Source organism: Eretmochelys imbricata, chromosome 6 (assembly GCF_965152235.1).
Source record: "Eretmochelys imbricata isolate rEreImb1 chromosome 6, rEreImb1.hap1, whole genome shotgun sequence".
Lineage (NCBI taxonomy): Eukaryota > Metazoa > Chordata > Testudines > Cheloniidae > Eretmochelys > Eretmochelys imbricata.
In genome coordinates this window covers 48,706,957-48,779,045 of record NC_135577.1, presented here as the reverse complement: position 1 = coordinate 48,779,045, position 72,089 = coordinate 48,706,957, and the positions used below count along the sequence as shown (strand labels likewise).

Genomic DNA, 72,089 nt, shown 5'->3' with positions numbered 1-72,089 from the left:
CTCGTCAGAGTGCTTCTACAGTATCAAGGCTAGCGTCGACTTCTGGAGCATTGTACTGTGAGTAGCTATCCCACAGTTCCCACAGTCTCAACTGCCCATTGGAATTCTGGGTTGAGATCCCAATGCCGAATGGGGCAAAAACATTGTAGCGGGTGGTTCTGGGTACATGTTGTCAGGCCCTCCCTCTGTGAAAGCAACGGCAGACAATCGTTTCACGCCTTTTTTTCTGGCCATACCACGGCAAGCATGGAGCCCACTCAGCTCACTGTCACTGTATGTCTCCTGGGTGCTGGCAGACGCGGTACTGCATTGCTACACAGCAGCAGTTCGTTGTCTTGTGGCAGCAGATGGTGCAATAGGCCTGATAACCATTGTCATCATGTCCTAGGTGCTCTTGGCCGCCTCGGTAAGGTCGGTCAGGAGCAGCTGGGCAGACATGGGCACAGGGACTGAAACAGAAGTGACTAACCAGGTCATTCTCTTTAGTCTTGCTGGCAGTCGTATTGTACCATCTTCTGGCGAGCAGCCAGGAGATGAGGATGGCTAGCAGTCCTACTGCACCATCTGCTGCCAGCCAAAGATGTAAAAGATAGATGGAGTGGATCAAAACAAGAAATAGATCAGATTTGTTTTGTATTCATTTGCTCTCCCCTCCCTCCCTCCGTGAAATCAACGGCCAACAATCATTTTGGTGAGGTCTGTCGGGTACCTTGAAAAGTTTAATGGAGATTCAGTCCTGCCTGGAATAGTGGGGGGAGGGATAGCTCAGTGGATTGAGCATTGGCCTGCTAAATCCAGGGTTTTGTCCTCAATCCTTGAGGGGGACCATTCTGTATGACAGTTGTTTTTGTTTCTCCTTGATGTAAAGCCACCCCCTTTGTTGATTTTAATTCCCTGTAAGCCAGCCCTGTAAGCCATGTCGTTAGTCACCCCTCCCTCCATTAGAGCAATGGCAGACAATCGTTCCATGCCTTTTTTTCTTGCAGACGCCATACCACGGCAAGCATGGAGCCTGCTGAGATCACTTTGGCAATTAGGAGCACATTAAACACTACGTGCATTATCCAGCAGTATATGCAGCACCAGAACCTGACAAAGCGAAACTAGGCGAGTAGGTGACGTCAGCGTGGTGACAAGAATGATGAGGACATGGACACAGACTTCTCTCAAAGCACGGGCCCTGGCAATGTGGGCATCATGGTGCTAATGGGGCATGTTTATGCCGTGGAATGCCAATTCTGGGCCCGGGAAACAAGCACAGACTGGTGGGACCGCATAGTGTTACAGGTCTGGGACGATTCCCAGTGGCTGCAAAACTTTCACATGCGTAAGGGCACTTTCATGGAACTTTGTGACTTGCTTTGCCCTACCCTGAAGCACCAGAATACCAAGATGAGAGCAGCCCTCACAGTTGAGAAGCGAGTGGCAATAGCCCTGTAGAAGCTTGCAATGCCAGACAGCTACCTGTCAGTCAGGAATCAATTTGGAGTGGGCAAATCTGCTGTGGGGGCTGTGTGATGCAAGTAGCCAATGCAATCAAAGATCTGCTGATATCAAGGGTAGTGAGTCTGGGAAATGTGCAGGTCATAGTGGATGGCTTTGCTGCAATGGGATTCCCTAACTGTGGTGGGGCCATAGACGGAACTCATACCCCTATCTTGGCACCGGAGCACCAAGCCGACGAGTACATAAACCGCAAGGGGTACTTTTCAATAGTGCTGCAAGCACTGATGGATCACAAGGGACGTTTCACCAACATCAATGTGGGATGGCCGGGAAAGGTACATGACGCTCGCATCTTCAGGAACTCTGGTCTGTTTCAAAAGCTGCAGGAAGGGACTTTATTCCCAGACCAGAAAATAACCGTTGGGGATGTTGAAATGCCTATAGTTATCCTTGGGGATCCAGCCTACCCCTTAATGCCATGGCTCATGAAGCCATACACAGGCAGCCTGGACAGTAGTCAGGAGCTGTTCAACTACAGACTGAGCAAGTGCAGAATGGTGGTAAAATGTGCATTTGGACATTTAAAAGCACGCTGGCGCAGTTTACTGACTAGCTTAGACCTCAGCGAAACCAATATTCCCATTGTTATTACGGCTTGCTGTGCGCTCCACGATATCTGTGAGAGTAAGGGGGAGACATTTATGGCGGGGTGGAAGGTTGAGGCAAATCGTCTGGCCTCTGGTTACGCACAACCAGACACCAGGGCGTTTAGAAGAGCACCAGAGGGCGTGGTGCACATCAGAGAAGCTTTGAAAACCAGTTTCATGACTGGCCAGGCTACGGTGTGAAAGTTCTGTTTGTTTCTCCTTGATGAACCCCCTGCCCCTTGGTTCACTCTACTTCCCTGTAAGTTAACCACCCTCCCCTCCCCCTCTTCAATCACCGCTTGCAGAGGCAATAAAGTCATTGTTGCCTCACATTCATGCATTCTTTCTTAATGCATCACACAAATAGGGGGATAACTGCCAAGGTAGCCAGGGAGGGGTGGTGGTGGAGGAGGGAAGGACAAGGCCACACTGCATTTCAAAACTTATTGAATGCCAGCCTTCTGTTGCTTGGGCAATCCTCTGGGTGGAGTGGCTGGGTGGCCAGAGGCCCCCCCACCGCGTTCTTGGGCGTCTGGGTGAGGAGGCTATGGAACTTGGGGAAGAGGGCGGTTGGTTACACAGGGGCTGTAGTAGCAGTCTGTGCTCCAGCTGCCTTTCCTGCAGCTCAACCATATGCTGGAGCATATTAGTTTGATCCTCCAGCAGCCTCAGCATTGAATCCTGCCTCCTCTCATCACGCTGCCACCACCTATCATCTTCAGTCCACCACTTACTCTCTTCAGCCCGCCACTTCTCCTTGCATTCATTTTGTGCTTTCCTGCACTCTGACATTGTCTGCCTCCACGCATTCGTCTGTGCTCTGTCAGTGTGGGAGGACAGCATGAGGTCAGAGAACATTTCATTGCGAGTGCGTTTTGTTTGCCTTCTAATCTTCGCTCGCCTCTGGGAAGGAGAAGATCCTGTGATCCTTGAAACACATGCAGCTGGTGGAGAAAAAAAAAGGGACAGTGGTATTTAAAAAGACACATTTTATAGAACAATGGGTACACTCTTTCACAGTAAACCTTGCTGTTAACATTACACACATAGCACATGTGCTTTCGTTACAAGTCGCATTTTGCCAGCGTGTGGATAACCCCTCCCCCCACCACGTGGCTAACAGCATTTCTGTTCAGCCACAGGCAAACAGTGTAGCAGGAACAGGCACCTCTGAATGTCCCCTTAAGAAAAGCACCCTAGTTCAACCAGCTGACCATGAATGATATCACTCTCCTGAGGATAACACAGAGAGATAAAGAACGGATGTTGTTTGAACGCCAGCAAACATACACTGCAATGCTTTGTTCTGCAATGATTCCCGACTACATGGTACTGGCCCGGCGTGGTAAAGTGTCCTACCATGGTGGACGGAATAAGGCTGCCCTCCCCAGAAACCTTTTGCAAAGGCTTTGGGAGTACATCCAAGAGAGCTTTATGAAGATGTCCCTGGAGGATTTCCGCTCCATCCCCAGACACATTAACAGACTTTTCCAGTAGTTGTACTGGCCGTGAATGCCAGGGCAAATTAATCATTAAACACACTTGCTTTTAAACCATGTATACTATTTAAAAAGGTACACTCACCAGAGGTCCCTTCTCCACCTGGTGGGTCTGGGAGGCAGCCTTGGGTGGGTTTGGGGGGTACTGGCTGTAGGTCCAGGGTGAGAAACAGTTTCTGGATGTCGGGAAAACCGGTTTCTCCGCTTGCTTGCTGTGAGCTATCTACAACCTCATCATCATCATCTTCCTTGACCCCAAAACCTGCTTCCGTGTTGCCTCCCTCTCCATTGACGGAGTCAGAGCACACGGTTAGGGTAGTGGTGGGTTAACCCCCTAAAATGGCATGCAGCTCATCATAGAAGCACCCCCTTGGCAGTGCCTGGGCCCTTGATCGCTCTTGCAGCTTCCCCCTCTAACCAGAGACCAGCCCCTCACAGATAACCAGCTCCACCCCCATCATGCCCCCACAAGCCATGGGTGGCAGCACCTGCTGCTGTTCTCCCTGCAGCTCCTGGCTTTGCAGCTAGCCATGCAGGGAGAAGTAAGGGGGCTAAAACACAGCCCTCCTAGCACCTTTGTATAAGTGAGAAGTGGGGAAGCCCCTAGAAGTCATGAAGGGGCAAAAGCTCCTCCATAATTTGAGCACCAGGGACAATCAGAGGAAGGGAAGGTATTGTCAGCAAAACCATTTAAGCTCCAATTTGCTGAGTCCTTTCTGAATACTTGTTAATCAAGCTCTGTTGGATCAAGTTTTGCCTGTCTTAGGGTTTTCTATAGCATCTCTCACCACAGCGTCTAAACACTTGTCATCTGCCTCTCTCGTCTTTTGATCCACGTTCTGTCACCATTAGTCTCGCTGAGTAATACTTAACTCTGCAGACAGTCCCATTGCCCCAGCAGCAATACTTACACTGGCAGTTACTCACATGAGTAATTCCACTGCAGTGAATAGGATCATTTATGTAAGGGTTTCACAACCTGTCCCACATTAAGGTGGTACTTATTATAGAACTGTTAGATTCTGGTTCTTCCTTCCCTCCCCATCAGTTTTCCTGATGGATTTTATTTACCTTCCACTTTATGGTCAGTGCTTAATTTGTAATGAAAGAGCTGCTGGAGCTCAAACAATTTTTTTTTACTTTCATATCTGACACAGCAAGCCAAGAGGTGCTGGGGCTATGAACTGCCAAGTTTAGAGGTGCCGGGCTTAGCCCTGGCAAGCTCTGGCACAAATTAAGCACTGCTTATGGTACATAGATAAGAGCTTGCACACTTACTTAGTTACCTGTACACATGGATCTGTATAGCTACATTTGGCTAACCTAACTAATTCCAGTCAGGTTGATATTTCTCAAGAGCATATGACTCTTAGAGAAATATGAAAGAGATGTCTTAAAATACATAGTCAAAAGGGATGCTGTAAGCAAACGTTATTTGACTAACATATCGGTGTTTAAAGCTGAAACTTTTAAAAATTTAATGATTTTTTGGCATTTCTCTCAGACTGAGCAATGTCACTGTTGGTGGGTAGCAGTCACTGCAGGGGAATGTGTGTGACGTTGTATTCCAGTGGACACAAACAAATATAGGTTTTGGTGGAAGCCTCTGTAAAAAAAAAGTTGGCCCCAAGATTGTTTTTTGTTAATGGCGAGCAGGCGGTGTTCCCTTTTCACCTGGAGAAATATACCCCTGTAGTATTCCAAAGAGAAATCAGGAACTGGATCAGTATATGCATAAAATGGTTTTGATTTATGTTGAGATGAAAATCAAACTATAGTGACAATGCTTCTGATAATTACCTGGAGTGAAAAGAATCTTATGTTTACCAAATATTAAGTGACTAGCACAACAATTTAATATACTGACTTCTATGGGACTATTCACTATGCGTAAAGACAAGCGTCTGTGCAGAACCGGGGCATAGCTGGCTAACATTGTTTCAGACTGTCTTATCCCAGGAGGTCAACTATTTTTTCCTAATAATATTAATAGAACGATTGCATGTACTTTTTGCAGTTCACCAATATCCATTTTATAAGTAGGGGAGGGGAAGGGAGGTCTTCTCATGGACCCTAGATTAAGAGATTAGAGGAAGAAAAGTACCCATCTGCCAACAGCAGGTTTCTAAAGCAGGAGAAACAGCTTTAATTCAAAATTCTCACACTGAGTATTACCTTACTCTGTAAGTAGGTCACTTGATTTCAAAGGGGCTATTTGTAGTATCAGATACTATTCAGCATGAGAAAGGGTATCACATTGTAGCTCTTAGAGAATAATTATAATTCAATACGATTTCTTTAGATCAGACTTTGCTGACTTGAACTCAAGATTGGGGCATTCTGTACATAGTTTACGTTTTAAATGTTATAAAAATGTACAATTATATCATAAAATCTGTATCTCAAAGCAGCATAGAGACTAGTGTGAAGCATTGTGTTTGGAATATAATGTGACTGATTATTTTAAGGCATTCTATTTATCCAATACAGTCCATGGATTTGATTCAATTCTATTGGTAAAGTGTAGTCCAAATTACAGGATGGCATTTCACACTCTTGTCACTTGGTGGCAGCCAAAAACATTTTCTGCTGTAAGTTAGCATGCACAGTTGTGATCATGTGCTGCTACCATCTAACCCATAGACAGGGTTGCCAGAAAAAATACATTATCAGAGTGAGTTATAGGTGGCCTGTACAAGAAAATAAAATTGGGTTGATGCTTTTTATTTTTCTACAGGGAAGGCCTGAACGGTGTTTGTCAAAAAAACAAAAAACGCTGCTTGTTTTTCACATGACAAATGCAGGTCTTCCCTATCCTATGGCAACTGGAGAATCAATTAAATTATGAAGGGATATTTAGCTTGAGTGTTTTTTCTCTCTCATTTTTTTGTTTTTAAAAAGCATGAGAGAGTTTACAATACTTATCATCTGAGATTTAAGGTTTAAAAAAATCTAAGGTCTTACTTTTACACTATAAAGCCCAAATAAAAAAGCCCAAGCTTAGTCTAAAATAAATGTACAGTATTGGTCACCCCATCTCTAAAAAGGTGTTGCAGAACTAGAGGGGGGTTCAAAGATGGATGAAAAGAATGATCAAAGTCATATGAAGAGAGACTGAAAAGACTGGGAGTGCTTAGCTCAGAAAGGAGACACATAAGAAGGGACATGATAATGTGGTTGAGAGAAAGTAGATGAGGAACTTCCACTCTCCCTGTTTCATAACACAAGAACCGGAAAGCATGCAATGAAATTAAAAGGTGAGAACTGAAAACTGATCAAAGGAAATACATTTCCACATAGCATGTGATTAAACTGTGGAACTCACTGCACAAGAAGTTTTTGAGGCCAATTTAACAAGATTCAAAAAGGGAGCAGACATTTATATGGATATCTAGAACACCCAAAGTAATAATTAATTATAACAAAAATGTTGGAAAAGATACTATAACTTGTGCTTTACAGTTTAAAAAACAATCTCTAACTATCAGGATGAGACCTATGGTTCGGGGTAGGTTGTCCCACATGTGCTAATGCAGGATTCTTATGCCTTCTTCTGAAGCACCTGTACTGGCCACTTGGAAACAAGACACTGGACTAGATGGACTTCTGTCAGACCTAGTGTGTCAATTCCTATTTTTAAAAAATAATTCTTTGCAAGACACCTTTTGGGCATGAGTCAAGCAGCAGTAATGGCCAATATTACCTGCTTTTGTTAGAAAATTGAATTATTCTTTTAGTCTCTTTCCCAGAAGCCAGGGCCCTTCTTTCTGAATATTGCACATGTATGTATGACTGGAAATATGAAAGATTTTTATGTTAATGTCTGAACAGCATTTTAAAGTTGAGTCTTTATATAAGGGCTCCGTGCACTTGTGGATTGATACCAGGTACTTCAGTCCTACTCCCAATATTAAATGCCATATGGTTGCTCAGGCCACTAGAGAGAGAATTTTTTGTTTGTTTTGTTGTGTTTTCTTCTTAGGTACAGTGGAACAAGTTGTGTGCTTCTGGGACAAATGTAAAGCCATTGCCCTCTGTGTTTCTCCCTGTACCTCAACCCTCCTCTTTTGCAGCATCACTCACTGAGTGTAAATGCAATGAGGTGTCTGTCTACATTAGAGAAATTGGCACTGGTGTAATTACACAGATGTAGTTCAAAATCTTGATATACATAAGCTTCATTGATGTAAAGTAGAGCTTACAACAGTGCAACTTTATCCAGTATCCAGTATTTCTCTAATGTGGACAGGGCCTTTGATTTTGTTTCCCTCTGTTTAAAAAAAAGATGTTTGACCTCATCGATTTCTTTACTTTTTTATTCAATGCTTCTTATGTGTATTGAAACCCTGTGAATGATAATAAGGAATTTGAAAATACTGAGGAAAATCTACATTATTTGTTCTCTCATTTATTAACCCAGTGACCTTTTAAAGCTTTTTTTCCCCCAAAGCAACTAATGCTGTCTGTTAAGAAACAGTACCAGTTCTCTGTTTTGGAGTATTTATTGTGTCATTCAGCAATATGGAATGCTCAAAAACTCCCATTTTTACAGAGATTTTACTGAGCACAGAATTTGGCCCATAGTTTTTAGTATAATCTCACAAGATCCTGAAACGTGGAGTTTTGAAGACTGCAAAGATAGGAAAATTTCTGCTGAATGTAAGTCCTGAAGGGCTGGCAACCATTTTATAGGTGGTGTTCATATGTCTGAGCTTTATACTAGTTTTGGTTCATAAATGTGACTTTTTTTTCTTTTGTAGGTTCTGTCAGACTTGCATACTGGGAGGTATGACCTAACCAGACCAGGATGAGCAAGTCTTCTTCACAGCACACAGATTCTTGGGGGAAAATACAGTACTGATCTCACAAAATGGAAACTAACTCAAATGTAAAAATGAAATAATGGTGGATAGCAGGTTTTTGTGGTGGGGGTTGCATGTGATTGTTAGTGGTATTGGACCCCCAGTTCAGCAGAGCAGGCAAACACATGCTTAAGTTGACTCTTATTCATCAAAACACTTGTGAGGTCAAAGCCCATTCAAGCCAATTGAAAGACTACCATTTACTTCAATGTGCTTTGGATGAGGCCCTTAACCAGATGCTTTAAACATGTGCTGAAGTCCCCACTGATTCCAATGGAACATCAACCCATGCTTAAAACTAAAGCACCTACTGACATGGTTTGCTGACCAAGGATGGACTTGTGAATCTGGACCTGAGAGAGAAGATAATGCACTGGGTTAGGGAAACATATTTATCTGTTCAAAATCTGCAACAGATTAATTACATGTTATGCAATGAGTTGAATCATTTATAAGAAAAATGCAGGTGCAATAAGGAAAATGCAACGTGTGGTGAAATGCTGGCCCCATTGAAGTCAATGGGAGCTTTGCCATTGATTTAGCAGGGTCAGCATTTCACCCATAGCAAATAACATGACCTTATTAGGTAGAATGTTGTCAGAATGACACAAAGCATCTTGAAATGTGACTGTCCTTTTTCAACAAAGCAATGAGAAGTAACTGTCTTGGTTTCTGGAAAATACGTTCTTACACTAATTCCAAGTAATATTTGGCTGTGTAGTGGTTTATTTCCTTTTCAAAAGCTGCAGGTCATGGACAAATAAGCCTTTTCCACTTCGAGTCATGTATAAACAAGGCTTTTCCTCTTCAAGGTAATAGATGATTTTAGTTCTGAGGAAGATGTTCTGATATTGCAATGCAACTTATATCTGTTATGTTTAGAATCCTACTGTCTAGTTACCTACTACATTAATTACTAGATTTTTTTTTTATTGGAATGGCACATCCTTTCTTTAGTGATTTGCTGAAGTGTACCTGGACCATCGCTTGATTTTTCTCATGAAATATTTTTCCATTCATGTTTTTGACTGAGTGTGCATTAGAATTTTTTAAATGTTTCAATGTGAAAGTAGCCAATTCACATAAAAATAAAACAGGAATAGGAAATAACCCCAAATAAAAATGGCAAAAATGTGTTTACAATGTAATAACTCTTGCACAGCTCTAGTTGTAAGGTTTGTATTATCTCAGTCATCAGGCAAGTATCCTGACTCCTGAGGGTAAAGGGTTAATTCCCTCCAGACAAGTGATGTCATAAATAATTGTCAAAACAGTAGGCTGCAGCACAAATTTGTCAGTCATTGCTATCAAATGAAGAAGAGCAATAACATCAAAACCAATAAGGAGAATCCAGCCAAAAAGAAAAAAAACAACTTATGGTAGCTGAGGAAAATCAAACTTAAAAGTATGTCACAGTTGCTTTGTTGTTTGCTTCTCAAAAAAATTGACAAGTCCCACTACCTTGTGTGTCACTAGTGATCAAAGCACTAATGGCAGCTGAAATGGCCATGGGGATCAAATGATCAAAGCAGCTGAAATGGCCATGGCGAATAGGTCTAGTATCAACTTTGCCAGCATGTTACAGTAAATGTGTTTAACCCAGTGTATAAAATAGCAGTATACAGTAAATCAAAGCCAAAATAAATGTATTAATTAAAACAAGTGTCTGGAGCTTAACAATAGAACAGCTAGAAACTGGCATTCTTTTTATAAAAGGTGCAAAAATTCAAGCTTGGGTTAATTAATGCCAGTAAAGGTACAAAGAGACAAGATGGGTGAGGTAATATCTTTTATTGGACTAACTTCTGTTGGTGACAGAGACAAAAAGATAGTACCTCACCCACTTTGTCTCTCTAATATCCTGGGACTGATACAGCTACAACAACACTGCATATAGTAAAGGTACAAACAAATTAATGGCTATGGCCAATATACACTTCATAGATGGAATACCTGTTGAAATCACTGAGAGTTTAATATGCTGAGGGATTGCAGGATCATGCTCCAATTTGTAGAATACAAAGGTAGCAGATCATCAGCATTCTGTACTTTCAGGTCCAAATTCTGCCTTCCACACCACAGTAGGGTTACATGTATGGATATGAGGACAGGATGTGGCTTTTGCTGTTTACTGCAGTGATTTAGTTTATAGCTGACATGTTCTACTGGAGTTTGAGTTGCTTGATCTCAGCACTAATGTTGCCATTAATGCTAACTGCCTTGGAAACATGGCTCTTTCCCCCCAGTGAGTTCACTTGCATTGCAGCAAAAAAATGTCCACAGGCTTAGGAACACTTTCCTCGCCACAAATATGTCAGTTCTTCTGAGATATGTGGTGTTATTATTTAAAACTTCATTTTTTAATTCTATATTCACTGAGTGTTTCTTTACTCATTCCTATATCTTATCCTTTTGTTAAAAAACACATTTCCAAGTTTTACAGCCTGGGTCGCTCAGCTACAGTGAAGTAGCTCCCTAGTTTCTTTGCCATTCTTTAATAGTTCTTTGGTAGACAACATCATCATTCTGCACTGAGAGAACAGGAGTACTTGTGGCACCTTAGAGACTAACCAATTTATTTGAGCATGAGCTTTCGTGAGCTACAGCTCACTTCATCGGATGCATACCGTGGAAACTGCAGAAGACATTATATACACACAGAGACCATGAAACAATACCTCCTCCCACCCCACTGTTTCATTCAGGAGATTCTGGCCAACTCCCCTGGACAAGCCAGCTGGCAATATGCCTACCTTTCCACAGCACATTAGCTGAGCTATTTAATAACTGTGCCCTGCCCTGCTTGTCTAGAGTCCATGAATACACACCTGTTTTTGTACTATGAGTTGTTTCAGCAGCAAGCTCCATCTACTAACCACCTGACAAGATCATGAGAAATAATTTGTTTTTCATGCTGTCCTAATATAAGGAAAAGGAAACTGGGGAGAGCAAACATTCTGAGACCACTTTTGCATAGTATTTCAGGAATCAGTAGACTTACCTTGGATGAATGAACGTCTTTAAATTACACATTTTTCTCAGTGCTTGTTTCTTTGTTGTAGTCTTCTTTAAGACAGTTGGAAAATCTGGCTGTAGAACATATATACAGGCAATCTGTACTGGGTAGTTCTCTTAAGTAGCTGGTAGTACAGTGGTTATAATAGGAGACAGAGTTAGGATTCTTGGTTTATATTATTTGAATTTTTCCCACTGACTCACTTATGATCTGGAGATAGTCATCTAATGTATCTGTACCTCAGTTTCCTCCAGCTGCACATTACCTATCACAAAGATGTTGTAAGCAGAGATGGGCAAAGAATGTAAAGAAAGTATTTAAACATTCTTTAGTCTAGAACCCATGCGTCACTCTGAGAATGGATGTACAACCCCTTTCATTTGCTTTCATGAACATTCATGCAATCCAAATTTTATTTTCACGGGAAAAAAGATCATCAATTCTTAAACTAATATGTTTTGACATTGGTAATGTTCCATCAGCTAACTTGAAAGCTCCTTGCGAAACTCAGAGTTGCAAAGATGTTTTGGGCAAAGGAGCTGGAAGGACAAAAGTTTATCCAAATAAAATGAGCTCTAGCAGTACATTTTGAGCTCCTCAGGGAAAGACACATTATAAGTGTAAAGTATTATACATATCATGCCCCATAAAGCAGACATTAAAGCCATTAAAGGAAAATGGAAAGCACATTATACAGTGTGTCACTATAGTTAAATACTTTTTATTACTTTTTAAATTATAATTTTCAAGTGATTTAATGTTTTTTTCTACACTTTCTACTTCTCATTTACTCAGTGAAGTGTATGCAAAATGCTACCTCAAAGCTGCCTAAGACCTGAATATGTGCCTTACCTTTTTCTAATCAAAATGAATAGTCACAGACATTGGCACTTATACAAAAATTAGGGAGAGGTTGATTTTAGTTTTTAAATGCTATTCTCTTCGGGCTATTTCTCTTGAGGATTTCACTGTGGTTGTGGGCTTCTCATTCTAGGGAGAGTTGAATTCACTCTTGCAAACACTTAAACACTTTGAGTAAATGTACTCACACATGTCATCAGTGGTGAGCTGGAGCCGGTTCGCACCGGTTCACTAGAATCGGTTGTTAAATTTAGAAGCCCTTTTAGAACTGGTTGTCCAGCAAGGGAGAACTGGTTTTAAAAGGGCTTCTAAATTTAACAACTGGCCAAAAGTGGCGCCTTAGGTGCCGACTCCTTGGGTGCTCCAGGGTTGGAGCACCCACAGGGAAAATTTGATGGGTGCAGAGCACCCACTGGCAGCTCCCCGCCCCGCCCCACGCCCAGCCCCAGCTCACCTCTGCTGCGCCTCCGTCCCTGAACGTGCCGCTTCGTGCTCAGGCCCAGGGAGGCAGAGGCAGAGGTGAGCTGGGGTGGGGGGGGGGCATGAGGAGGGCCGCCCGTGCCGCTGCAAGTAACCCGGGGGGGGGCAGCAGGGGAACCACTCCCCGCCCCAGCTCACCTCCACCTCCCTGGGCCTGAGCGCGAAGCCGCTGCCTGCTTCTCAGCCCCCTGGCTTCCCGCATGAACAACTGATTCGCAGGAAGCCAGGGCCGGAGAAGCAGAGAAGGGTGGCGCATTCAGGGGAGGAGGCATCACAGAGGTGAGGTGAGCTGGGGTTGGGCACGGGGCGGGGAGCTGCCGGTGCATGCTCTGCACCCACCAAATTTTCCCCATGGGTGCTCCAGCCTTGGAGCACCCACGGAGTCGGTGCCTAAGGCGCCACTTTTGATGTGATTGGTGAGGGGAGCAGCCGCTCCCCCTGCTCCCCCTGTAGCTACGCTCCCCCACCCCTAGGAGCCAGAGGGACCTGCCAGATGCTTCCTGGGAGCTGCCCCAGGTAAGTACTGCCGAGACTCCCCAACTCTCCCCCCAGCAGGTCCCTCTGGCTCTTAGGGGTGGGGTGGGCACCCACTACGGTGGCCCACGAGACTCTCTTGCCCAGTTCTGGGGATAGTCAGGTGACAGGGGAGGGGGGTGGATGGGGCAGGGGTTGGGAGGGCATCAAGGAACACAGGAGGTTGGATGGGCAGGAGTCCCTGGGTGGTGGGGGTGGGCCACGACCCTCTTGTGGGGTGAGGAGGGTACCGGTAGTTAAGATTTTGGCAGCTCATCAATGCATGTCGTCCTATTGAAATCATAGCTTAAGTAGTTGCAGGACCAGATCAGTAGCAAACAGTTTCTGAACTGCATTTCCTCACCCAGGTCAATGAGTTCCTTTTGTGAAACTGTCTCTTGGACATGAGATGACTTAGCAAGAGCTTGTTTCACAACAGATGGTTGCAGGGTGTGCATAATGCAAAATACTTCAAAAGTGTTTTGAATTCACACTAAAACATGATCCTTTCATCCAGCTGCATATTGGGATTTAGGCAGGATTAAGAAAAGCATAAGAATAAATGCAAAAATATATATGGCTATGGGAGACAGGGAGATTATGCTTTTTTTAGGGGTGGGTATCCATTAAAAAGGTATGGTGACATGCAGCAGGAATTACTATACTACTTTACAACCTACAGTAGAAATAGGTTGCTAGTGATCCAAATGAGCTGTGGACAAACTGTATTAAATAACATAATGTGATTACAAGATAGCAGGGGTTTGTATTTGTAGTATCTAGTATAAAATGTAAGGTTTCAGAGTAACAGCCGTGTTAGTCTGTATTCGCAAAAAGAATAGGAGTACTTGTGGCACTTTAGAGACTAACCAATTTATTTGAGCATAAGCTTATGCTCAAATAAATTGGTTAGTCTCTAAGGTGCCACAAGTACTCCTTTTCTTTTTATAAAATGTAAGATACTCCTGAAACTGTATAATGGTATAACTGGGCATTTATGATTAAATCTAAGGTACTTTGCTATCAGAGGATGAAAGAAAGGGGATGGCAAGAGATGGAGTATCTCTGTGCACATTAAGAGGTTAAGATTGTGTTTCCATGCTAAAATATTATTATTCAGTGATTTAATTCAGTGAATTTAAACTTCAGTGATAACAATTTTCTCTGAGATTAACACTGACAATAACTTCATGACAAGAGAAAATTATATTTTAAATTATGCACATGCAAACTTTATAAATCAGCAGATCCAGACAACTTGCATCCAAGAGTTTTAAAAGAGTTGTTTGAGGAGCTTGCTGTACCGTTAATGCTGATTTTCAATGTCCTGGAACTTTGCGAAAGTTCCAGAAGACAGGAAGAAAGCTAAAATTGTGACAGTTTTTAAAAAAGAGTCAATTGGATGACCTGCGTAATTACAGGCCTGTCAGCCTGACATTGATCACAGGTAAGATAATGGAGCGGCTGATATTGTACTCAATTAATAAAGAATTAAAGGAGGACACTGTAATTAAAATAGATCTGTAATAACTTGATATCTTTTTTTGATGACATTGCAAGTTTGGTTGATAATGGTAATAGTGTTGATGTAACCTACTTAAACTTCTGTAAGGAATTTGAGTTGGTATTGCACAACATTTTGGTTAAAAAACTAGAATGATACAAAATTTACACGGGACACATTAAATGGATTAATAAGTGACTAACTGATAGGTCTCAAAATGTAATTGTAAATAGAGAATCAGCACTAAGTGGATGTGTTTCCAGTGGGGTCGTGAAGGGATTAGTTCTTTGTCCTACCCTAGTTAACATTTTTATCAATGACCTGGAAGAAAATATAACGTCATCACTGATAAAATTTGCAGATGACACAAAAATTGGGGGCATGGTAAATAATGAAGGTCATTGATTCAGAGTGAGCTGGATTGCTTGGTAAACTGGGTGCAAGCAAACAGGACTGGGGCTCTATCCTGGGAAGCAGTGACTTTGAAAAAGGTTTGGAGGTCGGTGGATAATCAGCTGAACAGGAGCTCCCAATATGACACTATAGCCAAAAGAATTCATGCAATCCTGGGATGAATAAACAGGGGAATCTCAAGTAGGAGAAGAGAGGTTATTTTACTTCTATATTTAGCACTGGTGCAACTACTCCTGCAATACTGTGTCCAGTTCTGGAACCCATAATTCAAAAAGGACGTTCACAAATTGGAAAGGGTTCAAAGAATGATTAACAAATAATAAAACAAGTCGTATAGTGCTAGCCTCAAACTAATTAGCTTAACAAAGAGAAGGTTAAGGGGTGACTTGGTTACAGTCTATCAGCATCTACATGTGTAACATACATTTGATAATGGGCTCTTCAATCTAGCAGAGAAAGGTATAACATGAACCAAAAGACTGGAAATAAGATGTAAATTTTTGACAGTGAGGATACTTAATCATTGGAACAATTTACAAAGATCATGGTGGACGCCTCATCACTGACAAAAATGGATATTTTTCTCTAAAAGACATACTCTAGGATTTATTTTGGAGAAGTTCTGTGGCAGTGGTACCCAAACTTTTCCTGTCACGCTCCCCCTTACCAGTAATGGAATCTGTCCACACTCCCCATTCATTACAGCACAGGTGGCTCAGCAGAGGAGCTTGGGCTGAAGGTGAGTTGGTGGCAGAAGCGGGGATGTGGGAGGAGCTGGGGCTAGAGGTGGAGCTGACCTGGGGGCAGAAAGGGAATGACAGCAAAGCTGGTCTGGGGGCGGAGTGGAGCTGCGCCTGGGGCTGGAGCTGGGCTAGAGGCAGAGCAGGGCTGGGTGGTGCTCCCTCCCTTCCCCCCAGTGTGGGCTAGCCCACTGCACACACCCCAAACCAGGCACACCCTACAGTTTGGGGACCACTGCTCTAGGGTCTGTGTTATATAGGAGGTCAGACTAGATCAGTGGTCCTCAAACTTCTTTTTCGTGGACCACTTGAAAATTGCTGAGGGTCTTGGCGGACCACTTAATGATCTTTCCAAATGCTGTTTGTACCATTAGCTAACTATTGTAAAGCGCTTTGGATGAAAGTGCTATATAAAAAAACCCTTAATAATAATTAACATTTTTTTGTTCTACAAATAAAAGCACACAACTCATATTTTAATATCCGTAATCTTACCTTTCTAATGTGATGGATGTGCCCTCTCTCCTCTACAGCAGAGCCCCTGAGCTGGGGTTTGGAAGGAGGGGGTCTTTCCCCCACCACAGTAGTCACAGAGCTGAGGCTGGGAAGGAGGGCTGTCTCTCCCCGGCAGCCGCAGCCCTAGAGCTGGGGAAAGTCACCTCTTTCTCTGGCTGCTGCAGTTCTGCACATCCCAAATTCCCCCCAATCCCCTCTTCTCACCCCACTGCCGCCTCCCATCTACCACCTATTCCCCCCAAGGCCACACCTGCGCAGCTCCACTAATTAGGTGGGTGGCCCTTCGTTCTCTCGTGTGCGGCTGCCCAGGTGCACACCTTAGAGGGAACTATCCATGGACTACCTGAATGGAGCTCGCAAGCCACTGGTGGTCCATGGACCACAGTCTGAGAACCTCAGGACTAGATGATCACAAGGTTCCCCTCTGGACTTGGAATCTATGAATTTATGAAAATGAAAGTTTATTGCCTTCATGAACCAAGACATTTGTTACACAAATTAAAGACAAGGCCACAAAAAGTCTTGCCAAATCAGTCATCTTCAATGTGAAGGAAAACAAAAATAACATAAATAAATTCAGGGACAAGAAATGTTTTACTTTCTTGTATTCAGTTCTAAATGTGCAATAAAAAGATTACAATGCTGCACAATTCAGCCTTGGCTATTGTCCTAAGGGTTTTATTAAAGTCCATTCTGAGGTTACTTGGCTCACTGACACTGTTAGGTAATGCTTGTTGATCAAACAATCCTAGGGAAATCAGTATGCGCTGTGCTGGCTAAAAATCACCAATGTAAAACTTAGGTTTAAGAGGTAATGTCCAAATGCAGCAGCTGCCTGAACACAAAATTTGCTAATTTCTTCCTCAGAGAACTCTGCATTAACCTAAACAGGATCAGAATTTGGCCTTAAATGAAAAGCTAGCCTGTAGAAATTGGGAAAAGCCATTTTTGTCCTGATAATATCTTTGAGGCTTCTCAGAGATGCTAAAAACTATGAGATACAGATTGGTAAGTAGGATGTAAACATTTTGTTGATTTTAAATGTAAAAATAGCCAACATTGCTATAATAATCCATTGCTGATTCTATCTGTTTTGCAAGGTGATCCTGAGATCAAGGATTTGTGCATAGATTTAGATAAAATAACACAGAGAACCCCCCCACTTCCATTTAACTTTCACCCCAACATCCACTGGAACCCAAATCAAACCTTATTTTGAGATTATAAAAATCTAATTTATTTTCTCTTTCACCTTAATTTCTGTACACCTGCATTTGTGGGTGTCCTCTGACACTGAAATACCAGAATACTGTGGAAAAAAAAGGTTGTTTTTGTGGTATTTCTGACATGACCAGGAGCAGGAATTATCACACAAAAGCCTGTTCTTAAGAGCTTCCAATATGATTTTTGTACCCAAGAGTCAGATACTCCAGAGGTGTTCATCCAAACCAAACTTCTGAACCTTTTATTGAGCAGAGTTGCTCCTCATATCTCACAAATATATTATATAGAAGTTATGCAAAAGAAAAGATACGCTATGTGTATTAACTTGTCAACTAGAGTTTGTATTTGCTTTCATTCTGTAGCATCTTGATCACTGGCCAAACAGTTATTTACCTCTTGTAGGCTTACGCTAGCTACACTGACTTCTCTCCATAGAACAGTGGCAAAACAAGTAGCAGCATCCTAGGAATATAATAAGTACCTTACCTTGAGTCATTTACAGTGATCTGCCATCAATGTTGTTTGAACCAGGTTCAAAAACACTTTGTTCTAGACTAATTCCAAATGACTTGTGAAGGAAATAATCTCTATTAGTGTCCAGCAGTAAACAAACTACTGCTTGGTAGTAACCATGGAGTGCAGCAGGAGAACATTAAAGGCCTTGTCAGCTTTTAAAAACATCACTGCTTCCACACACTGTCACTTCCTTTGGCCCTATCATCTGCAAAGAGAAAGGTGGAAGGACCAGATTTTTTAATGCTGATTTAATGTTTTAACCAAGGTGTGGTACTACTTTGGTACCTAGGATTATTATTAACTGAACTTGTTCTCAGTCAGCCACCCCCTGCCATTTAATGTTCTCTGAGACCAATAAATGTAGCAGAGAAGTCAGTCTGAATTTGCTCCCTGACACTGACTTCAATGAGAGCAGGATAGGGCCCTGTGTAATATTAATATATACAACAGATATTACATTAGGTAGATAAGACTACTGCCTAAGAAAAGAAAAATGAACTTCCAATCACAACTGGGGGCAGATTAAAATTGGTGACCTAGAGCGCACTCAAACTAAGTGGGATCTGAGGCAGGGGTTTATTTAAAGTGGGAAATTTCCTACCCTGCTTCTAAACACATTCCCTGGTTCTAAACATTACAATAATATCCCAACTCAGGAGTGGATTTATTCTCACTTTTACTAATTTTCTGTGGTTTGCAATGTTGTTTGCTAGATGCATTACAATATGCCATTTAGCTTCATCTGAAAGTCAGATTCAAAAATTTTATCTGGCTTTTCACCTCTAAGAATTTCTCAAATAAATCAGATTAATTCCCCTTACTAACATAATTAGCATATAGAAGAACATTCTAGCAGCAGTGACTGGTGAGTGTGGACCCACAGTAGTGACTTTTACATTTGTGTCTTATGAATAACTTATGACCAACAGGCTGATTGTCATGACACTGACCAGTAAAATATTAGCTATCCATAATACAAATGTAGTTTTTCAAAATCACAAAGACATACTTTAAGAAAAAGAGACTCTGTTAGCCATTCACAGACAGAAATGTCACACTGCATAGCATAAACTGTTGTACAGCCAGACACACATACATCTAAGACATTTCATAGTGGTGATATTCTGATAAGTGTTCAACTTAGACTTTGACATCTTTTTTCATTTCTCTGTTAAAATATTATCAATAGCTTGCGTTGTCATTTTGACCCTACATTTGCCAATATACTATGTGTTTTGTTGAACCCTGTCACTTATATTTCTGATGCTAGTTGGTCTGGTGTTTTCTTCAGTAGAAGGAAAGCCAGGACTCCTGCGTTCTGATCCTAGCGCTGTCACTAACTCACTATGTGATTCTGGGAAAGCGATTGAATTCCCTGTGCCTGTTTCCTCATTTGAAAAATGAGAATAATAAATAGGAAAACTGTGAAGCACAATTAATTATTTATAATGCCATTTCAGATCTTTGGATAAAAGATTATATCAAAGTACAATATGTTAATAATAATGATAAAATTCAGTAAATGCAATTAATTTAAAACATAATGCACATTCACTGAGCCTCCCTTTTCAGGGATTGTCCTGATTTTACACAGGCAATCCTATGAGCTGCAAACATAATCCCAGAATAATTCTGGAGTCATCAAATGACACCACCTTTCAACTTTGAGCTGCTGTGTTGTGATGTACAGATGTGACATGATCATATTTTGATGCATCTTCATCATGCAACAGCCCTCGTATGCGTGATAGCATATGTAATTCCATTGTACTGTCATAGTGTAAAGGAATACTGACCTCACACAATAAATTGATGTGGCTTCATCATGGTGTCTTCCTCTGCAGCATGATGCCATTGCCATGCAACTTGAGAACACTGTAGCGTGTTGTGGCATGATGATGTTTCAAAGTAACATAACTTTGTGACAGTTTGTTAAATTTTTTTATATGGATTAGGGCCATAACAACCTTTCGATGGAACTGTTCAACATTCCAATACAATGTGAAGCCTGGATGAAACTTTTCACTGTGCTCTGCGTCGTCGTGATGGTGTACCAATACTATGCGTGGGAAATATTTATGTGATGGGGTGATGTTGTAGAGGAGACATGATCCTTTAATGGGGTGTGCTGACATTGTGAGGCAAGTCATATGTGGCACAACAGACATTCTGCTACGTGGGTGACATCGGAGAAGCACATGACAGGGATGACGTGGGGGATCCACACCTCGGAGAATATACATGGTTGTCCTGGGAACGTGACATGTGGGCACCCCAAGGGTGAGGGGCGACATGAGGATGCCAGGTGTGGGGCTGGGGTTATGTCTGGGTGGGCCCTGAGCTTGCTGTGGGTTTTGACTTGTGGGTGCCACGCATGAGGGGGGTCTGACATCTGGCTTCCACGTACATAGCGGGGCAACCCGGGCCCCATGACCGACCGCACCGCCCGTGCCTGGGGAGACTGACCCCGCTTCAGGCCCCGCCCACACAGGGGCAGCTCCCAGCCCCGCCCACCCCAGGGAAACTCCTCCCGTGATTGGCTGCGCCGCGGGACCGGCCGGTAACCAGGAAGCGGGAGCAGGAAGCTGGAGGCGGCCGGGGGCACGGACAGTCCTGGCCCGTGTCCTGAGCAGCCGGCATGGAGGGTGGCGGCGGCGGGGCCGGCCCTGCGGTGAGGGACGGGGTCTCCACACTGGCTCGGCTACGGAGAGGAGCCGCTGTGGCGCGAAGGGGTGGCCGGGGATGGAGGAGAGGCCTTGGAGCGGCCTGGGGTCCGCGGGATGGGCGCGCGGTGCCGCTGGGGAGTGGAGGCCCTTCCCCTCCCCATTTCCACCCCACCGGGGGCGGGGGAGGTGCTGGCTTGGTCCCCCCCCCCCCCCGCCCCGAGGCTTTGGTTCCCGTTGGTATGGACAGCGCTGGGGGGCTCATGTCAGCCGTGGGTGAGGGGGCAGGCCGATCTGCTGTCCCTTTCCCAGCCGGAATGAGGGTTCACGAGAGACAGGCACCTGTCTGCCTGTCCCACGTGGGACAGCACATGCACCGGTACTGCTTTGTACCCACCTCCTGAATACAGTCACGGCACATCGGCCCTAGCACTATTGTGGATGTGCTGGTGGTCAGTTGGAGAGGAGGTAGCGATGGTGTGTTCCGTGTTGCTCCCCGCCCCTTGCCTTTCTGGAAGCTTTTTTTTGTTTTCCGTCCCAGCCTCTTCCCCTCCCTCCCCCCCCCCCATTTCACTCAGTAGTTCAGGTAAGAGGCTGAGAGAACCAACAAGTGGCCTCAGTCCTTGCAGGGAAGTTCACAGAAGTTTGGAATGTGTGTGTTATCTTGGAGCAGCGTGAAGATGGATGAGAGTAGGGATGCACCTGGAAACAAAATATTGTACAGCTAATGAAAAATATCATCCTAGCCAATCCCAAAGATGGACAGTTGTAATGAAAAGTATTGTGGGTTAGCAACCCCTTACTCACTGAGGACTGACCAACAGATCATGCTGTGAATAATAACTTTTTCCTTCTTGAAGCAGATTTAACCATATTTTCAAACAACTAAATGTTTACACACCAAAATTAAAGTGATCCAATTTTCAGGGTGCTACAGGTGCTCAGCAGCTGTGGAAATCAGGTCACTGTTATTTAGGTGCCTAAATATGTATTTAACTGCCTAAGTGGAGGCACCTAAGTTTCAAAATCTTAGTCTGTTTGTGCAGGAATATTCTCCAATTATGGAAATACAGTCTTCTTTGGAAGAAAAAACAGCAACTGATTTTCACAAAAGGTTTTAGGAAGGGAAGTGAATAAATAAATACACTTGTCACTTTCATTAGGAAATGAGTACAATATATTATAATATTTTTATAACTGTGTTTTTGCATGTTTGTTGATTGGTTCTTGTGCATGACAACACAAAGTTATACCCTGTTTGTGTAAACTTTGAAACCATTGTTATAGAGTAGCTTTATTGTAAACAAATCTCTTTTTTTGCTTAGACATAATCTTGCAAGGTGCTGAGTGCCCTGTAGATTTGAACCCAGAGTACTTGAAACTGTATTCTTTGTGTGGTGCTACTCACTCCAAAATGTTATTGGCTCCATTGAGAGCTTTGGAAACCCAAGAAATGCAGAATTAATGTCTTAATTGATGACCATTAGTGATGTCTTTAAATTTATTTATGTGTTTATATTGACATAGTGTTCCCCTCACCCCCTGGTGTGTTTGGTGCTTTCTACTTAGATAAGAGACAGACCCTTCCCCAAAGAGTGTGGAATTGAAATAATATTTATTGATAAATATTTTCGTTGTTAACCCACAGTGTAAACATCACAGCCATGGCCCCCATCAACCTCAAGCACAGAATTGGCATAGCATCCATAAAGATCAATCAAAAATACAATCAGCATTTCCACTTGTGGAGGACTACAGTAGCTGTGATATTGTCAAAGCGACACAGTAAGTCAGTTGTGTATTCTATGCTATATTAAATAAGGGAATTTGTGAACATTGTTTAAATTTAAAGCCATTTGTAATATTTATTTCTTAACAGATCAGAATATATGATTCCCCCAACCCCGTTAAATAATATCAGAAAACGAACTGTAAAACCATGCTCTACAATGTTTTTTAATCATAAGCAATATAAAAATAGCTGTAGCTAAACCAGATCAGTTTCAGTTGGTGTAAGGTTGTGTGTGTCAACTAATTTAAGGTTCAGTCCAGCACCTACCCTTGCTCAGGAAAGATTTCTACTGAACACAACTGGAAATTTTGCCTGAGTAGGAACTGCTGGATCAGGCCCTTAATGGGAGATTTTTATTATTATTATTATTTATTATTATTTTTTGAATATGTGAAAACCTTTAAATTAGAAAATACTAAAGAATCACAACTAAAACTGAATATTTTTCTTACCTGAGATATGGCATATTGGAGCGGTGCAAGGAATTGGTGGAAGCAGGTTATGATGTCAGACAACCAGACAAAGAAAATGTGACACTTCTTCATTGGGCAGCAATAAACAACAGACTGGATCTTGTAAAGTAAGCTGTAGTGTCTGTGTCCAAATGATCATATAGTTGTAAATAAATAACTTAGGCAGTATATTTTTCTTGTCTTTCATGTTCTCTTCTGTTATATTTCATAACAAGTGAAACCAATAGCATATACTGTTTTAATAATATAAAATACACCTACCTATATCCAGTCTGCATAGGTTATGCCGCTGAAATGGTATAGTATTACTATTCGCTTTCTTTTAATGTGAATTTGTGAAATACATGAAATCCAGTATGTTTCTGAACACCCAGGTTTCAGGTGCAAAATAAAATTTTAAAATCTTTATTTGAAATGAACATCTCCAAATTTTTATCTGTCAATAGCTATTTCAGATGGGAGTTCTTACTTTCTGGAACTTCTAGGTGCTTCCCTGGAATAGCAGAGAAAGAGGCCAATTGAAACCAATTCTTTCTAAATAGTAAAATAGAGAATTACCGCTCAACTTTCAACACAGATTTCACATCTTGGGGTCCAATGCTGCTGAAGTCCATAGAAATGGAGGGTGCTCAGTGCCTTGCAGGATTTAACCCATGATATGCAATTTTAAATACATATATTTCTGCCCTTTTGCTATCTCTAAGGGCTTGGCTACGTGGTGCATTAGGACGCACCAGCGAGGGTATAAATTCTAGTGCACACCAGCATATTGCGCACTAACTGACCAATGTGAACCCTGTTGATATGCACTAAAAATTCCCTTCTGCAGTTAACATAGTACTGTTTGTTTGAATCAGGACTACATCAGTGCACTCTAGGGAACTTTTAGTGCATACCAGCAGTGTCAACCGGAGCCAGTTAATGCATGACATGCTGGTGTACGTTAGAATGTACACATCTCGGGTGTGCACTAACACACCATGTAGACAAGCCCTAAAAGATGAAATCCATGCAGACGAACAGCCGTTGATTTCAGTGGGGCTTAGCACAAATGTGGGAGTCCACTCACATGAAGCAGCGTGAAGGACTGAAACCTAAGGATCCAATCCAGCAAATACTTAAGCATTTGCTTGATTTCACTATCAAGAACGCGCAGGGCAGATTTTAATCGGGGGAAGGAGGTCTAGTTAGTGTGGAGCTAATAAATTGCATAGCATACAAATTTCAGTAGTGTAGTGCTTGATGTCATAAGTGCATTGCTTATTACTGTATTTCTTTAAATGCAGCATCTTTTTCCAAACAGCAGTTGTTACAGTAAAAGTATCTGTGTGTTTGCCTGTCCAGTGAAAGTATCATTATTACAACAATAATCATTAATAGGGCAGTCTGTTCTCTAGGTATTAGTTTTTCATGTATCTCTTATTTACTCAACCATTTTATTTTATTGCTGTTACACAGGTTTTATATTTCCAAAGGTGCAGTAGTGGATCAACTAGGTGGAGATTTAAATTCAACTCCACTTCACTGGGCCATTAGGTATGGTACTTATAGATGCCAGTTATACTTCTGTCGATATTAAATAATACAATACGTCTGCTGTTTGTTTATTAGTTAGTATCTTCATCCTGGTTAGTTCTGCATTTCTTTTATTTAGGAACAAAGAGTTTGTAGCTTGTATGTGTATATTAGCACTCAAACCTGTTGTCAGATACCCAGGTACATACCGTTGTGGAGCTTGAAAAATAAGTTACTATTTAGTTACGTATTTTAATCATGTACATCCATGTTTTGGGCCTATGCTATGGATGGAGCAATACTTAATATTCAGAACTTGTGTCTGAGGTAACAGGCTAACAGGCAAAAAGGATTTTTTAATTCCTATTATCTTAATAATATGACTGAAAATTCCTCTTAAGGAATGCCTGTTAAGACACAGGCCAATGCTTCTGAAAGCAAGTTAGCTGGCCAAGTTATAGCCAAGACCACCCAGGATGCAACATGGCTAACTAACACTGTTTCAAATGTGTTAGCTGGATTTAAGGGAGTAGCCCAGGCTTGAACTTGACCAATTTAGCACATATTAAAGGCACTGTGCTGTGTCTATACCAGACTTCTAAAAATGTGTGAGTTATTGTTAGCTAAATCAGTTGGGTTTAACATAATATAAGAACGTACCCTTTTTGCCCATCAAGACAGGACTTCAGTAAGCTGGTCAGGAAAGGAAATGGAGTGCTTGTCTACACAGGAAAATTAACTGAAATAGCTCTCTGTGTGGATACTCTTATTCCAGAATGAGTATCTTTTGCTGGTTTAGCTTAATCCATTTTGAAATAAATGTGTCGAAACCGGGAGCTATTCCTGAATAGCTGTTTCACTTTAAATTCATATCCTACCTTAATCTGAAATAACTTTCAAATTATATTAGACTAGCCCTTAGTACAATTTATAGTAGCTCAAACTTGTGGTCAAAAGTTAGATTTCCCATATCCAGAGATATGATTCTGGTTTAAATAACCAAATTGAAATGTTCCATAGATGCGTTAAGTACAAATGAATGAGAATAAAGTATCAATGATTGTGTAAGCAAAAGATATAGACTTCTTGGAGTGACTTATACATTGTATTCATATAAAAGGGTTGTTTTAATTCACTTTTATTAACAATATTAATTGAAATGCCAGCATTTTCCACACAGACAGCAAAGTAAATATTCAGCACTGTTCCAAAGGTTAATTTTAATCATTGGTTAAAAATACTTTTAGAACATTGTCTCAATTAAACTTAACAAGTTTCTTTAAAGCTTTCCCTGGGGTTTTCCACGTTATTGGATAGTCAGTCTGTCAGTCTCAAAGATTCTTTTAGTATGAATTTGAATAGAGGTCTTTCATAACTTCTTGTTGTGTCTACATGTTAAAGAGTTCTGAAAAAGATTTTGTATTTTTTTTCAGGCAAGGGCATTTATCTATGGTAATACTGTTGTTAAATTGTGGAGCAGATCCCACTCTTATTGATGGTGAAGGATACAGCAGCATTCACTTAGCAGTGGTCTTTCAGCATATGCCCATAATAGCTTATCTCATATCAAAAGGCCAGGTATGTTTTAGTTATGCAGCAGATATCCCAAATGTTGTTTCCTATCTAGTTGTCTCTTTTGCTAATACATTTTATCGATATTGGTTTTTGTTTTTTAAATGAAAAAAGAACCTTATTGACAAGCAGTTTTTAAGCAAATATTCACTATGCCACAAGTTCAAAGAGATACACAGTAATGCCTTTCCTGCTTTTTTACCTCTTCCTGTCTTTTTAGAAGTAAAAATAAATAAGCAATCCTGTCCAGTATTACGCAAACCTATAGTGCAATATGAATAACTGGCTTTTAAGTGCAATAACTGACCATATATTCTTGAAACACATCCTAGAAGATAGTATTTCATTATTCAGTTAATAACTGGAACTCTGTGTAACAGTCTGTTATTTGAAGCTCACAAAACACATGATCAACCTGACTCTGTATTTTTCGTCATCTCTCAACTCTTTTTAAAACTTCGCCATTAAACACCTGTGGCAAGCTAAATTTAAAGGTAGAAATGAGACAGTGTAATGTGTGTCAGAGAGAATTTTTTTGCTGGATAACATTGTGATCAGACCAGCTGTGTCATGCAGGACTGCCTAGAAAACTTTGGTCCCAATCCTGCAAGCCCTTAAATGTGTGTAACTTAGCTCGTGTGAGTAGTCACACTGAAGTTAATATGTTTAATCTTGTGAGTAAAATTAGGCATGTGTATAAGTGCTTGCAGTATTGGACCCTTTGCTTAGATAATATTTTGCAATAAGATTATACAGTTTGATAAACATTTTCTCTCTATTCTAGAGCCCATTGTAGTAAAATAATTGTAACCTGTGGAGTCTAGGTATAGATGGTATATGCCACAAACATGCTTAAGAAGACTCTTCTGCTACCTCAATTGCTATGGGAATCTTCTAGCAATTAAAAAATCCCTTTGATTCAATCTACATTATACTTCATTTTTGTACATGAACCTTAATTCTTGCTTTCAAATTGTGAATGTGTAATTCTGGTAGGCCTGCCTGTGTGTGAGAAGGGAGAAAATAGCACAGGGAAAGAGATCAGTGAACAAGAGGTAGAAAATTGGTTATTTCCTTATTTGCTATAGCTGACTTCCTTTTGTATACTGTATACTGATTACTAGTTCACCTCCTTCCCCCCTCCCCCAACCTCTCCTGATAAAAGGGAAAAAATAATCTCTTTTTCCCTTCCAAAATATACTGATGTGGTAAAGCTATTTTAACTTATAGAATTAGATAGGCATAGGCAGAAAACTAGTAAAGAATTTTCTCTTTAATTATTCTTGTTGGAATCTACCTACCTGTACTAAAAGAAACTACATACAAGAATTGAGAGAAAGGAAGAGGAAAGGAATTCCTTCTAAAGTGAGTTCCAGGTTCTCAGCTGGTGTAAATTGGCCTAGCTTTCACTAACTTTAGTAGAATTATGTCAGTTTGCACCAGCTGAGCATCTGGCAGAGTATCTTTTATTTTCTGAAATCTACGAATAATTCTATATCTAATAATCTCAATATCTTTTCATACTCAGAGTGTAGACACAACAGATTTCAGCGGACAAACACCTCTTATGCTGTCAGCACAGAAAGTAATTGGGTAAGTAATGGATAACTAAAAAGTTACCAATCCTCTTGCACCAAGATAACTCATAGGCTTTTTAGAATAATGAAATACATCTCTTTTAATCAGAGGCTACAAATGCCAAAAATTTCATCCCAGAACAAATTCTTTCAGCTTATTGGTAGAGCCTTTAAAAAAAAAAAAAAAAAAAGTGGGGGGCGGGCTTTGAGGTATCATGGAAGTAGTGTGTCCATAAATACAACGTGTGAGCACCTCTATGAATCTGTATTCATTTCTTATTTATGAAGACTCCTACAGTCAGTGGAGCCTTGTCTATGCTAGAAAAAAAATTTTAAGTCTTTTCTACACTAATGCGACTGCATTAGTATTGGTGGTCTTCAAATGTCAGCACCTATAAACCATCTCCCAGAATCCAGAAAAATAGGTGAAAGTGGGATCACAGTAGGAAAAAGGCAGAGCCCAAGGCTAGTACAAAATCAGTTTGATACTCTAGAAAGCTATACATATAGCTCATACTTACTAGCATTCAAACAGTGAGGCATTCCATCCATTTGTCACATAGTTGGGAGTAAAACTTGACAGTGGTTTGATATATCAGCCTCCTCTTCAACACCTAAAAATGAAGATCTCTTCCCCTACCTCCTTGATACGAAAACTATAGGAAACCTCCTGGGGAGCAGATCCTTCAGTCCTTTCTACATCGTTATTGTCCCTGGTGTTTGCTCCAGCTGAATACCTGTCTAACGTGCAGCCACCACAGTCAGCTTGTTGATACTCCTGCTATTAGCTGTTTGAACTATACTCTGACCTCCTGACTGTATGTGCTAGTGCACATAGCTCCACCAGACCTTCGACAAGGTGCGATTACTGTTTGCTCTGCCTGGAGAGCTGTGACACATGAAACCAACTTAATACGTCTCCAGCTGATTGATTGCCCTGTTCTCAGATAGGAAACAATGCACAGTGCCAACTCAAAGGCCTGCTCATATTCAGGGCAGAAATCCCACTCCTGGGGACTGGAAAGATCATCCATGGTGTCACACTCAACACCCCTTTGCTACAGCATCTCACCTGCTTCTGGACAAGAGAATGACTGGCCTTTTTCCATACACAGATGATGCCACCAGGGAGCAGAAAACTATGTCCTCGCAGAGTGGAAGCATTGGTGGGAAATTTACTTACACACTAAATAAATTTGAGAGTCCATTGCTGCATCTGCTTCCTTGTCCACTTGACCGCAGATTCAGGACCAGGTTCCACAAGGCTGCTCTCTGGCTTGTCCAGAGTTGCCATACCTGTACACTGGCTTAACTTGGTTTCATCCCCATGCTGTGCTTGTGGGACAGCATTGCAGACAACAACACATGGTGGAGGAATACTCAGCCTGACATCTCAAGGGTGGTTTACAATTTCTAGCCTCCCCTGATACAGAAGTCTTCCTCTGGTTGTGAAATCTGGACATGAAGCTTTGACATTTGCATACGAGAGAAGTACGTGGCGGCGTATTTTGGAGAAATAACTACTGGGAAGTCATGAATTCTAATCCTGATTCTGTTACTGACTAGCTGCATAATCTGGGCAAGTCACTAACAACTGTATCCATCTTTGTTCCCACCCTAAAATGAGGATAGACACATGATGATGTGAAGATTAATTTAGTTTATAAAGTGTTTTAAAAATGTGTTTAATCTAAGTTGTCTTCTGTTTGCTAACTGGTCTGTATATCCTGTTTATTTTCATCTAGACCAGAACCCACCGGATTTCTTTTAAAGTTTAATCCCTCTCTCAGTGCTGTAGACAAAATTCAGAAGAATACTGCATTGCATTGGGCAGTTACAGCAGGAAATGTTAATGCTGTAGAGCTACTTCTGGATGCTAGATCTAATTTGGACATCAAAAATGTCAAGGTACAATTTTTTAAATTCCATTTCATTCTGTGTAGTACAACAATGTGAAATTACTTCAGAAAGCAATCTGAGGGCTCTGTCTAATCCTGTTTCAGGTAATTGGGATCTTGATGTCCATTATAATGGGAATCTGAATACAACCATAACAGTTGGCATTCGTATTCAGTTTTTCTAAAATGTAGATGGGGATTTGTTTCTGTGTGGTGCAAAGGTTGAATACACACATTCATGGCTACATTACTTCAACAAACACCCATGTCCTTTTATCTTAGGCAAGCCACTTTATATTTCTGCCTCATTTTCCTGATCTATAGAATGTGGATAATAATACCTACCTCAGAGGGAAATTGTGAGGAATAGGTACTAAGGCAGAGATTTTCAAAAGTAACTAGTGATTTTTTGAGTGTCCACTCTGAGACCCTTAAAGGGACCTGATTTTCAAAAGTGCTGGACATCTTCCCTCTGAAAACACAAACCCCTTTTAAGATGGCCACACTGCTCTTTTTCACATGCTATCTTGAGCAGAACTAGTGCATGTCTGCCTACCCACACTGGGAAGCATATGATATCTTCTTTCATTTTCATGTGAGAATCCTATAATACCATCCTTATTTATACTTTTTTTTTTTTGTCTTGCCCTTGTGGTTGGGAATGCAAAATTTCTTTACTTTGACTTTGCTAGAACTTCAGATTATTGCATCTCCTCAGAGACAGTACAATTGATAATTCAGATTTGTTAGCATTGAAAACATTTGCAACCAGAACTACTGTCTACTTGGTTAACTTAATTTTATTGTGGCTCTGCAGTTAACCTGCCACTGGTAACCTAAATTAGTTTGAAAAATAAACATCCACCAAATAATTCCATTTTTCTGTTACTTCTCGGTAGTTATTTAAATGTACAACACATTTAGAAAAATAAACTTTAATTTCTATTTTTAAAGGGAGACACACCGCTTGACCTTGCTCACCAAATTCAAAATCGCTTGATTATTCATATGCTAACTCAAGAAGAAAAAATGAGAATCAGAAAAAACTCCAGGTTACTCAGGATGTTAGCGAAATATGAGGTATTTTCTTTCATATTGGAACAAATCATGGACTGCAGCAGTGGACATTTTTACATATATATTAATGTATATGATTTATGTGATCTAATCTTGCCTCCATTTAAGCCATTGAAAAGAGTACTGGGTTTATGTTCGTCATTTAGGCCTAAATTTTCAAGTGACTTTTGAGGGGGAGGCCCTCAATTTCTAGGAGCCCAATTTAAGTCATCTAGAAGGAGTCAGGATTTTAAGTCATCTAAAGTTGGGCATCTAGAAATTGAAACTCCTCAAATCCCTATCAGCTTTTGAAAATTTAGGCCTATGTCCTTATTCTTGTATGAATATTGTATAATGGTTCAGCACTCTTCTGTATCTATTTTGGGGTTTTGTTTAGTCATAGTATGTAAATGGTTTTAAAGTAAATCAGACATGCATAGCAAGATCCATGGTAGACTTGGTAGAATCTTAGGCTCATATTCTAGTAAGCTAATTGAGGTAAAACTAATGGAATTGCTTCAGTACCCTTTTAAGATGATGCAAAACCATCTGTCAGTTTTTTTTAAGGTTCAGCAATGGTTTAATTTCTATAGGAAAAAAACACCAGGTTTTAAATGTAGCATTAGAATTTTTTGAGATGTGCAATAGGAAATTAATATTTGTTGAAATTCTAATACCTTTCATTGGGTGTGATGTTAGACCTTTTCTCAACTAATGTGGTTAATAAAGAGCTGGAGGTTTTTATAATTGAAGAATGGTTGCAATTTAATTTGTAGTTTGCTATTTATTAGAGAAATAGTACACTTACAGTTCCTATGGCATAATTTTTTAAGAGAAACTTCTGAAACTTAGTAATATTCTATAGAAGTTGAAGCATTTGGTTTAAGAAGTTAAAAATAGTCTGTGTTCTAACTCTGTTCCAAAAGATTGAGGAAGAGATGGATTAAAGTTGTAGAGGAAAAACTTGAATGCAAAATGTAGTGAGATTGCTTTCCCGCTTGTTTTGTTTGTCCTCAAGGAATTCTTTCTTTGCCTTTGAACTCCCATTAATTTTTGGATATCGCATTTGCTGTGTCAAGTGCTGTTTTGTACTTTGTGTAATATTTTAGATATAGTGTTGTAACAGTAATCATTTTGATAGTTTTTCCTGCTGTTGCTGTCTTCCTTGACACTGATGTGGGCTATAGGATACATAATGGACATAAATTCCGATTCTTGGCTTTTGAAAGGAAGTCTGCTTCTCTTCATATTTTTCGGGATAAGTCTGCTTACAAGGTTTGTGCACTTAGCTTTTCTGTGCATATATTTATATAAGAATTATTTTTGTATGTCTCTTATACAGTATTCCCTTCAGAGGGTCTTATAAGTTCATTTTAGCTGTAAGTAAATTAACTGGTTAAAAATAATTATTTCCTACTAAGGTTTTTTGTTGTTGTTTTTTTGGGGTTTTTTTGTATTGGTTTTAAAGAATCCTATGGTTAAATGTTTATCAAAACAATTACAGAAGGTAACAAAGTTACAAATGCAAAAACTGTTTAATCTCCCAGTAACAGTAAGCCTAAGTGGTAGATAAGAATTGTTCAGACGTCCTGTTCCATTTTAAATGAATTACACACAAAAAAAGAAATTTAAACATAAATATTGAGGTTCTGATCTTGCTACACGCTGATCTTACACTCTAACAGTAATTACAAAAATGTATGTTAGCTTCAACCTTTTTTTCCCCTTGGGGATAAGATCCTGGATTGTGTTTGTTTGAGAAATCTTCCTCCCCCCAGCATCACCCCCAAACTCTGATCCACTGCAACACCTTGAAACCAGTGTCTGTTGAAATGATATTGGTACTACCCTTGTGTAGGAATTAGCATAGATGGTACACTTCGAATGTTAGGGTAATCATCAATAAAGAAGCCAATTCTCTTGCCATTGTATTAGATTGGAACACAGTGTTCTTCAGGACATTTCCTTTACAGAGCTACACTGTAGGTGGCATGCCATAGAAGGCCACAAGCTTTTTGAGCAGTAGTTTATAATTCAGTTTAAATGAAGACTTAAAATGAACATGGGTAAAGCCTTTATAATAATTTTTTAAATATTTGACTGAATTGATATGGCTTAGAAATAGATGTTTTTAATAATGTCTTTCAGGCAATTTGTGGGGCTCAAGAACCTAAAATATTTACCAGCAATTTTCATGCTAAGTTCCATTTTTTGGGTGTCTATGACCTGGTTTGTTTGGTTCCTGCCCGATATCCTTTATACTCAAGGAGTGAAATGCCACATACATTTTGTCCCCAATCCTGCAAATACGTATGCTTTTGCTACTAACACGTAAGTGTACATAGGGTTGGTGTTTTGCTTCCCTTAGGAAGGGATAATGTAATTTTGAACTACTTCTGAAGGCTATCAGAGGACAGAAATTGAGGTTTACATGATTAGAGAATAATTTCTGAGTATAATATTTAATTTTGGGGTGATAGTTGATAGTATTGAGATTGGGATTTTCAAGCTTCATCCATTATATTCAAATATTCCTTTAAATAGAGTTATTAGTTGAGTAAAAATGTATGAAAAGCTTTTGTTCATTACTTCAAAATTACATTTTGCCGGCATGTTAAAATGTCTTTTGAATAATATTTACCTTTAGTAAGCTTCAGTTTCACTTATTCACTTATTTTTGAGGTTGTTAGAGAGCTACAATAACTTGTTCTGTGTGATTGCTAATAACAAAGAACACATATTTGTTTATAAGATTTGCCTTCTTATCTTTTGGACATTACAGGGCTACCAGGAGATGGAATTCTGGTTTCCTGTGATTAAACTTAAGCAGTGCCATCAGATAACAAGCAGGTTTAAATGTGAAGGCACAAAAGTAGATTTTTAAAAATCATGTTTTATCAAATACAAATTAGTGTGTGCCATTTTTAAACCCAATTTTCCTTCCAGGTTAGTTCCTCATGTGGCCACTTACCTTGCTCACCAGGGCTCTGATCAAGCACAGTGTTCAGACACATGCTTAAGTGCTTCTGGATTAGGGCCCCATAAATAAAAAGTAAATTACATCTCCACATTCTAAAAGGACAGTGATTCAGAACTCTTTTTGCTGCTGCTTTAGGGGTTTTTTTAAATAGAACTTCCAAAGTTTCCTGCCTTCATATACATTCAGGGGTTGAGCTGCATTCTCTGTGTGTGGTACATGGTTTTTCTTTAACATACTTCAGTTCTTATAACAGGCTATGGATTGATAGTATGTGTAAAGCGATGTACAAGTGTTGCACTCACTATCCTGTATTCTGCTTTGTTGTTACACAGAGGGCTTTATCTTTTTAGTTTTGTAAAACATTTCCATTAAAACAGAAGGCCTGTAAGGAGATATTTGTAACTGAAAATAACTTCTGTATTAAACCAGCAATAATATATTCCTACATTAAATAGCATTACATTTTAAATTACTTCATCCCTTAAGTGGCATTTTCTTTTGTACTATTTCTAATGAGATCTCCTTAATATGATTATCAGGATTAATTTCTGTGGTGGGTATATTCCAGCTGAGAATGCATGTATATATTTGTGTCACTTGTAAGTAAGTTATTTGTTGTTACTGCAGTGTGTAAATATGGAATTTGAGTTTCTGATTGTACTTAAAAAACTTAAGTTTAAATGATTTATGTCAGTTCAATCCTGTGTTTCTGGACTTTAAAATTAAAACTTTTAACTGGTCGTACATTAGAAATAGTGAACAAAATTAACACAGAAAGCCCTGACCAGTACTGGAGAAGTGGTGGGCAAGTACGTCCCATTCCTTTTGTTCCCCCATCCTCCTATGTGTGCACATAATTCCTTTCTGGGAGTGCCCACAGATCCATGAGTGTGGTATAAATGTTTTGATTGATAGAGCCAAACTCTTTAGACGTACTTATACATGTTTGCTGAACCTTTCCCATACACTTTACTGAACTCCCAGCCATTATGTTCTGGATTTGCTCCCCCAAATCTACAAAACAGAAATGGTTGCAGAGTATTAACAATATCCACAAGGAAGTACAGTACTATATGGGCTCACAAGAGAATGTCCTGCAGTTGCATCATGACTAAACATGATATGACCTATGGAAGAGATTACATCTTAAAACACAAAATATCAATATTTGTTAGAGTAACATTTTTGGTTTTAGCCATTGAGTTACCTCATTGTATTAGTAATATGCAAGAGAGAACAACTATGAGTTAAAAGTGCACAGTGCAGTACCTAGAAGATATCAGTTTTAACTTGGTGTGATTTGTTTAGGTGCCCTTCTCTGCCCCTCCCCCGAACCGCTGTATAAAAGCTTATAATAGAGGGGTGTAAAAATTCTGTATATAATACACATATATCTTCCTTTATATAAAAGCTTTATACCTGATAGTGTAACAGTAGTGCAGCAAATCTTTCTCTCTCGCTCTCTCACAATACTATACCTAAAACCTGTGTACCTATCTGTATATTTTGTACAGTATATATTTACTTGTAAATATTATTAAATTGGTCAGTCATGGGGTAGAAATAGAAAAAGATCAAATATGAGATCAGATCAGGAGTAGTTCTAGTCCAGGATCTTGAGTTGTAACAGAACGCTGATAGAATTTTCTTTTTCCATCTGTAAATTGTCTTTCCTTTTCAGGGTGATTGGTGGTAGAATTATTGTCAGTTGGCCTGTGACATCCTCCACTAGTGGATGTCATCTTAGCACATGTTCATTCTTACTGTCATTCCTTATATGCAATATTCCTTACTGGTGGAGAAGGGATGTGATTCACCTTCACGTTCCAGGGTATAGTCAAAGGCAGGAATCTGAACTCTGTAGAGGAGGAAAAGAGAGATCTTTGGTCCTGAATTTGGCTTGTAAGTTCTAACTAGTGATAGTAAATCTCTAGAACTACACTGAAAAAAACAGTAAAGCCCTTGCTGTGTGAGAGCCTATGGAGTACAAAGAGTGATGTAATACAAAAAGTGAAGTCCATCCTTTTTTGTTATTAGTGAAATACTTATAAAATTACAACGATGCAATGCAAGTTAATTTTAAAGTATAATAATTGTTTGTAAGAACAAAATGTTGTTGATAAATTTATGTAAAACAATATTCCTTAACCTGAATGCTACATTTAGCAGACACAATTTTCCAGATCCCCTTCATCCTCAGTGTGGTGGGTCTTCTCTACTATTTCTACAAAACATGGAGAACTGATCCTGGATACATTAAGATTTCCGAAGAAGAAAGAAGAAAGGTATTTTATCTCCATAAAACAACTTAAAATATACCACAGTATAATCTGTGTTCATTTGTTTTTTTTCTGTGATTTTATACTTAAACAGTGAACAGTAATATTTCCTTTAGTCTTCAGAGATTTATTTTAACACTTAGTACCATAAGTGGCAGCTAATACTTATCTATTTTTATATATTATAAATTATTTCTCTTATCACTGCTTTCTTAAAAAAATAACTTCCTCTCTGCGTCATCTCACATACATGTAATTATCTGTTGAAGTTTGAGATGCAGCTGAATTCTACACTGGTTTCACCCCATAAAATGCCATTGGTGTTGTCTGTAGTATAAATTAATAGAGAACTTGGCCCACAAACTGTGACTATCTCATGTGGTTTCCATATGTTTATAGTTCATTATGCATGTTTTTGTTTCTAAGTGATATTGATGCTCAGCGCTAGGGGTGCTGTAAGTTTTGTTAAGAGCATTTTCATGATCTTCTTGTTGAACATTATGGAAACTTGGGAAAAGTAATGGGGCAACTGTTGCCCCTGTGTACTAAATGCAATTGGGTAAGAAGTTGCCATGCAATTAACAGGTAGCTTACTATGGTCCGCTTCATGGGCACTTGGGATTGTGGGGGGAACACCACATGTGGCAGCCTCTGCCCTCATTATCGTCAGAAGTACTACTAACTGCTTGAGAGGTACTTCTTAAAAATTGAGAATGTTTCTAATATATATTATATTAATTGTTTTAACTATTCTGGACACTACTTCACAAAAAAAGGAAAATAAAAAACAACGTCCTGCATGGATGGGGTACTAGAGGACTAAATCAGATAGGTCTCTTTCATATTTGCATTTCCTTGAATCTGTGTACCTTTCTTTGTCTACTCCAGGAGATAGTTTAGCTTCATCTCAGTGTAAATATTTTGATTTCATACTTTTAATAATAATACTTGACACTTGAGGAGGACTCGTCATCGTGTTAGTATTTAAGAAGCCCCTGGTCTTCCTGATACCCCTGGAAAAATTAGATAAATAGAATTGTAAAATAACTTGTGTCTTTCAGAATATTGTTACTCTTGCAGAAGCTGGCCACTTGGATTTCAGAACATTTTGCACATCATGTCTTGTAAGTGAGGTTTTTATTTCATGTTTATTACTCCGTTTTTGATGCACAGGGTGTTATGTGCAAAGTTCTCTGAATAAGAGGACTATAGTTTTGTTCTTATCCTTTGGGTCTGACTTCAGTATTACTTGTCACATGAGTGAGGACTGCAGGCTCTGTGCCTTTAACCTTAATTTCAAATAATCCTTTAAACTACTATAGATAGGTTTAGTTGACCTATAAAAGGAAAAATGCATAATTGCGTCATTTAAATTATGTTGAAACATTAAGTCTGTAATGGGAACTGCATTTTTTAATTATTTTTTAAATGTAGAGCAAAAATAAGTGGTTTACATGATTTATACATGTAATGAATTACTGCATTTTTCCCTTTCACTTTCAACTAGGTAAAAAAGCCTTTAAGATCCATGCATTGCATTGCTTGCAACTCATGTACTGCTAAATATGACCAACATTGTTTGTGGATTGGACAATGTATAGGTGAGTTTGTTTATTTTAGCATACTTAGAAACACCTTGTGCTAATCTCCTGAAAGACAGCACCTAATATCACAATCTAGTTAACTTCTGTGATTGATAGATGAATGGGTATTGATATTGACAGCCAGTGAGAGCTGTATCCAGCCCTTCTCCTTTGTTGTGTGGTCTCTGAAGTGAAGCCATTAAGGTGAGGGAGCTAAAATGGTTCCTTGGGGCTCTGAGCACTATCATTAGGGAGGAAATGGAGAAAAAAATAGACAAGCTTGGATTGTTATGGACCTTTAAAGCTTCAGGACTGTCTTTTTAAAGCATATGTTTAGGTAAATCAAACTTTACTTGTAAACTGGGAAGGTAAATATTTAGAATTTCCACTGCACTGTCTGAGGTATACAAAGTTATTTGTTAGACTGAAGTAATTCTGATGTAAAGCTTTGAACACATTTATAATCAAGATTGAAAGAGAGATTATAGTTTGTGTGATACGATACACAAAATAGTCCATTTTGTCTTTTACATGTGAGTTCATAATGCAGAAGAACACAGAGCTCAGATAGCTAAATTCAATAGCAGTAGTACAGATTTACTGTTTTATAATGAGGTGATTATCTTGAGCTAGAGCAGAGCTGGGGTTGCTAGTTAAGGCTAGCTGCAAATACAGACTAAATACTTGGCACCTTTCTCATCAGTTCCATTGATGTAACTGGGATTACTAGTGTGAGAAAGTTGGGAAGGAATTAGGTCAAGCTGTGGTAACATTTACTGAGCATGGTGGAAGGGATAGTCAGAACTTTCTTTGAATGATGTTGGATATCTTTCTACTTATGTTAATTTTGGGAAAATACTAATGGTATTAAGATACACAATAAGTATTTTCTTCATCCTCCCAAAAACAGGTGTTGGCAACCATTATTATTTCATCTTGTTTCTGCTCTTCCTAACTATGGTGGGAGTCTGGATGGTATATGGAACTCTTCTCTGTACGTATTCATACATTTCATTTTAATTTCATTTTCAAGGAGCTATTGCATACTTTCTTCATTTTCTAGCATTTCATATATTGTCATTTTGTGGCTCAATCCTGATCTTGATTGTGCAGGAACTATCATTGTAACTCTTTAACAAAAATATCAGCATATCTGAAATCACAAACAAGCTTTTGGTTTCATTTTTGTCTTGTATTAATAACAGTTAAAAATTATATCTTTTTTTTAAAGGTATTGCTATAGAGATCTGCATTTTTAGGAAATGTGACATCATAAGAGAAGTGGAGGTTATACTAGAAACAAAATTCAAGAGGCGTAAGGAATAAAAGCGTGTGTACTCTAGTGGTCTTGTACTCTTCTGCCTCCAGTAGAAAATGTGGTCCTGAATATATTATCACAGACACTTACTGATCTTATGGTTATTGAGAAAAGTCTGTGTTAAAGACTGGTGCCAAGAGTATCTTTAAAAATGTAGTGATAGTTTCAAAGAAAGGGCAAATTATTTTCCTGCAGCTGTTGCTCCCAGGAAGCATCCTGCATCCATTTCATACACAGCCACTTTCCTGAGAGATGTGATTTGTGGATTCAATTTACAGTATTGACATCTTTGGTTAAAAAAATAAAGCTGGTAAATTATGAAACATGTTTCATCTCCTTGGAGCTCACAAGTTCTATGATTGGTGGATTCAGAAATTTTTTAATGCACTAAAAGCCCTTATGGTGTGACCTCCTGTGTGTGAACTGCGATATTAACATCCAAACAAAGGATAAAAATCCAAACAAGGAGTTGGCCTTTGTGTTCTGCGTAACGTTATATGAAAATGAGAGGAGTACTAACATATAGGGAAGTAAAGTGGGTATATGACAATGTAAGAAATGAGGCCTGATCTTGAATTCTTATCCTGCACCTCAGTGAGAGCCTTGAGTGTGCAAGAATGTAGGGTTCTCCTAAAGTAAAAATTGCATTTGATCCAAAACCAGGGATGGCTCTTAGCTGTCTAAATCCTAAAACTAACTTAAATCTAAGATTTCAGTGGGATTTAAGCATGTCCTTAAAGTTAAGTACGTAATTGTTTTGCTGATTTGGAGCTTAAAAAACAAACTTGCCTAGTTTTGTTAGATTTTTATATGTAAAAGCACGTAACCCAGGCTGTAGATGTCTCAAAGACTTAAAGAAATCCACTTCATATCTCTGTAACTTTGGGTGAAGCACTGCTTAGGCCCTTGGCATTGATTGAATATGTTCTCCATTAACTTCATTTTTTTATTCCCTTGGATTTATAAATGAAAACAAAAAGGTGACTCTCATAAACTATAAATGCTTTTAATTATTATTTAAACCCACAATTTCAAGTAATACTAACCCAGTGAAGTAGTAGTCATTGCCTTGCAGTATCATCATTTAATTTTATAAAAACTCTTAGGTCCATCCAATGCACAGGGTACCCATTCCATGAAATAAAAATGCACATTAATAACAATACAATAAAGGTCTGTTTATCCCATCTTGACAGACTGATCTTCACATGTCGTTATGATGATGTTTCTAGGACAGGAGCTTCAATTCTTTAGTTTAAATTGGCTCACTGGGAGGTATCCTGAATAAGTGGACCATACTACTGTAGGATATTGCATAGTGTGTAATAAATTAACTTGCTGTGATTTCTGATACTAATTGTAATTTGTTAAATATGTAACTGCATCTGTATTGTTTTTGTAAGTGATAACATACTAGAAGTCTTGTTTCTAGAGTTAGTAATGTCAGGTTCCATGCTAGGATGTCTTAATCTGTTCTTAGGTAGTTCATTAATTTTTTTTAGTAAAGGCTCACTTTACTCATTCTCAGATTGGTCAGAACATTGTGCAACAACTTACCAGCAAGATGGAGCGTGGACTTACTTTACACAGATAGTGTCTTGTTCTCCATGGGTTTTGTACATTTTTACACTAGTGTGTTTTCATACTTCCTGGGCTTCGTTGATGCTAATTATTCAGCTTTATCAGGTACTTTTTTGCTTCATTTATATGCTTTCCTTGAGGACTTTTGAATTTTAAAAATTTCCTTGGCAGATTTGTCTTATCAAAGGCCTTATGTTGCACCAACCTTCCTAGGCCCATCAGTACCAAGCTTCAGTGATGTGCAAGGCTGACCCACAGCTTAAACCCCCAGGGCTGAGCCTTTGGTTCCATGGCTAGTTGTGCAGAAATCATTTCAGATTTTCAGTCTGAAAAGATTCTCAAAATCAAAACCTTGTAACAGAAGTCTGCTGTTTATAGTTTTTTCTCTTTTTTTATGCGAATCAAAAATATTTAGGGAAATTGTTAAGAAATAAAGTAGTTTTTGGAGGAAAAGATTCTAAGTGACACATAGAACTGGTGTCAATTTCTAAAAATATTGTATGGTTGATCATTTTGCCTAGTAGTGTAATTAGTGCTGAAAGTGAGAAATGTGTGTTTTAGCTCAGCAGTGCTTCATTAATCCATTTAAAATCCAATTAGGATAAAAATATATGACCCTGGCTCTACCCTGATTAGGAGTATCAAGCAATTTTTTTAAAAAACCTTGCTTTTCAAAGATTCATAACTTGGCTTCCTATACAGAATTGTTCCAGGCTGGTACTTATCCAAAAGAATTATTTTTTTTTTATCAGTGTTCAGAAAACTAGGGTCTGCTGTATACACATTTGCATATGTTAAAGAAATTTATAGAGCTAAGATTATTTTTTTAATGAGCTTTCTAGGTTTCTTCAGAAACCACTGATCTGTATGTGTTTAAAAATAGATTAGACTATATTAAAGGATATTAAAATTTTTTGACACTGTGGAAAAATATTTGGAAACATCCAGAATATTTACAATCAACTTCTCTGCTGTGCACACGGTAGCTTGTCAACCTATATGACTTAATAACTTCTAGAATTATATTTGTTGAGCTTGCCCAGCAGCCGGACAATAATTCTTAAATATCTCTGTGACCTAACATTTAATGTTACACAACAGAAAAGGCAATGGGAAATTATAGGCAAAAATACTTAAATGGAAAGATGTCAGACAACAAATGCAGTTGAGGAAATTTGAAAACTAAGGCTCAGACTCAGTCCTCTTCTTGCTCTCTTGTGCCAAAGTATTACTGCACATTGTTCTTGCAAGGAGATGGCTTCAATGGTGTAATAGGTCTCTTCCCATCTCTGTATTGTGAGTGGTAATTTCATGCATTTTCACCTCTGCAAATATCTAGGCCCAATGACCCAATTAAGGATGAGTTCTCAGTTTAGGCACTGATACTCCCAACTTCTTGGTTTCTATCACAGCCTTAGTTGCATGTTTATAAATAACTTGGACTCTAGTTTCTTTATTGTGTTAAATATGCAGAAAAAAAATAATTAAATTATTCGGTGTCTCCATTATTTTAACTGCTTTAACATATCCACATTTCAACTGTCTCCTTCCCTCCACCACACTCACCTTAAAGATTGCATTTCTGGGCTTGACCTCACATGAGAGACTACACCTCATAATACAAAGCAAGTGTTCTAAGCATGCTGTTTCTCTAAGGAAAACTCCATACAAGTAAGTATTTTTGGTAAGAGAATTATTTTTAAGGAAATGGGATTAATCATCTTTAATTATAAAATGTTTAACTATTTTTGTATGTGCCAAAGAAAAGGTAGTTTACTAGGTGTATGCTGAATATGCCTCTTCTTCTGAGTTATGCAAAGGGGATGGAATCTGATCCACACCAGGGGGCTCTCCAGTAAGGGAGATAAGGAGTGATTTCAATGGGTGAAGAGCCAGAATAGTCAGCTACTGTGGAACCCTTCTGTACAGCCTTGGGTGCAGGGAGGAGATATAGCCAAAGTATCTGATTCTCCGCAGCTGACGGACACTCTTTGGGGATTGTTGCCCACTGTTTATAGGTTAAAGAAATCCCATGGGGGCTCTAACCTGCCCCATGGCCAAGCGGAGAATCAGGGTGTCATAACCATCTACTGTAAAACTTGGCATAACAGAGAATCTGGCCCTCAAGGGTTTCTGTTGAAGTAGAAATCTTTACTTTCTCACTATCTTTGTGCTAGTGGCTGTGATTTCAGATCAACCCTAATATTTCTAATTAGCACTTACTGAATTCTCCTTTTTTTACATTTAAGTGTAATATGGGCTGGAAAGAGTCTATGAAAATATAATAGATAAGGCTATTTAGGGGGAAAATATGTTTGTTTTTCTATTTCTTCTGCAAGAGCTCTCCTTGTCAGCTTTGTGCTTAAAATGCTCTTTAGTGTACCATATTTTCTGTGTCGGCCCTCTTCTTTTGTTAAGTTTATTAATAGATATTTCTCTGACTTCCAGTCACGGATGCTTCCAGAACCTTGCAGACTTTTTTCAGTGCAGTTGCTTTGGTATGTTCAAGCCCAACATAGTCGACTGGACTAAACAATATACTCTAACATTTCATCCAGCAAAAGGTAAAAACGTTCACTCTGTATGAAGAAAAGCAACATCAAATTCTTAGAGCTGAGCTGAAAGCTAAATAAAACTGGATATTCTTTATATTGTTTGCAAGTTATTCTGAAACTCTCTTGCCTTAATTTTTTATATTCTTACTATTGTTTAAATAGTAAAGTTAAATGATCATAAATTACAGCAAAACAGAAGTGAAAGAATTGCTGCAGTGGTATGTACTTTCAACTGAAACAATTTGAAATTTCATATAACTATGAGATGTCACTCAAAATATATTTTTATGAGAGATTTTTATACAGCACTCCAGAATTTTTATTTAATACCTCTTGATTAATTTTTCAGATTCATATGTCTACAAAGAACACATTTGTTAAGGGAAATAAAATATTTTTAACATTTTTGAATTGGCTATTTCAAAAGGTTTTTAATACTAGTTTGTATTTTGGTAACTTATTTGTCTTTATACTATGTAAATCTGTACAGAATCACTGTTTAGACTTACTGTTTGCCTTCACATTAAATAAATTAGCTTTCATGCTTATATTTATTTATTTTATTTTAAATATTCAGGGAAAGTATGAAACTTATATTTAAAAATCATTAAACGTAACAGCAGCAAAGGCTGATCTTGCTACTTTAAACATCTAACAAGAATTGATCATAAGACTAAATCTTGCACTCATTTACACCAGTGACACTTGGAAAAGGATAGCTCAGTCTCTTGTAGGTACATGACCAAAACCTAATGGTACAGGCATAAGATTGTTTCACATTATTTCAGGCTGCAAGCATAGGGCTGCCATAGTCCCAAGTGATATACTTGTGTCCTTGATAAATTTAAAGGAATTAATACTGTATTTGGAGAATATGTATTGTGATGTGAGTCACTTTTCAGAGACGTCAAATGTACTTCACCCAGCATGAGCCCACTGTATCCTACTGGGAGGTTTATGTTGCAGTAGAGAAGAACAAAAGTGACATTTTTGGAAATAGAGGAAAAAAGCCCAGATCGAGAGCAATAAGCTGAGGAGATTCAAAATATGATCTATTACGAGCAGTTTAGCAGTAAAATAGAATGAAATAAAACCAGAGAATTCTCACAGTTTCAATATAGGAATAGTTTGTTTAGCTTGGTGAACTAGATGAGCACATTGAGGGTTAAGAGTACAAAACAGGAGCAAAATAATGTAACCAGTCATAGCATAAAAGCAGTATCTACAGTTTATTGTATCTAGAGAAACCTACAGTGACAAAACTAGATTTAACATCCACTTTGATTTTACCATCTTGTATGAAAATATGACTTCCAATTCAAGAAGTCTGTCTTTTACTCCCTTCCTCTTTTACTCAGGAGGATGGAGCTGAAATTGTTAGCTATTGTGACAGATTAGAATGTGCCTTTAAAAAAAAATTTCCTCCCATACCATAGCACCACCATAACATCAGAATGTATTTCACTAAGGAATTAGGATAGACAATATGGACAAGATTCTGCTCTGTTGGAGTGGTAGAAATCCAAAACACCTTCCTATGGCCCCTTACCAAGGATAATAACCTCTTAGTAGCAAAGTCCACAGAGCTATTATAACCTCATTTTTTAACACGATAAGTAGTAGTGTAAGAAATACTATTGTTCACAACTAAGTTAGAATTTAGCAAAATATTAGGCTCTTTTTCAGTGTAGAATAAATCCATTTTATCAAAATGTATTTTCTAGCTACTGCAATAATTTCTTAAGAAATAAGCTTACAAATCACTCCAGTGAGGTCGGAGAAGCAGAAGTTATTTTAAAATGCCCTAGGTTCTTATCAATGCATCACTGTTTTACTTAGCAAACAATCAATCTGTGGCATCAACAGAAGTATGAAATGTGTCTGATATAGAAAGTTTCACTCTTTCTTCTCCACTTGAGTGAGGCCACCAAACCCAATTCCTTTAGGACCAAAATTCTTTGCATAGCAAACTGCAAAAAAAATGGAGAAAGAAGTTAGTAATTAATATTTTGAATATTTTTATGTATTTTAAGTAATACTAAAAAAACTCATTGGAAATCATAGTAAATTAAGTACAATGACTTGGAAGGCTGTAAGAATAAAATAAACATGGATTCTCTTTCTCAGGCACATCTACAACTCTGGCAATGCAACTTTATTCACTCTTGTTGCTTTTGAGATAGACAAACTTGTTAGCTCTGTCTGAGGTCCAGTCAAGCTCCTCTCAGAACAACTTTCAGTACTATAAAATACTCAGGAAAAAAATAGGTTATAGATATTAGAGGCAATTCTAACTCACATGAATGCTTTTTTTTGCAGAGCATGTGGAATAAATATTAGGGCTGTGATTTTTAAAGGGGGCCTAAGGGAATTCCTCTCGAATTCTCCCGTAGGTGTCTTTGACAATCCCAACCTAGAACATAGACATAAAATGCTTTATACCCTTTTCAGACTATTTAAAGGTGGATTGACTCTGTGGACTTGCATGATCTGAGAGAGAGAAATCCAAAGTAAATCCATTGTCTTCAATGCTGTTGGCATATTTGTGAAGGTCTTTGATTCCCAGTGTAACATTCCTTGGAAAGAATCTCAACTAAGACCATGATCCTATAATGAGAAGCTTGTGGGCAGACACCTGTGTCCTTGTGGAAACCCACTGAAATCAGTGAGGACCAGTTCAGATGCAGGGGTTTGCCCACATAAATCATTTTGCAGGATCAATGTGATTCTTAGTGGAGAGAGATCCCAAACTTTAGAAGACTTAATATTTATGATGGAAGATATAGAATAATTTGTTTTTTAAATTCACTCCCAATAAGTGATGAGACTGTGGTGTTGCTGTGGGACTGTACAAATTATAGATCTTTCTTTAAAGCAAAGAAAGGGGGTAAACTAAATCTACTTTCCCCCAAGTTCAGGTATCTAACAGATAGGTGGTGATGCCTACGCTTTGTCCGAGTAGAGCAGTCTTAGAAGAATATCTTCAACCATATGGCAGAAATATCTTATAAGTAGATTGTACTTACCTTTACAGTAGATTTCTCCATCCTTGTCTGTAACATTTGTAGATTCTAGGCTCTTTCCACAAACAGCACAACGGAAGCAAGTCTTATGCCAAGGCTAAGAAAGAAGGCAGAGCCATTACATTATACATTACAAAAAATTCATACCTAGATTATATCAAGTAGCTAGTATGAAACTTTGACAAGCAACATATAAAGGGTTATAGCTTTATATTTTCTTTGGATGAAAAGGCTGAAATTATGTTTCATTAATTTTCATTTCATCTCAGTAACATGTTCCATTTTAGTCATAATAGGTCACTATGCTGATTTTTGTCATTGCACCCTATCCTAGTATGTGACTCCTAATGACCTTCTTACTAGCCGAAATGTCTCAGATGGTGGTCAGCGCTTGAATCAGACCCCGTGGGCTATACAGCAATTGCATGTTAGCCATTCCTTCAAACTTCAAGACTGCAGAGAATTTGCAGTGAATGATCCTAGAACAGCAGTTCCCAAACTAGGTCCACAAAGTGGTAGCAGGTGACATGACACTGGCTTCTCTTTTTTTTCCCAGCTACACAATCATTAAAAGCTTAAAAAATAAACAAGCATGTACTGTGGCTGGCACAGGGATGTTAGGGAGAGGAGGTGGCCCCTGCAATAGTGAACAGTGACGAGGGGCCACCAAACCCAATTAAGATGTGGTTCATACCGTGAAAAAGTTTGAGAACACTTATCCCAGAGAATGAGTTTGCAACCTGAGGATTGTGAACAGATTTCTTCAGAGTCCCTTTCTTCAAGGGGAGCCGCTGCAGGGTGTGGGGGGGAAAGGTGTCTTAGGGCACGTCTACATGTACAGAGCTGCAGTCGGCGCAGCCGCATTGCTGCAGCGTGTCTCGTGAAGATGCTCAATGCCAATGCCAGCATAATAAAACCGCCTCTGCGAATGGCAGAAGCTATGTCGGGGGAGGAAGCTCTCTCAATTTGGTATAGTTCAGCAAAACTTAAAACCAAACAATTTTAAAAGATCTTTTAAAATAATAGAATAAAAAACATGCAACAATCCCTTACTTTCCCTCCTCCCATTATTTTCTCTGCAGCATATACTGATTTGCCACAGCGGGGACACTTATCCACATCTCCAAACTTTTTGGCGAACTTTGAAGGGTTGGTAGGCGTAGAAGGGCGAGCAGGCTTTGGTGAGCTGACGGAAACATAGAGATTTTCAGTACATTTAAACATTGCTTGAAAAATCATGTTTCCATTCTCAAAATCTTCCTTCCAATTCAATATACTTTTTGGAAGGGTTACAGTATTAAGTCACGGGACATGAAGCTTGATGTGTAATATAAAAAAATTCTACAGAAGTAAGTGCATTTTACAGTGCTAAGGAGCTATTGCTATGGCTAAGGTAGCAGATGACATTGCCTTGGTTTTAGTGAATAGCAGCTGGGCATAATATTACAGCTAGCCATAAGGATAGCAGTGGCCATGTGCACAAAAAAGACTATTTAACAGAAAGGGAGAGGCAAAGGGGGAGTCTAATAAAAATATCTGTATTAAAGATATACTGAAAAATACAAAGCAGCAATATTCAGTGTTCTTTCTCTAATCAGCTAGCTGCTGGGATTTGTTAGTGAGAGGTTAATAAAAAGAGACAGGAATCTGAAATGCTGTCCTCTTTGTTCATTGTAAAGCATCAGCAAGTAGTTTTTGTTTGTTGCCTTCAAAAGGCCTATACTATGTCAAGGTCAGATGCAGAAATATAGGTTGAAACCATTTTTCTGAACTATCAGTCCAACCCAGTGTCAGCTCTTAGTCATTCATGGAGTGACCTTTGAATTCCTGGATTGTCAAACTGCAACATGTCACTAAGTCTACAGAAAGTTAAAAATTCCTGGTGTGACACTCTCAGTAATGAATGCACCTGTGACAAAGGAATACTGATAAAGATGCTCTCTAAGTTTGTACCTTCAGTATGGATATATTAGCTTCATTACAGTAATGCCAGAGGAAAATGTTGGAGTCCTTTAGAAATTTGCAGCTTTGAAAATCACAAAAAAATATTATAAAAGCATAGTGACATAGGCAGTTATCTGCAGTCAGGATTCTATCCCTCTGTTGAGTCATATATCCTCAAAATGGTATGTGACCCATGAGAGAGGATTTATAATGGATATTTTCCTGTAGAGAGAGAAAAGTTAACAGCACAGCGTACTGTGACTATTACTATATTAGTAAAATATAAGTACAATGTAGCCACTCAGAGGAAAATATATTTGATTCTATTGTTCTACGGTGAACATGATTGTGGTATTGTGCAACTACTAGCAAATTGTAGCTGCAGTGACTATCTAGGTCTGTGGTGATATGTAAAGCAAGGTTTTCTGTACCATAATTGCCTATTGGAATAGGAAAAAAATTAAAAAGAAAGCTTTCAAGAGACTGAACATTATTAAAAATTGGCAGAAATGACGAGACTCATGGAAGAAAAACCTATGATTGCGTTTATTGTGCCACTTATGTTAGATGTTATGGAAACCTCATGAAGTGTCCGATAGATGGAGTATATACATTTTAAAAAAAGGTATAATCAATGAGATTTAACTCACTGTTGCAGATCCAAGCCTAGATGTTCGCCAGTATCTGTGCTGAGACACCCTGCCCCTTGTCCAAACCCAATACCTTTGGGACCATATTTTCTCCCATAACACGTTTTGCAATAGATTTCAGATTCGTGAGCTGCTACTGTAGTACTGTCCAGAGCTTTTCGGCAAGCCACTAAAAATAGAGAACAAAAGTGCATATAAAAATTTGTATTTACAAATCTGGGTATTAACATACCTCAGAATTATTGTAATACCAGTTATCATTTTGTTCTTGAAAATGGTTGATATAAATCAATATTATGCTCTCATCTGGAACACTGAGTTTATTTCTGGTAATCCAATCTAAAAAAGAATATAGCAGAAATAGGAAGAAAGGAGTTCTGATGTATAGCTATTACAGGGTAAATAAATGTTTACAAATTTGGATATGGGATAAAGTTACTCTGTGGTCTCTCACTGAAGTAAACAGTATGTATCTGCAAAAACAAATAAGGAAAGTTATAACCCTTTTAATATGCTCTCCATTGCATCCTGGAAAAACATGAAGCAGAAGATTAAGGGCTATATTTAACCTTTGATCTTTGTGCATAAACCTCTTTAGCATTAATGGAAGTTCCCCGCATAAAGGCAAATAGCCTATAACACATACATCTGTTTGGAAGCCCTTAATCATGATTGAACTGAAATATTATGGGAATTCCACTCAAGTGAAATTTCAGTTTTGGAGAAATCTGATTTCCTTTTGTTAGACGGGACAAAGATATGGGTTACTAATGTACACACTCCCTCCTTCTCCCCGCCCCAGTTTCTCATCCTTTAAAACTGTAAAAAAATTAATCAGCTGTCAGTTATAAGCACAAATATTAATATATTTGAAACTCAGCATTTACCAGTATTTTGAGATTGTGCTCTTGTTTGTGATGCAGAAATGCCACTCAAGTCATGTTTGAGTCCCTGATAAGTAAAAATCATTTCCCGAGGATACCTAATTTATTGTTGAAATATCCAAGATGAACAGAATGTGTCATGAAAGGGAGTAAAGAGCCAGCTTAGTCACCACTGTAAATCTAACCCAATTTGGTACTAACCAAGAGTGTCTCTTGACTGCTCTATAGAAAGAAGTTGACCTAAGCCTTGTTCCTGGTATAGTAGTGACCGTAGTAGTAGTAGTAGCCATCCTGCCAGGCCTGAGCATAGAAGCCGAAGATTGAGTGAGTCCCCCTCTTAACATTAGAAGAGGTCCCTCCTGGAAGTCAAGGCCAGCGCAGAGAAGCTTAAATGAATTTTTGGCATCGGCCTTCACTGCAGAGGAGGGGAGGGAGATTCTCATAGAGCCATTCTTTTTAGATGACAAATCCTGAGGAACTGTCCCAGATTGAGGTGTCGATAGAGGAGGTTTTGGACAAGTTGATAAACAGTAATAGGTCACCATGACCAGGTGGTATTCATCCAAGAATTCTGGAGGAACTCAGATATGAAATTGCAGAACTACTAACTGTGGCATGTAACCTATTGTTTAAATACCCCTGTACCAGATGATTGGTGGATAGCTAATGTGATGCCAGTTTTTATAAAAGGCTCCAGAAGTGATCCTGCCAATTACAGGCCAGCAAGCCTCACCTGAGTACCAAGCAAATTGGTGGAAACTATAGTAAAGAACAGAATTATCAGACACATAGATGAACATGATATGTTGGGGAAGAGTCAACACAGCTTTTGTAAAGGGAAATCATGCATCATCAATCTATTGGAATTCTCTGAAGATGTCGACAAACATGTGGACAAGGGTGATCCAGTGGCTATAGTGTTCTTGGACTTTCAGAAAGCCTTTGGCAAGGTCCCTCCCCAAAGGCTCTTAAGCAGAGTAAGGGTCATGGGATAAGAGGGAAGGATCTCTCATGTATGAATAACTAGTTAAATGATATGGTCAGTTTTCATAGTGAAGAGAGGTGAATAGCAGGGTCCCCCAAGGATCTGTCTCGGACTAGTGCCATCTATCATATTCATAAATGAGCTGGAAAAAGGGGTAGTGTGGTGGCAAAGTTTGCAGATGATGCAAAATTACTCAAGATAGTTATGTGCAAAGCTGACTGCAGAGAGTTACAAAGAGATCTCACAAAACTGGATGACTGGTCAAGAAAATAGCAGATGAAATTCAAAGTTGATAAATGCTAAATGTTGGGGTCTAAATTAGCTATTACTACTCAAGAAAGTGATCTTGGCACCGTTGTGGATAGTTTTCTGAAAACATCTGCTCAAGGTGCAACAGCAGTCAAAAAATCCAACAGAATTTTAGGACCCATTAGGAAAGGAGTAGATAATAAGACAGAAAATATTATAATGCCATTAAATAAATCCATGCTATGTCCACAGCTTGAATACTCTGTGAAGTTCTGGTTGCCCCATCTCAAAAAATATATCCTAGGCCTCGTCTACACTAAAGGTGAAAGTCTGTCTAAGCTACGCAATTTGAGTTACGTGAATAGCATAAATCAAACAGACGTAGCTTAGATCTAGTTACCGCAGGGTCCACACTATGCAAAGTTGACCGGAGATGCTCTCCCATCGACTCCCCTTACTCTTCTCGATCAGGTGGAGTACAGTAGTCAATGGGAGGGCGATTGGCAGTTGATTAGTGGGTCTTCACTAGACCCGCTAAATCGACTGCCGATCCATTGATCACCGTAGTGTCGATCCTCCAGTAAATGCAGACAAGCCCTTAGAATGGGAAAAAGTACAGAGATGGGTAACAAAAATGATTATGGATATAGAGCAGCTTCCGTATGAGGAGAGATTAAAAAGAATGGGACTGTGCAGCTTGAAAAAGAGATGACTGATATGATAAAGGTCTATAAAATCATGAATAGTGAGGAGAAAGTGAAGAGGGAAGTGTTATTTACCTCTTGTATCATGCACAAACCTGGGGCCACCCAATTAAATTAATAGGCAGCAGGTTTATAACAAACATAAGGAAGTGCTTCTTCATACAATGCATAATTAACCTGTGGAACTCATTGCGAGAGGAATGTTGTGAATGCCAAAAGTGTAATTGAGTTTTTAAAAGAATTAGATAAGTTCATGGATGATAGGTCCATCAATGGCTATTAGCCAGCATGGTCAGGGATGTAACCCCATGCTCTGAGTTTTCCTAAACCACTTGATTGCAAGAAGCTGGAACTGGATGATAAATTGTCCTGCTCTGTTCACATCCTCTGAAGCATCTGATACCAACCATTGTCAGAAGACAGGATACTGAGTTAGACGGACCATTGGTCTGACCCAGTATGGCCGTTCTTATGTCATTATCTCTGGAGTAGTATGCGCTGCATTTGGTGTACCTGTCCTATAGATAAATAGAGCAGTAAGCTAGAGAAGTTACCTCCTCTAAACTATCTGCTTCCTGGCTCTAAACATTTGGGGTCAAATGATCAGAGAGAAGGGGTGGGTGTCCCTTTTGTGGGTGAAAAAAGGGACCTGATCACAGTGAGGCTCAGCTTGCAAGCTACATATTTATAACTACTCATGGATAATATTCCAATCAGAGTGCTGTCCAGAGAAATAATCCCACTCTGATTTTGCCAAATGTTTCAAACCCATTTGTTGGTATTAACTTTCAAGAAGAGCTTCTGGGCCCAACCCAGAAGACTGCTTACCTGGTGGTTGAAATAGGTATGGCTTTGGCAAAAATTGTATCACCACAGAAAATATTTGCAAAGATCTAAAACTTGATTACATTTGTGGTTTCCTGGCAATATTTAGAATTGCTGGTGCTATGCATTGGTATCATGTGTTGGATGAGATTCCACACAAGTTTTATCTCCAGAAAATTCTTCTGAAGACCTGGAATCACTCACCAGATGCTATGCAAAGTTATCAGTCATGAATCATCTCTGAATGACCCTTAGATACTCACTATGAAAAAAAAGCCCATGGGGTGAAGACAAGATGGAAGACAAGATGGCCATGGGCCACGCTGAGAAAAAAGAAAGCATCAAACTTCTTGAGAGTACAGCTTGTGCTGCCTAGTTTTCTAAAATCTCCTCAGCTGTAACCTTCTGATTTACTTTGAATGCATCACTAGTGGCATTTCTGAGTAGAAAGAAAAGAATAGCCAGAAATTGAAAGCTCCTCTCAGAAGCAGTGTAAGTAATAGCTAAGGCAGAGAAGAATCTGGTGCCTTTCAAGGCAAGTCACATAAGGGGTACACTGAAACAGGAAACAAGACCTTTGGTCATCCTCCTGATTCCCACCAGCCCAGAAGCTTGATTTTGGGACTTAATAGAGCTAGTCATGGAAACTCTAATGAACCATTAGAGAACACCAGACCTCATGAATAAGAGGTCCCTTTCTCATGAAGTGTAGTTCAGCAGGGATATCAGGACTGGAGGGGAGTTCCTGAGCAGTACTTAATTTATGCCAGGGCTTGCCAGGTCTGAGCCCCGGCACCTTTAGGCTTGGCAGTTCATAGCCCTTGCACCTCTGGGCTTGCCACGTCAGTTATGAAAGGAAAAAAATTGCACCAGCGAATTGCTTGAGCCCTGGAACCTCTTTCATTACAAATTAAGCACTACTTCTGGGTCATCAACTCCAGCCCCTTGCATGGAGGCAACCCATCATATAATCCCATTCATAAATTTATCAAGTTCCATTTTAAAACTAGTTAGGTAGTTTGATCCCACTATGCCTATTTGGGAGGCTGTTCCAGAATCTCACTCCTCTGATGATTAGAAACCTTCTTCTAATTTCCAGCCTAAATTTGTTCATGGTCAATTTGTTCTTGTGACACCGTTGTCCTTTAGCTTAAATAGCTCTGATCGCTTCTGGAGTTTACTCCCCTGATGTATTTATAGAGAGCAATCATATCTCCTCTTAGCCTTCTTTTTGCTAGGCTGAGCAAGACAAGCTATTTTAGTCTCCTCTCATAAAATAGGATCTCCGTTCCCCTGTTCATCCTAGAAGCCCTTTTGTGCACCTGTTCCAGTTGGAATGTATCTTTCTTGAACATGGCCAACCAGAATTGTACACAGTATTCCAGATGAGGCTTTACCTCAGGTACTTGCCTTAATACTTGCCTATCTTTACTGGAAATACATTGCCTGATATAGCCTAGGATCACATTTGCCTATTTCACAACTGCATCACAGAGACTCATACACTGTGATCAGCTAATACACTTTGGTCTTTCTTTTCCTCAGTAATTTCCAACTTATGAGCCCGCACTTGCAGCAGAGATTCTTACTGGTCCCTATGTATATGACCTTATACTTTCTTGTATTACATTTATTCCCATTTCTATTACTCCAGTCCTCAAGGTTATCCAGTTTTTCCTGTGTCATCAACAAATTTCATTAGCACACTCCTACTTTTGTGCCTGATTCTTAATGAAAATATTAACTAAAGATTGGTCCCAAGACAAAGCCTCCTCCTAGCCCAACAGTTCTCCTTTCAACACAACCTGTTGTCATCTCCCCTCTAGCCAGTTCCTTATCTAGCTTACAGTTCTTGTACAAATCCCCATCTTCTTCAGGTTAACTAATAATTTTCCAGGTGATACCATGTCAAATGTATTACTGAAAACCAGATCTACTGCATGTGCCTTGTCTAAAACATCAGTTATCTTGTCAAAGAAAGACATGAGGTTAGTCTGGTATGATCTACATTTGATAAACCCATGTTATATTTTATCCCATTTTCCATTTACCTCCACATCTTTAATTATTCTTTCCTTTGAAATTTGTTCTGCAGTCTTGTATTCTATTGAGGTCTAACTAATTGGTCTGTAGTTGTCCAGATCACTTTTTCTCCCTTTCTTAAATATAGGTACTATATTTGCTATTCTCCAGTTGTATGGTACAACTACCGATTTTGATAGATTTATTAAAAATCCTTGTTACTGGACTTGCAATTTCATATGCCAATTCTTTCAGTATTCTGGGATGGAAATTATTCTGTCTTCCCATCACAACAGTAACTTGAGCAACACTAGAGTCATTTATATGCTTAAAGCACCCAGATAGAACTCAACCAGGAATTCTGTTCCTTTATCTTGCCATATTTCACATCTGGTGTGAGAGAAACAACAAGAAACTCAAATATCTGGTGATCTCAACTATACTAGAGTTTCTTTGGGGTGGTTTAGATAAGGTTCGACAACCAAGCACCAAAGAGAGATAGGTACCAGCTCTGTTCTTTATGCAAGGATATTATAAGGTTTAACTCCCTGCTAAATCTCTTGGAGATCTTTGAATGGAAGGTGCCATAGAAATGTCAGACATTGGTAATAGGATACAAAGTTTTATCCTCTAGGTCAGTAGTATAAATCTAGCCCAGACTGAAAGAGATTAAAAGTTAATAAGAGCTGACAGCTGTTAGTGGTCTCAGTTCAGTTCCCAGTGAATAGGCGTCCATGTTATAAAAAGCCCAAAGTACAACTACCACTAATTGGCACCACTCAGTGTCAGCAGAGTAGCCAAAAAGTGAACGGGCATTGAGAGTAGACTACCCTCTCATCCTAGAAGTTACCTCCCCAGGTGAGTCACTTTGGTGAGGCAGTTTGAGAAATGCTACACTGCGATTGCTTCTGCTGTCCCTGTCCTGTGGATAAATAGCTCTGGAAACTGAACTCCAGTATCAATCCAGAACCTTTCAATATCATTAATACTATGAAAACCAAGAAGCAATAAAGTTTAGCAAATAGTGGCCATGTTTTTTCAGACGGGACTAGTAATTTTAGGTGCCTCAAACTTTTTTCTCGAGGGGGGGGAGCGGAACCCAAGCTGATACTTGGAAAGGCATGATTTTCAGAAAGTTCTGAGTACCCGTCTCATGTCTCAAATATGGCATGTGAAAATTGAGGCACCCACTTTTGAAAAATCTCTACCATTATGTGCAAAGCCCCTTCTCGGATGCCCTTTGGACAAGGGTGATCATCACTTCACCCCCTCCCCCACCTTAGTATGCTTGCAGGTTTGTCAAGACTACCATCTAATTTACACACTGACTATGTGACTTGAAGAAAAAGGTAGATTAGCTCAAGTGACTAGCACATAAAGATAAAGTGCTTAGTGAGTAAAGAAGAGCTGGGAGTTCAAACTCCAGAAAGATTAGTTGGTTATTTTCAAACACTCCCTTTAATGAAAAGAAAAAGTTATGGATCAAACTGTGTCACTAGGGACCTGATCTAAAACTCATTGAAGTCAGTGGGAGTCTTTCCAGTAACTTCAGTGGCTTTTGGATCAGGCGCTAGTTGCTAATAGGCAGTACAGTGACAAAAATAGACAAAGCTATCCAGGAAAAAGAAACATATTTGCAATTATTTTTTTTAATTAATGCCAATAAAACTAGAAGCTTCTGTTAATTTGTGAACCTGATCACTCTTTGCTGAATTCTCATCTGTTCTGCAATGATAATTATGTTTACTGTGGGAGTTGAGGGATGATGGAAACTCCAGCAGCAGATAAAATGGTTCTATTTTTGGCACCATACGGATAGAGTATCTATGTACCACAACAGATGGAGCAAAAGCCCTTGAAGTGCTATTGTTGAAATAGCTCTGAGACCTGTCATCTGCTCAGAGACCGTTCATAAACCATCACTAAGTAGTTTCAGGTTTATAAAGCGAGATCCTGCCAAATATCCACCACAGCTGTGTTTTAAGTAAAATCCAAGAGGGAAACAAAGTATGTAAACAGCAGTCCACACAAGGGAGTATTATTTCACATTCTTCACAGGACAAATTCTACTCAGTGCAGGTAAGTGCCACCTATAATTAAGGTTGCAGGACACTTCCCATTATAAGACCCTATTTTCATTTGCTGCCAAACTTTAACAGTTTGGGCTAAAATTTTCCATGCTGGGTTTGTGTGGCAGATTTATTACAGTTTAAGCTAAAACGGTTCATCTGTTTCTAATAATGAATTAGGGATAAATATTGTTTTTCTCCTATTCAAAATTTTTTTTTTTACAATTGTTTTATTGAGACGGTCTTGTGCCTCCCTGTTTTGGAGCAGGGACGTGAAATTTGACATGGGTGTGGGGGAAGGGAGTGCCTTTTGCCATCCTGGTGAAAATGTGCCCAAACCTGGCCCAGTTATAAGCCTCTGAGAAAACGCCATTTGCACATGCTCAGTAGAGATTTGTTAGTTTGACAGCTAAATTCTCTGACGATTCCATGTGGACTGAACATGCACCATCCCTGTAGAACAACTGAGTGTGCTTCAGCCCAAGGCTGCAGGGATGGAGCAGGATTTTCCCTGCAGTTGCTCCTTCCAGCTACTGAAGGACTGCTATGGCACTGGGGGTCAGAACTGAGAGCAGAGAGGCAGTTTCTCCTGTGATCTCAGTGCTTCCACTGGGTCTGGTTCTGTGGAGAAAACAGGATGTGATCACGTAATTATGTAATTAAAGACTGTATCATAACACATAGGTAAAAGGAGGCTGAATGACGGTTCCACAGGACACCGTAATTCTGGCATTGCCTAACTCTTGAATGCTTGATTTTGCAACCCTAGTGTTCTTTTAACATAGCTGGTTTTGCTTGGATGTACTATATAATGTATTGGTTGAAATATTTTCCTATACTTGTACATCTCCAGTCAAGAAAAAAACGCCGTGTTACCAGCGTTCCTGTCAATGTTTATGTACTAAAATATGGGTGCTACATCAAACCTAAGAAAGACAGCTATTGATACAATGAGGTAAACTATTATGACTAATGCAAAACCAAAAATTTACTGTTGGGCAGAGACCAAGCCTGAAGAATTTAAACTTCAAAGGAGATTGTCATAGCCTAAAAACAGGGCTATTATGGAAACTACTTTGCAGCCTTAATTATACTGGTTGCTACTACTCCATGCTATAATGACTTGCTTATAATAATGATATGTACACAATATCTGCTTCCATTTGTAGCGTTTGATCGGGTCTGTAATGAGATTTAAGTTTTAAAGGGGAAAAGATTTGCTATAAGGGATATGTTCTATTCCTTTCAACTAACAATGTATGAAGAATAAAATGTGCCAATGTTTACATGATTGGGTTACATTTTCTATTCTTGGTGCTTACCATCTTCAAAGGACTTTATAAACAAACTAATCACACTCGCTGTGAAGTAAGCATTGTAATTACATGTGGAGAAATAGAAGCAGGGAAGTTAAGGTCAGTTTTTTCAAAAGTACCTTATAATTTTGATTATCTCAATTTTTGATTGTCCAATTTGAGTCTGCTCAGCAGCCACAATTCCAGATGCAATCTATCAGAATTGCAGGTGCTCGGGACCTCTTAATATCAACCTTGAGATATCTCAAGCTGAACACCCAAAAACTGAGGCACACACAAACAGCCATTTTGGAAAATTTGGGCCTAAGGGATTTGGCCAAAGCTTCAGAAGGAATCATTGTTGGAGGCAGGATTCCAAATCCCAGCCTGACTCCTACACTGCTTTTCTTCATGTCTGTGCAATCTCTTATTTTACTTGGAAAGCCTGCCATGCCTGTCATGAGTGATGATGTGTGTCCTAGCACCCAGTACGGCCATAGAATATCACATGAAAGCGCACAAACATGATACTGACGCACCTACTCCAGGGCTGATCAGTATTACCCGGAACTAACTGTCATGGGAAAAGTATCACCAGTCAGCATACCTCTCAGCGGCCAATTGTTATAAGGACTATCTCTGACTTTTTTACCTAAACATGCTTCTGTCTCAGATGTTTACTGCAGTATCTAACTTATTAATATTTAAATTTGCTACCTCAGTGTGGGCCAAATTCCAAGTGGATGCATTAAAAAAATGTGACTCACAAATATACACATTGTGCCTGATCCTCCACTACCGTGCACTTTGTGTTGTCATTTACACTTGTGTAAACCACTACCCATCTAAAATTCTCTACTGCCACAGGTGGTGGGTGGAGATCAGGCCAGATATTTTCTGGCCAACCTATTCTCCACTCCCACGTTGGAGTTACCACTGTAAAGTTCCTGAATCTCAAGCCTGACTGCAAGGTAAATGCTATGACACTGCTGCCTCTTCCTCTTTTCACACCACCGCCTCCCTCCTGTAGGGGCAGCTGCTGCTGAGCTGATGTTTTCTCTCCCTGCATTCCCAGCTCCTCCACTTTCCCCTGCAGCTCTTAGATTGGTAGGTCCATGGAGAGGAAGAGCCCATTTCACAGAGCTGGCTGTAGGGAGTAAAAGAGGGAGCTCTGATGAGCATTGCATAGGGAAAGGAGCGGGCGGAAGGAGGAGATGGCAGGGGAAGAGGCACTTTGAAGGTGTCTATAGAGAAGGGGGGTAACTTTCAACTTCTGTTTGTGGGCCCGTCCAATTCCTGTCGGCATCACTGGACTCTCACGGCAGCCATCCCCTGCAATCGCCTATTAAGCAATGCCTTCTTGTGTGACTGGGTGAGTTTAAAAGAATTGGTGTTTGCAGTTATAGACCTGATTTTTCAATTTGAAACCTACTCCTTTGCATATTGTATCCTGTGATGAGTGGTAAAGACCGTTGGGGAAGCCCAGGGTCATGGTTCTCCCACATCCCAGTTTCCCTATAAAAGCACGCCCTGCCTGTGTGGAAAGGGGGAGGCTAGAGGGTATTGCCCTCCTGAGCTGAAGGCAGTATTTGATTTGTGCTGCGGCTTGCCAGGGCTGAGCCCTAGCACCTCTAGGCTTGGCAGTTCATAGCCCTGGCACCTCTGGGCTGCTATGTCAGTTATGAAAGTAGACCAATTGCTTGAGCCCTAGCAGCTCTTTCATTGCTAGTTAAGCACTGGCGGAAGAGGTAGGAAGCTGGAGCAGCTGGACCCAATTACTAGGAGCTGCTACTAAGAGGTAAACTGACACAGCCCTTCATTTCCAGATGCAAAGGCTTTCTACCTGTAAGCAGTTTGGTTGTGATTTGTTTTCTGTTAGGAACCTTGCCTTTAGAGTAAGCACCCACATGAGCACCATACTGAAGAGACCCTTACTGGCTGTTGGCACGGAGAACAAACTGATTGCTTCTCCAAAGGAGGGTCCTTCCCACTCACCCCCAGACTGACCAAACTGCTCTGATTTACAGCAGCTTTACCTGAGCTACCTGTGGCTTGCTCTGCAGTCTGGAGAAAGCCAGAACCTCTAGTTTTCAGTGCAATGGGGATTCCCCCTTCAGCCCCATATGTGGGATGCTCCCTATACTGGAAGTAGTATGCGGGGCAGCCTAGAGCTGCTCATGGTGGCCTTATGCTGCTCCTGCAGTGAGGGTGGGATTCTCTCCTGGCTTCTTGTGGCTCATGTAGGCCCTCTGTACAGCGCTGGAGCAGGGAAGTAGGGTGACCAGGTAACTTGTGACTGCTTTCCCCTTGGGGGTCTCCCCAAAATGAGGTGTATTGCTGATTAAGCTGGCTCAGGGTGAAATCAATCCTGCTGCCAGGGGATCGCTACAGTCCTCTACTCCATACCACTTAAATCCTCAGTGGTGTTAAGGGCCTCTGTCCAGGGCTATGTTTCACACCCACTGAACAAAAATGCTAAATGAATAACAAATTAGAGCAAGTCTTCTATTCTCTGGTTCTGAGCAGATATGACACTCAAGGAGCTTGTTGCTGCAGCACTAAGTTATTGGAATGAATCATGTTAAAATGAGAATTATACTGAGCCATGGAGATATTGCGAAGTTATAGCAATGTAGCTCAGCTTACTGCAGTGGAAGCATGTCTTGTGAAAACTCCTGCCATTGCACTGGATTTCCTCAGCATGATACACCGTCTTGTCACAAGCACCACATTTGGCGCCACCTCCCCAGTTCGGCATCCTTAGGTTTGAAGCGTTACCTAAAAAAAGCAAATAAATGAACTGTCAGCAGAAATTGCCCAGTCTTAATTAGAGCAACTTGGATTCTCCCTTTTTGTTCACTCAGCCCCAAAGCCAGCATAGCTGCCCACGTGAGTAACGCCCCAGTAATTGAAGATTCTCTGGTGGCAAAGAGCTAGCGTAGTAACTCCTATACCACTCTGTCTCCCCGAGGCTGGTATATGGGCATCACTGAGGGAGGTGGGGGAAGAGGGATTGCCAGGACTTCCATATGCCCCTGAGAACTCTGGCTGCTATAATGGCCCTTGGGGACCTTTGGTAGCCAGCCTATATTGGGTCAGCCTTTAATCAATGGCTGAGGTGTGATGGTCCAATAGACCATGATCAAGAGGAAGGATATTCCAGTGGTTAGGCTGCTAGCTGGGGCCTTGGACACCTGCATTCAATTCCCTGTTCTGCCACAGACTTCCTGTGTGATCCTGGGCAAGTCACTCTATCTGTAAAACAGGAAAATATTATAGTACTATGCCTATCTCACAGGGATACTCTGAAGATTGTGTATGCTCAGATTCTGTGGTAGTAGGGGGCCATATATAAATATCTATGCTATCTAGGGGTTGCATTTTACAAAGATTACCTTTTTCTTTCAATGCGGCTTTTCTGCAGTGTTGGCCTTTTCCTTGGTCATTAACTTTCATATAACTTTTGTGAGGCAGAGAGTTATGGAGGATCTGGATCCTATACAGAATGCAAAGCTTTAGTGGAGTTTTACAAGTGAATCGAGGACAGAATTTGGCCCTATAAATTTTCTAGAGATCAATATTCCAAGCTTATCTGTCAAGGGATACCATGTTTTACTGTTTTATTACCTCTCTCCAAAACAACTGTTGTTTTATTCCAGGCTACCATGTGTTCTTGTTCACTGACAGAAGGATAAAGGAAATCTCCTGTACCCATATTTCTTTAAACTTACGAAATGATTGATTGTGAAGTTAGATTAAGGAATTCATACCTACAGAATTTAGTCTTACATTTAATGTTATTTTTGGTGGCTTTTTCATGGATACAGGTTGTTCATCCTTCTGAATTATGCAAACACAACAGATGCAACAGCACTATTAACCAGTCAACAATGAATAATAATATTTCGTTTTTCTGAGGTATTTCACTCAGGAATCTCAGAAGTGGTTTGCAAAGGAACATGAACTTCTTATTCCCTTTGTACAGATGGGGATACTGAGATACAGAGAGGTGAAGTGACTTGCCCAAGGTCACATGAGGTCAGTGTTGGAGCCAGAAATAGAACCCAGGTCACCTGACTCCAACCCCAGTGTCCTCTCTGCTGAACATGTTGTACATCAGATTCTAAAACAACTAGAGCAAATCTGGTTCGCCCTGGGGTTTTCTTGATGTTTCTGAGTCACAGTTTTTAGGAAGACTGGAATGTCCTCTTGTCATTTGCATGTCACATTATCAGACTGTTTTGAGCTCCTGGCTCAGGCCTTTCTTATCCTTCTTGGAACGCCAGTCACTTTCTTATTATAGTTAATTGTTCTTTCAAAGCCAGCTTTGGGTCAGCTTGTTCCAGTTTGGCTCTGATAAATTCACAGCTGAGATACATATTTAGCTAAGGAAAAGATGTTGAACATTGAATGATTCATCAAGCCTACTATGCCAAAATTCCTCTTCAGCTGTCAAACAAGAGATAGAGGAGAATTTCTCGTACCAGTGTAGCACAAACAGCTGATAGTCGTTTGGTTCACATTTTGAAGTGTAGTTTCACCTTGAAAATCAACTATAAAAAGACATTGTGAAGTTTCATGTTTATAATCTCAGTGATGTTTAGATCAAGTGTCTGAGTGAAAATAAGCTGTCTATAGCTTCCACCTCTGCAAACTCAACCTGAAAGTCAAGCTGGCTCTTTCTGGTTTGAACATCACTAATATTTAAGATTCTGCAACTGAAACATAGTTAAGAGTGTATGTAAGAGATGGAATAGAATCCTGCTCAATTTCCCAAACCTATTTTAGCTTTGTGGTGTTAACAGGATTAAAAACATGATTTAGTTGGTGAAGTAAGTGGAAGTGATAATGAGTACATACAAGAACAGATCTGTTCAGGAAGAAGGTTCCGATTTTACAGAGTAGAACTGGACTTTAAAATCCATCATTTACCTTGTCTGGCAACTCTTTCACTTTACAAAAATCATCATTTCCCTCCTTGAAATCCTTCTCCTGTCCTCAATACTTTCTTTGATTTTTTTTGAAAAGTACTTTGTATCAAATCCATTCATTTAGATTTGTTGTTTTGTCTTCGTATGAACAGAAATCAACTAATTTAATTTGGAATATTCTGTTCCCCTGTCACGTATATATCAAATGACTCAGCTCTGCACAATGAAAATATGATAGATTGTTCTTATAACAGAGATAAAAAATAAATAATATTTCAAACCTGGGTTTTAAGATAATGGAAAACAAAGAAATAAACAGTATGATGACACAACTGAGAAATTAATAAATGATCTACACTTCTATCATGCTCCCATTACAATTAGTGATAAATTTCTAATTGGCATCAATGGAAATAGAATGGGGCCTTTAACAAATAATGGGGTTGCAACTCCATTGAACTGAATGGAATCTCACACCCTCTTACAACAGTCCAATTATCTGCACTGTTTTCAAGTGTGGAAATTAAAAAGCCAGAATTCAGAGCAATATCCAATGACAATGCTATCAGTGCTTGATCCTGCAAGGTGCTGAGTGACTCTTGATATTCTTCAATTCCCTTTGGAATTAAGGGGCTCAAGCATGCACCAGTGGAAGTTAAAGAATTCAGTGGAAGCCGAATTGGGCCCAGTGGTAATTGAAAGTGCAAAGCACCTTGCAGGATCAGGTCCCAGGCCCTGACAAACTGTCAAGAGGGCAGTTGGTTGGAACAGATTGAAATTACGTCATTAGCTGAGTGAAGGAGCAAGCGTCCCAGAGAAGGTCTGATAAAGTTCAATAATGAACCTCTCGCTGTTACAGGCAGTGGTTACATCTCTGAAAGGAACCCTTGACACTGATGTTAATTATAGCAACATAAGTACAGTACTGCATGTGCTTACACGTTTTCCATGCTTTTCATTGTCACCTGATGAAGAGAAAAAGAGTCAAGCTAGAAAATATCCCCGAAATGACACTGAATCTTTTGATGGTACCACATGCTCTGATCTCTGGGCTGGCCAGCTCTGCAGGCAAGTGCAAAAGTGAGGTAAGGAGGCAAGTTGCTAGCTCTTCCATTTCCATTTCGAGGTGAATTGCAGCTAGGGTGACCAGAGGGCAAGTGTGAAAAATCAAGTGTGGGTTAATAGGTGCCTATATAAGAAAAAGCCCCCAAAATCGGGACTGTCCCTATCAAATCGGGACATCTAGTCACCCTAATTGCAGCCCCTTCATGTCTCCAAGTACATGAACTACACCTTGCAACATCCCCTTCCTACATGTACCTCTGTGCAATGGAAGGGCCATGGACAATCTGACCCTTTAGTTTTGTAGGATGGCTATTACCTGAATCTTAAATATTTTATCTTAATCTTAGGACAAATATCTTATCTTAATCTTGAATCCTGGCAAGAGTGCCATAGATGTGGGAAGCAAATTCTGCTCTCAGTTACATGAATGCAATGCTCTTTCTCCCTGCTGAAGTCAATGGAAATGAGTAGAAGTTAGCTCAAGCTCTTTCACGTCCATGCAGAGCAGAGAAGGACTCAGTTTTCAGGCTTAATCCAAAATGATCACACACAGTAAATTTTACTGCAATATTCTTGTTCTACACCATTGTGTCACGTAGCTCCAAGGCAGTAAACAGCTGCTGCATTACACCCCAGAGGAAGACGTGTTTCATGAGTGGGGGAAGCACACCCTCTATGTCCGTGTCTGTAAAGCACACTGAAGTCATTGTATTAAAGACACTATACAGGTGCAAAGTCGTATTATTCCCATGAAGACAGAGTTGACTTTTCTGGGGTTCAAACCAGGAGTTGCAGGGAATCCACACATTTCAAACCATATGTCAAGGTTCCTTCCCCACTCTGAACTCTAGGGTACAGATGTGGGGACCTGCATGAAAAACCCACTAAGCTTATTTTTACCAGCTTAGGTTAAAACTTCCCCAAGGTACAAACTATTTTACCTTTTGCCCCTGGACTTTATTGCTGCCACCACCACGCATCTAACAAATATATAACAGGGAAAGAGCCCACTTGGAAATGTCTTCCCCCCACCCCCCCAAAATCCTCCCAAAGCCTACACCCCATTTCCTGGGGAAGGCTTGATAAAAACCTCACCAATTTGCATAGATGAACACAAACCCAAATCCCTGGATCTTAAGAACAATGAAAAAGCAATCAGGTTCTTAAAAGAAGAATTTTAATTGAAGAAAAAGTAAAAGGATCACCTCTGTAAAATCAGGATGGTAAATACCTTACAGAGTAATCAGATTCAAAAACAGAGAGAATCCCTCCAGGCAAAACCTTAAGTTACAAAAAGACACAAAAACAGGAATATACATTCCATTCAGCACAACTTTTTTTTTATCAGCCATTTAAACAAAACAGAATCTAACGCATATCTAACTAGATTGCTTATTAGCCCTTTACAGGAGTTCTGACAGGCATTCCTGCTCTGGTCCTGGCAAAAGCAACACACAGACAGAGAGAACCTTTGTTTCTCCCCCCTTCCAGCTTTGAAAGTATCTTGTCTCCTCATGGGTCATTTTGGTCAGGTGCCAGTGAGGTTATCTTTAGCTTCTTAACCCTTTACAGGTGAAAGGGTTTTTTCCTCTGGCCAGGAGGGATTTAAAGGTGGTTAGCCTTCCCTTTATATTTATGACACCATGATATCTTCAAAAGGCTGAATCTCCCTTGCTAAGGTTCCCAGAATGCTCTTTAAGAATGTTCACCACAGTTATCTGGGTGAATTTTGTACTGGTAGTAAAGTATATTGATTTGTACACCCTCAGGTTTGAGTCCATTCCTAAACACAGAATCCAGTACAGATATGGAAGCTGAAACCACATAAGCCTTAGACAACTCCTGTTGGCAAACAGTGCACTCCTGCATGCCCCCAAACCTTCAGTTTCTGCTTATTCAGGGAGGTTAAACCCTGGCTATGTTTCCCCCTTATATGGTCTGTGTATTCAGAGAACGGGTCCATGACAGGGCAATTCTATTCCAGCTCAGTGCTACTGTACAACCAATGGGCCTCAAACCTGAGTTGAAGGAAAAACATGTACTGTGCATTAGTAATTTGGGATACAATTTTCAAAAATGACTCAGTGCCTTAGGAGCCTACGTCCCATTTTCAAAAGCATTAGGAGTTCCCAAGTGCCTGAGGCACATTTGAAAACAGGACTTTGTCTCCCAAATCACTTTTGAAAATTGTACTCTTAGGCTGGGATTTTCAAAGGATCCCAAGGGATTTAGAGGCCTAGCACCCAAATTCCGCTGGTATTTGGATGACTGACTCCTTTAAACTCCATTGAAAAGCCCAGACTTAGTCTCTATGGCCCACTAAATCTGTTGTCAGACAACTGTGACTGCCAATCATGGTGGTGATTTCTGTGATTTGTAGAGATTTCTGTGACCATAGGGAATGGAATGTGACCACCATACTTGTTTCACATGAGCCACTGAACTGCCATTGGACAGCAACAGCATTAGACCTGAGCATTTCTGTACAGTAGCACTGAGCTGGAGTAGCATTCTTGTTCTTGGCATGCCAACTAGCACTCAGTGTCCCACCTTGTTCCATATCAAAGCTCTGCTATCATATGAAGTACAACTTTCACATGTCAGGCATGCAGCCACAAACACATGATTCACTTTATTTAGGGCTTATCAGAATGCCAAGGCAGCTGGACCCGAGGTTTTAGGGCAGGATCCAAAACCCAGTGAAATCAGGAGTCTTTCTGTTGAATTCCATGGGCATGGGATCAGACCCATAGTCAGGATTCCCTTCTTGCTCAATTCAATTTCATAAAGGAGCAGTATTAAAAATTGATGACATGAGATGGCCCTAAAATATAATCTCTGCAGTGGACAGGGCTACCAGAAACTTAAGGCTTTAGCATTTCACCTCTAAGACCAGGATTCACAATGGGTTAGGGTAACCACTGCATGAATTTGATGGTCTAGACCTCATCGTATCTGTCTGAAGTGCAAAAACCACTTTACTATCGGGTCTAACTCATAAGATGTTCAATAATGGAAGTCTACTATCAGAATACCAGGGTTGTTGCACATTATCTTTGAAGTGAATAAGCAGAGCAGGAAATGTTAGGTATTATCGTGGCTGGATAGTACAGTGATAGGCACAGTAGAAATGTCTAGACCAGGGGTCAACAACCTTCAGTACGTGGCCCATCAGGGTAATCCGAAGGTGGCCTGCAAGACATTTTGTTTACCTTGGCCATCTGGAGACACAGCCCCACACAGCTCCTGGTGGCTGCAGTTCACTGTTCGCTGTTACCCAGATTTAGGCACTTAAGTCCCATTTGTGGGTGCCACTACAATCCATAAAACTCCTGTTCAGCTGCTGCCTAACTCTATAGATGCCTATTTTTGCAGTAAAAGTTCCCTAGGTTCTGCCTGTGGGCATGCGCACTGCTGCCTCCCTCAAGGAGTCCAGACGCCTACCTCCTGTTTAGTCCCCAGTGCAAGCCACGAACCACTAGACTGGAGGTTCCAAACTGTGAGGCATGCATGACAAGGTTATCAGGGACTTGCGAGGTCCTGACAGGACTGCACTGAGAGGTGGGGGTCAGGAGTGGACTTTGTTGGGCAGGGGAAGTGGATGTGGCTCTGTTTGGGCCAGGACTAGGCTCTCTGCCTCTCCTGCTTCCCAACTGCTACAGCTGCAGTCACCATCAAGCAGCAGTTACTCTCCTCTTCTGGGGAGGCTGTGAGCCGGGAGTGGAAGGCAGCAACCCAGAAGTACTAACTGACCCCTGTGCCAGGCAGAGCCCCCTCCTGATTCCAGCCCTTCAGCGCAGCCCCAGGGCGCAGAGCCCCATCTGCTTCCCCTGCCAGACAGAACCTATGCAGGGCAAGCAGACAGGACCACGCTGAAGGGTCAGGAGTGGGCTCTGTCTGCCAGAAGGGCCACTACTCACAGGGTGCAGCCTTCTGCTCTCTTTCTGACCCCAGCCCTTCAGCATGGGCCCCATTTGCTTCCCCTGTGTGAGGGGAGGGCGGGAATAAGCCAGCTCTCGGCACCTGAGATTGCCCAACCGCTGCGGGCAGCAAAGTCTTCCTCTGCTGCTACGTGATGAGTATCCATCCCCTGCCCCCTTACAAAGGCACGGGGGGGGGGGTGCACATGGACATGAATCTCCAAAGGGGAGATCAGGGGTTCTTCCATCGACCTAGCACTGTCTACTCCGTGGGTTAGGTCAGCTAGGATGACCAGATGTCCCAATTTTATAGGGACAGTCTCAATTTTTGGGTCTTTTTCTTATACAGGCTCCTGTTACCCCCCACCCCCGTCCCGATTTTTCACACTTGCTGTCTGGTCACCCTAAGGTCAGCATAGCTACATCTCTCAAGGGTGTGGGGTTTTTTTTCCACACACCTGAGAAGTGTAGCTATACCAATGTAAATTTTCAATGTAGATCAGGCCTCAGACTTCTATCTCTCACCATTCATTGTACAGGGAGTTTAGTTGCCTAACTCAGGATTTGTGGATCACAGTGTTGTTCCTGTGATCTCCCAGGTGCCTAAGTTAGGTATTGTGATGCTCAGCATCATAGTACGTAAATCCCTTTGTGGATCCAGACCTTAACCTTCCTGTGCCTCAGTTTCTCCTCAGTAAAATTGGGATAATGATATTTTTGTTCCTTTATGAATAACTTGGAGAGCTTCAGATGAAGTGTGCTATAAAAGAGCCAGGTATTATTACTAGGAACTATACTGTTCTTCAAAATATTAGTTTTATAGCAATTTCTAATTTATTTAATATTTTAAACTACCAGCTATAATATGGTCTTGCTGGCAAAAACCTAGCACCTCTCAACATTTGTTTATTTAATAAAAATATTTTAAAATATATTAATACTGTACTAAAACCTGACCGTTTAAAAAAACACTTTATTTTATTTCTCTTCTGCCACAGTTGACAGAGTAAATTGTGTTGAACATTTAAGGAGCCGCAGTGCGCCACACAGTCACTGATGGTTTTATGTGAAAAAGCGTGCAGGTATTTTGGTCAAAATCTAAAACAAGTCCTTCACAGAAACCATATGTACTCAGCAAAATGAGACTGCAACACAATGAACACTTCTATTTGCAGAGTGAAATCACATAGCTGAGTGTGGCAACATTGTGTCACTTTCATAATGACTTATATTCACACACATTCAAATGGAATATGAATAATGTTTTCAACTTACATAGCATTGACTAATTAATGTAACTAATTTAGCCTCCCAACATCTTTGAAATAGGCAAATATTATAATCTCTATTTTCCAGAGTGGTAAACGGAAGCATATAGCCTAAGGGTGGGATTTTCAAAATGGCTTACGTGAAGCAGGCGCACAAGTCACACTGGCTTTTCTTTCAAAATCACCAAAATGACTTGTTGAAGAATTAGCCAGAGTTAAAACTGGCAAAATTACTCAGGAGTCTTGATTAGACACCCTACCTACAGGTCTGACCTTCTCTAGCATGCTAATATTACAGTTTTGTCAAAACCCCCTTTATTGCATTACATGTATTTGAAAAACACCAACAAACTCCCCTACCACTGACACTGGAACCAAATACTTTGAACTGGCTTTAGAAAATGAGAACCATGTGATTCACTTGCGTCTTGGAAGTAGTGCCCCACATTACCAGTGATCTGTATGAATCAGGTTTACGCAGTATGTTCCTCCAGCGCTAATGCCACAATATCAGCTGTTGCTTTTACTTTCACAGTTGTCTACTTATAAATCTTTGTCATAATAATGGAGCCGTTCCTGGTCCTTCACGCCTTATGCAAAATTCTCATTGTAGAGTTTTACCAACATATGGAGACAGAATTATTGTTTTCCAGGACGAGCCAGGCTTCATTAAAATTATTTTCATTTTACACTTGAATTTTTAAACACGCACACACATTTCTAGAATTATTTCCCCCCTAGTGTTCGGAGTTCCCCACAAGCTGGTTTAATCAAACAACCTTTAGGTGCATGTTTAAAGCAAGTCCAAAAGAAAAAGACATATCTGCATCCCGTGAATTGCTTCATCTTGTACCTATGCTGTGTTATTCAGTGTTTTATCAAGGGAGCATGTGTTGAATTTGATTCCAAATCAACGCATAAATAGCTGTTGCCAGAGATTAAAAATATTTGTTCTGACTGATTTTTTTTTAATTTAAAATCCTTTTATCTAAAAAATTGTGTAAAATCAATAAATATTACCAGCTGAACTGAGTTTGGAGTCTTTTGAAATTTCCAGTAAAGTCCATTCATTTTTGTCCTGCTATCTTATTAAGTTTGTATATTAAAATGTTGAGTGTGCCTGGTGGAAAATATGATTCCATTGCTTTTTAATGCGACACCCTGCATCTTCAGTTCTATTAAACTATTAAATGCCACTATGTCAATCAACTCCTATGGCCCCAGTACAGCTGTCAGCCCCACAAAGCTCACACTTCTGCACTATACCTATAAATTCCTTTCAGTAAAGCAGTAGGCCACAAATAATCCCCAGCAGAGAAAAATTTATTCCATAGGTCCCTATCAGCCAATAGACCCACCAGAACCCTTTGTGACTACACCTACCGGATTAGGTTGTCTTGTCTTGTTTGGCTTGATGAAGAATCTGAACTGGAGGGCTCCTGCACTCTTTAAATATGCCTCAGTGGTCACCAGCATTGGCTCTATAAGAAGGGGGGGAGGGAAACAGACAGAGGGGGAAAGGGACGTGAGCAATGCTACTGCTATCAGCAGGCTGAAAATAACTTCTGACAAAGGCCTTGGATTTTTTTCCCCTAACGCCAGTTGTGAGTAAGGTGGAGAACAATGCATCTCTTCAGATTACACCCAGAATGTAATTTCTAAATGCAGTTTTATAGATCACAAATAAATTCATTGAGGGGACACTCGAGCTGAAACTGGAGTAAAGTGAAGTATGATTCAGTCTTTAAAAATAAAATTACAGACTGAAATCAGCAAACTCCTTAAATATAGGTCATAAAGCAAAGGCCACTGAAATGGTGGAGGAATGGTCAGACACCTATTCACACTGGTGAAAAGAATCTATCCAAATAACTAGAACTAAACATGAGGACAATGAACACTGAGAGTTGAAACTCTACTGTTACAGCATTAAGCCAAATGGAATTTCATTAATCTAGTAGCTAGACAACCTTTAGTCCCTGACGAAAGTTTTTAAAAAATCAGGGATCCGTTCTTTTCACCCATTTTTATTTTCCAGGACACACCTTTTAGTCTAAGAATCCTCAAATGCTTTTACAAACATTTGCTAAGCCTCACAACACCACTGTGACATGTATTATTATAGCCTTTTTACAAATGAATAAACTGAAGCACAAAGAACTTAAGGATAAAACTTTTGAACGTGGCAAAGTGATTTAGAAACTAAGTCCCATTTTCAAAACAGAGTTGGGCACTTAGAAGCCAATGTCTTATTGGAAGTCTCTGGGACTTAAGCTTCTTACCTGGAATTTTCAAAGCAGCCTAAGTGAGTTGGTGTCTAAATCTCAGTGGGATTTAGGTGCCTAATTCCTTTGATAATTGCAGTCTTGAGTGCCTAAGTCACTTTTTAAAATGAGCTTTAGTCTTCTTCAGTACATCTGCAAATTTTGCCCTAAATCTTGCTCTGCCTTGACTGACCCACTTACCATTATATAAATGGGTACTGTATGTCCTCAGCACTCTGGAAAGTTATGAGTAGGGTTGCCAAGTGTCCGGTTTTCAGTCAGAACACCTGGTCAAAAAGGCACAGTGGGGCAGGCTTCTTACCCGACGCTGCATGGCTCCCAGGAAGCAGTTACATGTCCCTCCAGCTCTTAGGTACAGCCAAGGGGGCTGTGTATGCTGTGCCCACCTCGAGGGCCGGCTCCGCAGCTCCCATTGACCAGGAACTGCAGCCAAAGCCCTCACCCCCCCACACTCCAAACCCCTCAGCTCCAGCCCGGAGCCCCCTCTTTCACCCCAAACCCCTCATCTCCAGCCCCAACCCAGAGCCCCCAACAGAGCCCTCACCCCCGCCCTAGCCCAGAGTGCCCTCCTGAACTCTGAATCCCACATTTCTAGCCCCACCCCGGAACCTGCACTCCCAGCTGGAGCCCACACCCCACCCCCTGCCCCAGCCCGATGAGCCAGGGTCGGGGAAAGTAAGTGATGAAGGGAGAGGGAATGGAGTGAATGGGGGACGGGCCCTTGAAAACGGGGCAGGGCAGTAGCGGAGCCTTGGGGATGGGGCGGGGGAAGGGTGTTCGGTTTTCTGCTATTGGAAAGTTGGCAACCCTAGTTATGAGCCCTTTGTCATGTCTGGCTGCGTGCCCAAAAATGGAGGCACACATAGTTAATGGCCACTTTTGAATACTTT

General features: G+C 40.0%; 2 protein-coding genes across 2 annotated transcripts; one reads left to right on the top strand and one right to left on the bottom strand.

Moving 5' to 3' along the window:
- Positions 1-20,789: 20,789 nt before the first annotated feature.
- ZDHHC13 (zDHHC palmitoyltransferase 13) lies at positions 20,790-43,600 on the top strand. The gene is made up of 17 exons (XM_077818500.1): positions 20,790-20,909; positions 22,550-22,686; positions 23,151-23,273; positions 24,625-24,702; positions 26,115-26,259; positions 27,782-27,846; positions 29,576-29,738; positions 30,683-30,808; positions 31,926-32,059; positions 32,933-33,035; positions 35,927-36,049; positions 37,105-37,167; positions 37,551-37,644; positions 38,537-38,620; positions 40,473-40,630; positions 42,099-42,196; positions 42,974-43,600. The coding sequence occupies exons 1-17, from the start codon at positions 20,877-20,879 to the stop codon at positions 43,110-43,112; spliced, it is 1,866 nt and encodes a 621-aa protein (XP_077674626.1). The 5' UTR covers positions 20,790-20,876; the 3' UTR covers positions 43,113-43,600.
- A 1,376-nt stretch (positions 43,601-44,976) lies between these two features.
- CSRP3 (cysteine and glycine rich protein 3) lies at positions 44,977-60,488 on the bottom strand. The gene is made up of 5 exons (XM_077820147.1): positions 60,377-60,488; positions 48,698-48,866; positions 47,157-47,289; positions 46,107-46,200; positions 44,977-45,050 (listed from the first exon to the last, which is right to left on the bottom strand). Exons 1-5 carry the CDS (start codon positions 60,486-60,488, stop codon positions 44,977-44,979), a joined length of 582 nt encoding a protein of 193 aa, XP_077676273.1.
- Between the last annotated feature and the right edge of the window lie 11,601 nt (positions 60,489-72,089).

Excerpts from the sequence above, each read along its gene's own strand:
- CSRP3 (XM_077820147.1), bottom strand. The coding sequence starts at position 60,488 with ATGCCGAACTGGGGAGGTGGCGCCAAATGTGGTGCTTGTGACAAGACG. Across the intron at positions 48,867-60,376 it reads CAAGACATGCTTCCACTGCA|TGGCTTGCCGAAAAGCTCTG; the intron begins GTAAGCTGAGCT and ends CTCTATTTTTAG. Across the intron at positions 45,051-46,106 it reads TGGAGAAATCTACTGTAAAG|TTTGCTATGCAAAGAATTTT; the intron begins GTAAGTACAATC and ends TTTTTTTTGCAG.
- ZDHHC13 (XM_077818500.1), top strand. The coding sequence starts at position 20,877 with ATGGAGGGTGGCGGCGGCGGGGCCGGCCCTGCG. Across the intron at positions 24,703-26,114 it reads CCACTTCACTGGGCCATTAG|GCAAGGGCATTTATCTATGG; the intron begins GTATGGTACTTA and ends ATTTTTTTTCAG. Across the intron at positions 27,847-29,575 it reads TCAGCACAGAAAGTAATTGG|ACCAGAACCCACCGGATTTC; the intron begins GTAAGTAATGGA and ends ATTTTCATCTAG.